Raw genomic sequence first — 72,089 nt, 5'->3', positions numbered from 1 at the left:
GCTCTTCTACACTCCTCATTGAACCAGGGTTGATCCCCTGGCTTGTTGGTAATGGTAGAGTGAGGAATATGCTGGGCCATGAGGTTACAGATTGTGCTGGAATACAATTCTGCTGCTGCTAATGGCCCACAGCGCCTCATGGATGCCTAGTTTTGAGCTGCTCGATCTGTTCTGAATCTATCCCATTTAGCACAGTGATAGTACCACACAACACGTTGGATGGTGTCTTCAGTGCGAAGACGGGACTTCATCTCCACGAGGACTGTGCGGTGGTCACTCCTACCAATACTGTCATGGACAGATGCATTTGCGACAGGTAGATTGGTGAGGACGAGGTCAAGTAAGTTTTTCCCTCGTGTTGGTTCGCTCACCACCTGCCGCAGGCCCAGTCTGGCAGCTATGTCCTTCAGGACTCAGCCAGCTGTGGTGCTACCGAGCCACTCTTGGTGACGGACATTGAACTCCCCAACGCAGAGTACATTTTGTGCCCTTGCTACCTCCAAGTGGTGCTCAACATGGAGGAGGACTGATAGGTGGTAATCAGCAGGAGGTTTCCTTGCCCATGTTTGACCTGATGCCATGAGATTTCATGGGGTCCAGAGTCAATGTTGAGGACTCCCAGGGCCACTCCCTCCTGACTGTATATCACTGTACTGCCACCTCTGGTGGGTCTGTGCTGCCGGTGGGACAGGACATACCCAGGGATGGTGATGTTGGCTGAAAGGTATGATTCTGTGAGTATGGCTATGTCAGGCTGTTGCTTGACTAGACTGTGGGATAGCTCTCCCAATTTTGGCACAAGACCCCAGATGTTCGTAAGGAGGACTTTGCAGGGTCGACTGGGCTTGGTTTGCCGTTGTCATGTCCGGTGCCTAGTGGTCCGTCCGGTTTTATTCTTATTATGACTTTTCATAGTGAGATTTTACAACTGAGTGGCTTGCTAGGCCATTTCAGAGGGCAATTAAGAATCAACCACATTGCTGTGGGTCTGGAGTCACATATAGGCCAGACCGGGTAAGGACGGCAGGTTTCCTTCCCTAAAGGGCATTAGTGAACCAGATGGGTTTTTACGACAATCTGGTAGTTTCATGGCCATCATTACTGATACTAGTATTTTAATTCCAGATTTTATTTAATTAATTAATTGAATTTAAATTCGCCAGCTGCCGTGGCGGGATTTGAACTTATGACTCTGGATTTTAGTCCAGGCCACAGGATTACTAGTCCAGTAACATAACCACTAGGCTACCGTACTTCAGGAGGAGATGGGATAGGATCATCAACTTGGCACTTTTGGCTGAAGACGCTTGGAACTACTTCAGCTCTGTCTCTTGACTCGTGCATTGAGCTCCACATTGGTTGAGGATGGGGATGTTCATGAAGCCTCCTCCTTCTTTAGTAACTTGGTTGTCTACCACCATTCTCAGTTGTATGTCTGAGGGCTTCAGAGCATGCAGCAAACAACCATGATACTTGAAACCTGAACTGGACTATATAGCAGAATATCCCCAGAACCTGAAAAATGCTTTCAATATACCTGTGGTGTGCTCAATTATTATTCTGGTTAATGAATGAGGCTTATTATATTAGTTCTCAGCTTGCGTCCTGGGATACCACACCAACGTCATGAGCCCATGGCTGCACATGATAGCCTTGATCTCCCGAGACTTCCATTTCTAAGTCAAAGAATGCTGGCACAGTGGACTGCCTTAAAATGAAGCCATCGTAGCAGCTCCAGGAAAGTAAGCCTTTGTGTGCATGACCTGGCACTGCTGGTCACAAATAAGTTCCACATTGGGATAGTGAAATCTCTTCCTGTTGGCATAAGTTGTGGTATCAAGGAAGGGAGAACCTGGGGTCACATGCAATCAATAACCACGGGGACCTTTGGAAATCCTGCCACTTGGTAAAATTACAGCATTCTGTCATGCTGCTGTCGACATAACTGCATGTTGCTGATTGGCAGATGTTACTGGTATCACATGTGGCAGCCTGGAATGTCTCTCTAGCATGAATGGATACTCCATCCTCTTCTCTTTCGCTCCTTCTCCCTGCTATTTTATTTGGGGCTAGTTGAAAGCATCCATGATTATGATTCTGTGGGGAAAAAATTTGATAGGGCCTATTATTGGGCGTAAGTTGCGTGATCCACTATTAACCCATGCCCAATGGCCCCTGCGCAGGCAGGACAAGAACTTCGCCTGGCCTCAGTACTCAACATCAAGCTACGTTGAAGTCCAGGCCTTGCATGTGGATTCAATGCAATTCACACTTTCCACCGCCAGGGGGAAGCCCCAATCTCGTACAGGGAGCATGTCATTTCAAATCTCTTTAAGGTAGCCGGTACCTGTTATTTGCTAAAAGTAACAGTCTGCTATCTGCAGAGTCTGAACGGAGATCAGACATTGCACACGTAAAACATAGATGCATCCCATCCCTATGTTTACACATTGATGAGTTATGTTAAAACATTGAATAAAGGTTGCGCACTACTAAATCCCACATCCTCCAATCTGCATGCCAGACCTCACCAAACTGCCGATCTGACTTTGTACCAGGCCTGCGAGAGTGCATGCACCAAGGTTCTCTGCTGATGCACTAGAGGCCTTGGTGCAAGAGATGGACAGGAGGAGGGACATCCTATATCCGCAGGTGGGGGGGGGACAAGAGGCCCTCTAGACATATACCCAAAAGGCAGTGGGAGGCAGCGGGGGATGAAGTCAATGCCAGGCGCATGAACATGGATGCAGTGCAGGAAGAAGTTCAATGCTTTGACACAAGTGGTCAAGGTGAGTGAGGTCAACTGTCAAGTGGCGTCTCCTACCAACTGCACCACTAGCCGCATCCACTGCTCCACGCACGACACCCCTCATCACCCACATACAAACAAACTCTTCCAATCAGTACTCAACTTTTCCAATCCGATGCTTCCTCTCACCCTTACACATTACCACTGTTGCAAACCGCCCATCCACAACTCATAGGCTACACACACTGGCAGCTATTCAACCATGACAGACACATCACCCAGACACACGTCCCGCTTTCTTTCAGAAGAAGATAGCGCATATCAGGAGGCAGCAAGTTGCAGTGGCATTTAGCCCCTTGAGCCTGTTCCGCCATTCAATGAGATCATGCTGGACCTGTGACCTAACTCCATATACCCGCCTCAGCACCATATTCCTTAAAACCCTTGGTTCACAGAAAGCTATCAATCTCAGATTTGGAATTCACAATTAAGCTAGCATCAACTGCCATTTGCAGGTTCCAAACTTCTCCCATCCTTTGCATGTTGAAGCATTTCCTAACCACTCCTACACGTCCTGGCTCTAAATGTTAGGCTATATCCCCACGTCCTAGCATTCAAGTATAGGAGACCTCCAAAACAGTTACAAATGTCTCAGCAGCCAGAAGCAATAATCCAGCCACTAACCTGTAAATCCTGCATGGTCCCTTTAAATAGTGCTAGTGGGGGGGTCCCCCAGGCCCTCTAAGACACGTTCAGATGGTCGTGATTAAGACTTTGCGTTGAGTTGAGAGTTAAGTGCCAAAATAGTGTCTATCACTTTAAATCAGCGTTGCACACTGACTGTATCCATTTTCTCCTTACTTTACATGCTTCCGGCATTAGGTATTTGCACATGCGCTAACTCCTATATCAAGATAGCGTCCGGCGCACATCACGCTGGAAACATGTATGCGCAGCCAAGACGCCATCTTGGATGTTCGAGAGGCCATGTAGCGCCGAAACAACATACATATTGCCTACATATTTCTCTCGCCCCATCCTTTCCACTATTAGGTGGTCTGTAGTATACCCATAATAGTGTGACTGATTCTTTCTATCCTTTATCTCAATCCACATGGATTCCGTTCCTATCTCTTTGTTAGTTATGTTCTTTCTTACGACTGCCATTATGTTATTTCTGATTAACACAGCCACTGCACCATCGCTTCTTCTTACCCTATCATTTCGAAATACATTATAGCCTACAATATTTAAATGACAATCCTGTCCCGTGTGCAGATATGTTTCCATTATCCCTATTACATCTATTACCTCACTTCTGATTACTGCCTTCAATTCCCGTGTTTTGTCAACGCCCCTGTTTTGTTGCTGATGCGCTATATACTAGCCTGCAAATGCATTAAAACTGAATGGCAGGGACTGATGGCGCAACTTACTAGACCAGGGATAGTTTGATTGGGTGCCTGAGTGTTGGACAAAGTAGACATTGCAGCTAAGTGCTAACTGCCCACTGTTCATGTAAAATGTGGATGTTTGGCATGTATGCAAACCTTTTTTTCACTTGGAAACACACAAAGCAATAACATAAGTAACAAGGGAACACATCATTGATTTGTTTGTGTATGACAACCTTTTAACTCAAATCCCGTATTATTATTTTTTTCTTCCTCAAACTAAGAAAAAGATTTTCATGAAAAAGCTAGATATTTAAAATGAAGTCAGCAATTTACCTCAGCTCTGTGAAATTTTGGTCCCCCAAAAATCATGTAGTGATCTTAATGAATTGTCGGAAGAGGGTGCTTTGGGCGTAAGGCAATTTGTTCCTCCAGTCTAAAAATCTAACTGAAATTCGTATTTGGAATGTGGCAACTTTGCATCTGAAAAGTAACTGCCTCGTTTACTATCTTTACAGTTTTTCTTTGCTACTGGAACTGTCCAATTACAGTTGTAACCTACTGTCACTCAGTGATTCTGTAATAATGTGATCAACAAGCAATAGGGGCTCTTCAATTTGTGATTGACAGGAGCTATATGTGTGTCAGATAAGTTGGTGTCCCAATACCATGCCTGAGTTCCCAACAGACACATTCCAAATGGGAGACAGGAGCACTGGTGAAGAAGCAGCAGAGGGCAGGGTGTTGGGTGGCTGTTTAGTGCCCAAGTGAGCAATAGGGACCAATGGGGCAGCTTAGTAGAGTGCAGGAAATGTGACAGGGCAGTCTTCGGCTGATGTTCAACCACAAATGCAGATGAATTAGATGCTATGTTCAAACACTGACTAACCATGTAAAATGCAGAAGCTGGCTTGTATACTCTCAGTCAGAAGGTGTCCACACAAGCTTCACTCCAGAATTTGAACACATAATCTAGGCTGACATTGAGGGTGTGCTACATTTTTGGAGGTCCCATGTGCCTCAGATGAACAGGATAAACATCCCATGGCATATTTGAAGAATAGATCCTGGTGTCCTGGCTAATATTTCTCCTTCAAGCAATACTCGAAAACAGATTAACTAGTTATTCATCTCATTGCTGTTTGTGGGATCTTAAAGTGTATAAAATGGCCACCATATTTGCCTACGTAACAACACTTCAAAATTAAGCACCAGGATGAAGAGGGCAGTCGATGGATTTTTTAACCAGTTTTGGCAGGGAAAAAAGTCTACTCAGCATTCTCTGCCAAATCAGCCACCTCAATGACACTAACATTTCCAGAAAAATAAGAGAGCCAAATAGAATTTAGTTGTACTGAATGACAATTAAGACCATGTGCAGTGACTTTTTCCTAATCCACACAGATAATAGAGAATGGGAAATGATGTCTACTGTTGACATGATGTGGAGATGCCGGTGATGGACTGGGGTTGACAATTGTAAACAATTTTACAACACCAAGTTATAGTCCAGCAATTTTATTTTAAATTCACAAGCTTTCGGAGGCTTCCTCCTTCGTCAGGTGAACGATGTGAAAATGAAATCCTCGAAATGAAATCGAGGATTTCATTTTCACATCGTTCACCTGACGAAGGAGGAAGCCTCTGAAAGCTTGTGAATTTAAAATAAAATTGCTGGACTATAACTTGGTGTTGTAAAATTGTTTACTACTGTTGACATGGCAAAAGTCTAAGTTCTTTACAATGGGTTAACATTCATTTGCAAAATAATTTGTAAAATTCCAAATACATGCCTAAACACAAATGCTAAAATGCTCACCATTGAGTGTGATAGAAGTGGCTAGAGACAGGAAACACCTCATGTCGCTGAAAACATGCACAATGTTGTGGAGATTGGCTTCAACCGGCACCATTTGGACAATATAAGGGTAATTTTGCACAGAATCTCAATAAATAGGAAAACAAGTCACAGAATTGGCCATATAGTGTTGTAGCCCCTTCTGTCATCTAGCGAGGCTCAGTACTGGAAGCCTCACTGCACAAAGTTACTTCTTACATTATACAATGTAAGCTGGCTGATCAATATTAATTAAGCAGATTGGATCATGCTGATTGTAATAGTCATCCAACTGTCATCCTCCTCCATGTAGCTCAGGCCTCTTACTACCTGTTGGGCCTGATGATGATCAGTCTGTCAGAATTATTGGGGTAGTGTTGAGTGCCACTGTGGCTCACAATTTGAAGGATGCTTGGACTGAACACTCCTTCCAAGCTGTTACCTCAAGCAGTGTTAATTCCTTGTGCAAATATATTCCACAGTAAAGTTAACCATTAATCTTTTCCTTTCTTCCATCACTTGTGTGTTTGTGTTTGTTGATGATTGATGGCTGATTACCATTTTAACAAAAACAAAATAAAACTGAGATGGTACTACAGGATGACCTCTGTCCTATACTTCCAATCTCTGGCGTGTGCCAAGTGAGCATTTTTATTCCCATGGTCCTCAGTTCCTAACTGCCTGCATGTAGAAACTGAGTTTGAGTTCGATCATTAAAATAGTTGGTCAGAGTATAATTTCCATTTTTGCAATATTTGCTCCTATCTCATTAAGATCAGCTTAAAATTATTTAGCTAGTATGTAAAAAATATATATTGCTTACGAATGTTAAAACTACTCTACAAGTGTATCATAGTCATTGTTAATGAATTAGTATATTTCTATTCAATTAAAGTACTTACAATATATAGGATTCATTTCTGACTGAGCGTTCCTTTCATAGTGGAATTAAATCCTCCTTCAGTTGAACCTTAGCATTGTACATGTTTAGCACCCAAAGAAGTAGCCTTATTTTGTTCATTTCCATCCTTAATATAATTGATTTCACTGGTAAGTTAGCATGGCTATGCATTATGTTTGAAACTAATAGTACATAATGCAATTTTATGGTCGAAATATAAAAATGACAATGTTTTCATGCTGAACATGCTATACTACAGCAAACAATATACCATCCATTTCTTTAATTGGCCTGATTAGCTAATTAAGTAGAGATCTAAGATTTTGTAATAATTTATTCTTGTTAACAGACGTAAAGAACACAAAGCAGATTGAGATAATCTATGATAATTAATGGAGCTACAAGCCATTCTTGGCAGTTTTATTTGTTAGTGAGGTGTTTATTTCTGTGGTGAGTGTTGGTAACTATTTCTCAAACCAAGAGGCAGTAAACACATCATAAATACTATCAAGCTATTATCCAGTTCCTTATTAATGGTGACTTATTAGTAAATTAAGATAAATTGTATGAAAAATGAATAGCTCTTGGTTTTATAATAAATTTCATGATTTTTTAACTGCAATGCTGTCATTTTACAAACAATAGTTTAAACATATGGACTCCTTTTTCAATTTGCTTCAATTTTCCAGTACAGTAAATAATATCCAAATGAAAGGATCCACATAAAAGAATTATCAGTCACATTTATGTGGTTTAAAGAGCCTTTTAACCACACAATATGCAGGAGTGAGCTGGTCTTTGTTTTATGCCTGTTGGGCATGTTTAACAGATTGCAGGGCTCCTAAATGTGGTCAGCAAGGACAGGAAGAAGGGACTGCAACACAGATGTGATAACCCACCACAGAGGATGCTTACAAGATAATCTAAATCTCTTTGATTATTAAAACCATGTTACTGGCTATCATCCTTTTCTGTCCTACATTACAATAGTGACTACACTTCAAAAGTACTTCATTGGCTGTAAAGCACTTTGGGACACCCTGAGGTCATGAAAGGCGCTGTATAAATGTAAGTCTTTCGTTTCTTTCTTTCATTCATTCAGAGCCAATGTATATTTTGCCTTTTTAACATGGTCTTACCTGAGGATGTTTTAAAATATGTTTTGTATGAGTTCGATCAGTTTAACCTGTTGTATTTCACTTGGCTCACCTTTTAATACAGTGCTGCTTTAAGGACAGCAAAACATTCAGGCTGCTTTACTTTCCTAGTTTTGCCCCCACATATACTGCTGTATACTCCATGTGTAGCATTTCATTCAGTGGAGTTCTGCAAACCAACTTGAATTCAGATTATCAATTTGCTTGGTACTCGATAGAAAAACAAGCTAGTAGGAGCATTTATTATCTGTATGGACCGAATCAAAACTTTTCTGATCAGTGTAAACTATAGGACCGATGAGCAGCTAATTCAGACCTGATCAAAACCTAACTGTGACCTTGCAAATGTGGTTACAGAGAAGCCCGACACTAGACGATCAGAATGAAATCTCCATTCCAGAAATTTTGGAGAGTATTTTATTCTGACCTTTTAAATTCCCAACGTGTACATGGCTGTATACTTAACAACGTAAAGGGAAATAAGAATAAGAATCTTGGTGGTCCAGTGTTTTATTTAAGTTGGGCCAGTATACCAGCAAAGCCAATAATGTTATAATATATTGTTCTTTTCTGCTGAGAGAATAAAATCACAGTAGGACATTCTGTGTTGCTAAGTAGTTAATACCATGAATAATCATACTGTGCTACTAACCTAATAATGTCATAAGAATAAAGTTATTCCTGACATTTAAGTAGTTTAATACTGTTAATATTAGTGTTTCTTTGAGCATCATGATATGCAAGATAAAAAATGAAAATAACTGTAGTCCCAGAGAGACTATTATTTTCCTGGATTTGCTGGGAGTATTAACGAATATTCAAGCCAATGGAGAGGAAAGTTGGGAGAGGTGTATAACAATTTCACCCATTTTACATTGTCATCAAAAGTTAAAATTACCCTCATGGAGTGATTGGTACAAGGAATGAACTGACAGCTAGCACAGTGAAGGTGGAATCCCTGGAATCATTTAAGAACCAATTGTATGCTGAAAATGGGGGACTTTAGGGTCATTCTGAATCGATAACTAAGATGTGCCAAACAGCCTTCCTTATCTGAAATTATCTTGTGATCGGTACTGAATTGAGTTCTTAAAAAGTCCAGCTATCACCATTTCCCAATTACCTCCGTTATTTTCATTAAAATTCTGCAGGCTGGAACGTCTGAATTAGATTGGTATCTTCTCATTCACTGTAAATAGCAGAAATTTTCACAGTAAACTAATTACCACTTTATCATTGCAGGGCTGATGTCCCTTACATCCTGATATTCTTAAAATATATCCTGAGATGTTATTCTTACCCTGTAAAGTCCAACTAATATATTTTCTTCTGGTCACTCACATGAGTGAAAAAAAGAATGCAAGTGTTTTATACTCGCACTGCTTTTTTCACTCATGCTGAGACTGGAAGAATATATAACCATTCAAGTATGATTACACAAAACAGAGTTTAAAAATAATATCATGGTATAAGAATTTTTATTTCAATTTGATTTGTTCCTGATATCAAAATTTCTCAAATTGGAACTGAACTATTTTTGTGTATACAAATTTAATCTTCAAATGCTTCTATCCGTCATAGTTGTAAAAATTAGTACTGGTGGATATAAAGTGACAATATGGAACAATAACTTAATCTTCCAAGTGAATATGATAGCATTTAGGTTTTTGATTCATTGCCATTGAGTTGTTCAGATAGAGCATTCCCTCCTCATCTATCCTAGCTCTGTAAACAATTCTATGGGAGATCCACTGAATATATTACTATGGAATATATTTAAACATCTTATAGAAAGAACCACCCTTCACATCATGTCATGTTTCATGTCACATCATGTTTTACGTCACCTCACATTTTATGTCACGTCATGACATGTTTCAAGTCATATCTTGTCATATTTTACATTGTCACATTTTATATCACATCACGTTTTACATTACAAAACGTTGCCTGTCATGACGTTTCAGGTCACGTCACGTTTCATGTCATCATGTTTCATGTCTTGTCACATTTCACGACGTGTCATATTTCACATCATGTTATGTTTCAAGTTGTGTGATGTTTCATGTCACTTTTTAAGTCATGATACGTTTCACGTCATGTCACATTTTAGGTCACGACATGTTTCGCATTGTGTCATGTTTTAAATCTTGTCACGTTTAACATCGTGTTATATTTCACATCGTGTCACATTTCACATCATGTCACGTTTCACGTCTTGTCACATTTCACATCATGTCGTGTCACGTTTCATGACATGTCATGTTTCAGGTCATGCCGTTTCACATCATGTCACGTTTCACATCATTTCACGTTTCATGTCCCATTTTACACTGTGTCACGTTTTTCATCATGTCATGTTTTTGTCGTAAAACACTTTCCGCTCCCTGACCTCCCCAAAAATGAGAAAATTATAGAAATGAAAAATAATCAGACAGAAACTAAATGAAAATGGACAAATCAAAGACTAAGGAAAATACATTTTTAACATTAACAGCAAACACAGAGAAAGAGAGAAAGGCAGGAACAAATTACAAGAAATTAAAATAACCTAAATAACAGTTTAGAAAATGCAAACACAGCATTCTATGAATTGGTTCTTAAACCAAGATCTTGTCTGCATATTCACATAGATGTTAGAAACTCAGTGGCATTATTTAAAGAAAAGCAGGGAATTTTCCTGGTGTCCTGGCCAACATTCCTTCCTAGGCCAATGCCAGCCAAAAAAAAATGAAAATGGAATCACAAACAAAAGGAATAGATTCAAATGATCAATAAATAAAATACTTTTTATAAAATTACCAAGAAGAGCTTTGCTAACCATTCAAATCCTTAAATTTAATTGGTTAAGGAGATAGACTATTGGTCCTGTCGCTCACTAAGGTCCCAGATGCCTCATTATCAATCGTACTTCCAGCAATTTGCAATGCAAAATTAATTGGAGCCGAAGGGTGAGGAAAAAAATCCAACTCATGGCACTCACTGCAAGATGCCCCACTCCAGCAAATTCTGGCCTAATATCTTCAACCTTGTGTAAATTGCCAGCCATTCCGACCAACTATTTCCTGTTCTCTAGTCAAATGTACCAATTTGTAAAAGTACTATTTCTTAACAAAGCCTAAATTTGCTTAGTTGTCTCTTTGTACTTTTAAATAGATATTTAGCATAGTTTTAATATATCTGAAGTTCCTGAAGTTTTTTCCTTTAAATCAAAATTTTTATTTATTTCTATTTGCATTATAAAAGTTCCTCTTTGGTCTCAGCTGATTAAAAATTAAAAATGAACATTGCTGAGATGTGAGCATATATAACGTCTACTGCCTTCAAAGAATGAATTGTCTACCTCTTGCTTTCATTCACCTTTCCTTCTTTTCCTTCATGGTACTTTCTAAAATTTGTTTTTATTTTTATGCATTTGAAATTTTTCCTGCTTTCTATTTGATTTTCTGTATTTCTTTCTTTCTCATTTATAATACAAATTAATTCTAATGTTTAAAACAACAGCTTAATGTGGTAACTGTTCTCCCCTTCAAAGTGTAACATTTTGTAGTGATAAGTCATTTTTTCATTTCATACAGACTGTAAAGAGCACTTGAGCAACAGAGTTAAAGAAAAAAAGAACTTGTAATTATATTACATCTTTCATATTCTCAAGGCATCTCTTAAGCTATTTTTTGAAGTGTACACATTGTTGTTATATAGGCAAACATGGCACAAGGTCCCACAACAGCAATGAGATAAATGACCAGGATGGTGTTGGTTGAGGGATACATTTTGGCCAGGATATCTCCCCTGCTCTTTTTTGAATAGTGCCATGGGATCTTTTACATCCAGCTGAAGAGGCGGCCAGGTCCAAGTTTAATATCTCATCAAAAAGACGGCGCTTCTAACAATGCAGTACTCCCTCTGTACTGCACTGGAGCTGCAATGTAAATTATGTGCTCAGATCTGTAGGGAAGCTTGAACCTATAACCTTCTGACATAGAGGTAAAAATACTACCACTAAGCCAAGCTGACATACTTAATTCAGATGATGGTCTCGAACACAACAATGTAAGCAATTTAACATTTTCACTACTAAATTTCATATGCTGCTTTGAATAAAAGTGCATTTTCTATCTGAAACGATTCATAAAAAGGTTTTTTTGAATTACTTCCTTCCCTTTCACACATAGAATCATAGACAATTTAAGCATAGGAGGCCATTCAGCCCATCATGTCCACGCCAGCTAAACAACGTAGTTTGTTGATCCCTCCCCCCTTTTTTAGATCTGACCATGCCATGAAATAACTGGCCATTTTTCAAGAGATCTGCCATGGCTGTTCTGAATTGATTGCTTTGAAATGGATTAGAGCTGGCCAGATTGACTTGCTTCCTGTGTTCTCTCCCTTCTTGTGGGAAAGAGCGAATCCTAATATTTTCTGCTATCCTAATAGACCGGGCAAGATCAATAACTTATTATCTGATGGAATCACATCGCAAACTTGTGTCTTACCATTTTGTGGTGCCAAGTATTGGTTACACTAATATGGGTGCCAATGCTATAAATTTCTAATAGTAAATGATGTAAAGTTGAACTAAGGAGATGCAGAGAGCCCCTTAGTAAAATTTGCATACATTGACATACAACAACTATTTTATTGCAAAATGCTGGTGCAATCCTCAAGTAGTTCAAACTAGTCTTGTAAAACTTCACAAAATTCCGGTCCCACTTATTGGAATTATTTTTTATTGCTTTGATTTTCCCCTTGTTTTAAGTAATTTCTTTTCTCTTCTATGCCACACATCGTTTTGTAGTTAAGAGTGTAATCACACTATAACACAGTGAGTGTACAATGCACAGATGCTACAGTTATAGTGTAAATGTGGCCTGAATCTGGAGTCAAAGTCTGACCTTACACTGGATCAAAGAGAAGTGAGACTCCCTGCTTTATTTTGAAGTCAGTTTGGGCCTTGACACCCAATTTACACTCCATTAGTTCAGCATAAGTGCAATAGCAAAACTTTTTCATATCTACACTAACTTTGTAGTGTGAATGTACCTTGAGGTTTTCTAAGCAAACTTCTACACTTCTAGCAATACCAATCCACAAAGAGCTGCTCCAAGATATCCTAGAGGCGCTTGGAGCCCAGGGTGATTTGATGTCAGATTTTACTTCACTTCCACTAAAATAAATTCCTCCACCATTTCCCTCATCAGTAGTACAGCCAATACTGGAAACGCACCATATAAGGAATCATATAGATACTGTTATAAGCATATAGATCACAGCTCCATGGACCACTGATGCTTGCTCCATCTCATTGTTTGGAACTGTGCTATTTAACTGTGTGTTAGGTCTGATGCAAAAAGAACAGCTTTGATAATATATCTGATCTGGCCTCCAACCTGTGTGCCACTTAAATAACATTCACATTCCAGTAATCTCACTCCTGTTGCCATTCTGAAATCAGCCAGGGCCACATCACATGTCCTGGTACAAAGGAAAATAACAAAGTTGGTAGTTCAATAACATCAAGTCATTACACTGGTATTCTCTATTGCCCTAAGACACATGATACAGATTCTCCCAGTGGTGCTTTTCCCCTTTAAGTACTAGTGCTACTCAAAGGCAGGGACAAAACCAGAGTAAAGGTAACTTTGCATCCTGAGCCTCTCTGCAAGATCATAGCCTTAAGATCTGCATAACGGAAATAAGCATTTAAAATGTCTGTCATAATGCAAAAAGTCTGCAGGGCAAATACTTATAGATTGAAATTTAATATTTATATCTGTAAGAAAAAAAGCCCAGAGAACTCTAAGTGTGTAGTGCAAATCAAAATGTTGACTTAGTGTCACTTACCACTCAAAATCACAAACATTAGGCCCAATTTTTCTCTGCTTACAGGCATCTAATTCCCAGAGTATAATAATATGCATCCAATCCTTGACTGTTGAGTGGCAGGTCTGGTAGTGATACGAATTTTACTGATCGCAGTTCTCAGTTGATCCAGGGTGACAGTGATAGGTAAGAACATGACTACTGACAATCCAATGATAGAGAATGTTCCGTGATGATCTATCCATTGCTCATGTTCTGGATTGACCTTAATGGTCATGCTTAATTGTCTGTATGTTTGGGATAAGAATCTAGGTAAGAAATAATTCAATTATTTGTAAAAATATTAGCATTTTATTACAACAAGAATTTCAGAACAAAACCCACCTATCCAAAGACCATTCTTCTCGTGCACAGTTTTTTTTTTAAATGACTCTGGAAATAATACTATCATGCTGCACAGTTATTTGAATATGACTGAAGTAACCATTGACTTAGCACAAGGCAACTTATCAGACATTGGTGAATGGTAGTTTGTTCTTGGTAGGTATTATCCTTGGTGTTTTAATTACTGAGAATCCCCTGGAAATCTGCTCAAATACCACCAAGGTGCTTATTACTAAATCATGTTGTGCTCCATGAGCAAAACTTAACAAAATTATAATGGTGTTTCCAAATTAAGTGAGATAGAGATGATTCCAGAAAACATTGGGATAATGCTAAAAAAAATGTGCAACGGACAAGGCCACCTTTAATTGACAACAACCTAGCCATCCAGCAGGCGGGGATTCCTATCCCTAAATGATTAAACCAGGGGAGTGGAAGGGATAACAGGTACAGGACTGCAAAGCTCCATTGCATGTGAAGATTCTGGTAAGTCTGAAATGAAGGCATAACAATTTAAAATTGTCACTAGTTAAGTTTATTAAAAAGTGCACCATTTATGTTATGCGGATTTAAATAAAATATCAGCATATCAGTATGTGGTGTTTATTTTCAATACTTCTAGAATAAACAAATAGCAACAATTGCAAGTCCATATTAAAGGATGAATCCACAGAGCATACACTGATGTGCTGGCATTTATCTGTTACCTATAGAGATGATATCTAGCTTTCTGGAACATTATAAACGTTAAATACTACAGACATCAAAAAAAGAACCTACCAGTGTAGTTTTAGATAGGGATGATACTGAGAGCACACCAGAGGATATTACCTCCCAAGGCAAAACACATCACATGATTGACCAGACATGGCAACCAGCAAGTGGGAGGAGGGATCAGCACCAGAAATCTCAGCAGGGGAACCACCTCACAAGTGTAAACACAGAACCATGAAAAAGAAAAAAGCACTAAGCTGCCATGGGGTCAGCGTTGTTCCAACATTAACTAAAGAGTTATTAAGGTTGTAGGAAGCAGGAAACTTCTAGCTCCATGCGCCATGGGAGAAATATGGGATACTGTCCAAATAAGCATCACCCAGATAAATAACACTTTACGATACAAGCCAGTTGAAAACAAGTGGCTGAGTTGAGTGACTTACTGATAAGCTTACTGACACAGATCTCTTCCTCCTTCAATCATTCTCCTCTATACAAAAAAAATGCCAATTACAGTTATAACAAGGTTTCAGACAGTTTCACTGCAGAAAATGTTAATAAAATCTTAAACACCATTATGTTAGAAGTTTTCTGTAGTTCTGAAACAGAGGAATCGATTTTAACCCACCCTGCCCAGCGGAACGGGGTAGGGGCCATTAAAATCGATCAATTCGACTACTGCCCTGCTCCTGCTGTAATTGCGCAGGCCTCCATTTTAATTTGTGACATCATTTAGATGGCTGAGGAGCCTGCTGGAAGCAGGTGGGTGCCTTATGAATACATGCAAATTGGGGTTCTTCATTGTCATCAGGATTCCAACATAATTTTAATCGGGCTGGACAGAAGCCCTGACCAGTGGCCAACCTGCTGAGTAAAACCTTGTGGGATTACTTCAGGCATTGGCTCTCTGACTGGACAATTTAAAGGGGTGGTCAGCTGCTGGCATCAGGTCATAAGGGTCTATGTACTATTGTGCTTATTGGATTTCCAAGGGATTTTTGAGCTTGAAGATTACTTATTTCTGTTTGTTTTTGCCTTACTCACCCTGATTAAACACTCAGCATATCATGGGTGCCATTTTTGCTTCATTGCTTTGGATGGAGGAACAGTTGGAGTAAGAAGAACAGCGGCAGCCTTAACAACCAGAATGAGCAGCAGGTGGGGGGAGGTTGCTCATAGATTGCCTTACGCAGCCTACAGAGTCTATAAGCCGAGTCAGTTTCCTGGATATGATTGAGGAGCACTGCATCAAGAGGCTACGCTAAACCGGGCAGGCTGTCGCTGACCTATGATGCCTCCTGCAACAGGACCTGCTGCCTGCAGGCACAGGTGACCATGTTTTTCCAGTTGTTCTCAAAGTCACCACCGACCTTAACTTCTTTGTCTCAGGCTGTTACAGGGGTCATCACCCGCATCTCCCAGTCTGCGGTGCACGGCTGCTTCAAGCAGGATAGCATTTGAATTTTAGTTACATAGAGTTACATAGAATGTACAGCATAGAAAAAGGCCATTCAGCCCAACTGGTCCATGCCGGTGTCTATGGTCCACATGCCTCCTCCTTCCCCACTTCATCGAACCCTATCAGCATATCCTTCTAATCCTTTCTCCCTCATGTGTTTATCCAGCTTCCCCTTAACTGCATCTATGCTGATCTCCTCAACTACTCCTTGTGGTAGCGAGTTCCACATTCTAATCACTCTCTGGGTAAAGAGGTTTATTAACCATACTACTTTGTTAATGATTAATATTATCTCTCAAATATTTGATGACTTCCTGTGATTTAAACATATATAGAGCATCAATAAACAATTCAAGTGACACTAGAAAATCTGACATACTGTAATTGCGCTTGATTTTAAAAAAACAAATCACTTGGGGAGTAAACTAATGAAAGCAACTACAAGTGTGTTTTAATCTTCTCGCTCCAATCACTAGTGTGCTCATGCTGCACTTGATTCTTTGTGGCTTGTTGCAGCTCTTCTCCACCTTGCATATGATGCATATTTTTACTGCATTCATCATCTGATTCATTGACTTAACCTGGTGCACTGACTTATGTCTGCTTAACCACTGGAAAGTGTCTGGAATAAAAAATCAGTAGTATGACTGACGATTGTTGCTTTATAGAAAATTAACAGCATGGTAAAAATAACAATCATACTTCACTCACTTTGCACTCCTTAACACAAATCATCAAGGAATTGTGAAATAAGCCAGAAGCTCCTTAGGCAATTACCTTTTATTTAGTAATTATAAAAGCATAAAATGAGAAAATGTCATTCAGCCCACCAAGCCTGCTCCTTTCACAGACTATGTACAATTTACTCTATCATGGACTCTACCTAACCTATTTAATCTCCTGAGGGAAGATTCTGCATTAATAGTCCCTGATCCCCAAAATTGGACAAGCAAAACTCCAGAACATCTTCAATGTTTAATTGTGCTCCACTGATGACCTCAACCTTCCCCCAGCACGTGTCCTGTGGAGTATTTGCTGAGGTTAGCAACAACAGCAACTTGCATTTGTAATTACACCTTTAATATAAAAAATGTCCCAAGATGACATAGGGAGAAAAGAAAACTATATTATCAAAAGGAATGAAGGAGTGGATGCCTTGGCATGGCTTGAAAGTTGAGAGGTGACTAAAAGCACGGTATAAAAGTCAGGTTTTGAGAAGGTTTTTAAAGGAGGAGAGAGAAGTAGTGAGATAGAGAGCTTTAGGGAGGGTGTTTCAAAGAGTAAGACGATTGAAGGGTCTACCATTAATGGTGGGGAAAAGAGAGGAGGGGATGCACAGAAGGCCTGAGAGAGCAGTCAATCTATACTTATCCCTATAACCCTCATTCTTATTCTTATCCAGATATTTATCCACCTCTATTTTTAAGGAATGAATTGACACAGCTTCAGCTACTTTTGTTGGGAGTCTCAGATATCCACTTTTCAGTGGAATTAAAAATTCTTCTGATCTCTAGTTTTTTGAGACTTGCTAATTATTACCGTGTCCCCTAGTTCTGCATTCACAGTCCCAGTCAAAAAACAGGTTGTTTACAACTATATCATCTACCCCTTCCAAAGTCTTAAAGACCTAGAACACATTCCCTCTCTCCCGCAACTTCTTTTCTCAATTAAAAAAAGTTTTATGCAAATCTCTTGTGACAAATTAGAGTCTTAAGTCACAAAAACATTCTTGTTACTTTTCTCTGAACCCTATCCAACACATCAGTGTCTTTTGAAATTCCAAGTAAATTATATCCACTGGATAGACCTCATCCATTAGTTTAGTTACCGCCTCAAAGAATTCTAGATTAGTGAAGCATGACTGGTTACTTTTAAATCCATGCTGGCTGCTCCTCCTGGCCTCTGTGTCCTTTAGATGAACATCACACATAATTTCCTCAAATATCCTCTTCACTACCACAAATGTTAGGCTGACTGATCTACAAATTTCAAGTTCATGTCTCACCTTTTTTCGACACCAGCATTTGCTTTCTTCGATCCCCAGGTATAGCTACTGTGTCAATCGATCTCCCAAAATATTTATCATAGCTTTACTCATTTTCCTTTTCATGTGCTCGGGTGCATTGCATTAGGCCTAGGTGACTTGGAGATATTTAAGAGGTGATTTTCTGCTTTGGGGCCCCCAGTGGATGCTTGGAGTGCATATCTGGAAATTGCACCCTCCCAGCTCGTGGTTTCCTGTCCTTTCTTTTAATGGATGGAAAATCACACACTGGGGGTCTGCAATTTCCCAATATGTGCTTCTGGTGTGCACTAGGAGTGCAGAACCAGAAACTTTATTTCTTTTAATTTCTTCACAGACATGCTCTAGTGTTGTCTACTTGTGTTATAACTTCCTGAGCCAAAATAACTGGATCTGGAATTTGATCCCAGTCTTCATTTGTGGATCGAGTATGTGCTTCTATGTGCATTTCCACACTTTATCATGGGTCCAATACGGACTACTGCGATTTAACTCCAACATTTGTCACTGAAGACTGCGCAGGAGCATTGTTTCAGCTGAATTGTCTATAAAGAGCTCAGTTGCCTAATCACACTGCTGTAAAGCATTACTGCTGATGAATAATTCTGATGTGGAGATGCCGGTGATGCACTGGGGTTGACAAATGTAAGGAATCTCACAACACCAGGTTATAGTCCAACTGTTTTATTTGAAAATCACAAGCTTTCAGAGGCTTTCTCCTTCGTCAGGTGAGCGAGTGTGGGATTCCATGGAAGGTTACCGCATTTATATTCAGAGAACAATACCTGGTGATTACAGATAATCTTTCCAACTGCCCGTTGTCAAGGCAATCAAAGTGTTCGGACAGAGTGATGTTACCTACAGGACCACCGAATACACAAACGGCCAGAACACAAAACAGAGAGAGAGAGGGAGAGAAACATCCGAAAGGAAGAGAAAGACAGAGAATGACCCGTTGTGTTAAAAACAGATAACTTTTATTCGCTGGTGGGGTTACGTGTAGCGTGACATGAACCCAAGATCCCGGTTGAGGCCGTCCTCATGGGTGCGGAACTTGGCTATCAATTTCTGTTCGACGATTTTGCGTTGTCGTGTGTCTCGAAGGCCGCCTTGAAGAACGCTTACCCGAAGATCGGTGGCTGAATGTCCTTGACTGCTGAAGTGTTCCCCGACTGGGAGGGTACCCTCCTGTCTGGCGATTGTTGCGCGGTGTCCGTTCATCCGTTGTTGCAGTGTCTGCATGGTCTCGCCAATGTACCATGCTCCGGGGCATCCTTTCCTGCAACGTATGAGGTAGACAACGTTGGCCGAGTCACAGGAGTATGAACCATGCGCCTGGTGGGTGGTGTCCTCTCGTGTGATGGTGGTGTCTGTGTCGATGATCTGGCATGTCTTGCAGAGGTTGCCGTGGCAGGGTTGTGTGGTGTCGTGGACGCTGTTCTCCTGAAAGCTGGGTAATTTGCTGCGAACGATGGTCTGTTTGAGGTTGGGTGGCTGTTTGAAGGCGAGTAGTGGAGGTGTGGGGATGGCCTTAGCGAGGTGTTCGTCGTCATCGATGACATGTTGAAGGCTGCGGAGAACATGGCGTAGTTTCTCCGCTCCGGCGAAGTACTGGACGACGAATGGTACTCTGTTGGTTGCGTCCCGTGTTAGTCTTCTGAGGAGGTCTATGCAATTTTTCGCTGTGGCCCGTCGGAACTGTCGATCGACGAGTCGAGCGTCATATCCCATTCTTACGAGGACGTCTTTCAGCGTCTGTAGGTGTCCATCGCGTTCCTCCTCGTCTGAGCAGATCCTGTGTATTCGCAGGGCCTGTCCATAGGGGATGGCCTCTTTGACGTGGTTAGGGTGGGAGCTGGAAAAGTGGAGCATCGTGAGGTTGTCCGTGGGCTTGCGGTAGAGTGAGGTGCTGAGGTGCCCGTCTTTGATGGAGATTCGTGTGTCCAAGAAAGAAACCGATTCTGAGGAGTACTACTCATACGTTGCAGGAAAGGATGCCCCGGAGCATGGTACATTGGCTAGACCATGCAGACACTGCGACAACGGATGAACGGACACCGCGCAACAATCGCCAGACAGGAGGGTTCCCTCCCAGTCGGGGAACACTTCAGCAGTCAAGGACATTCAGCCACCGATCTTCGGGTAAGCGTTCTCCAAGGCGGCCTTCGAGACACACGACAACGCAAAATCGTCGAACAGAAATTGATAGCCAAGTTCCGCACCCATGAGGACGGCCTCAACCGGGATCTTGGGTTCATGTCACGCTACACGTAACCCCACCAGCGAAAAAAAGTTATCTGTTTTTAACACAATGGTTCATTCTCTGTCTTTCTCTTCCTTTCGGATGTTTCTCTCCCTCTCTCTCTCTGTTTTGTGTTCTGGCCGTTTGTGTATTCGGTGGTCCTGTAGGTAACATCACTCTGTCTGAACACTTTGATTGCCTTGACAACGGGCAGTTGGAAAGATTATCTGTAATCACCAGGTATTGTTCTCTGAATATAAATGCGGTAACCTTCCATGGAATCCCACACTCGCTCACCTGACGAAGGAGAAAGCCTCTGAAAGCTTGTGATTTTCAAATAAAACAGTTGGACTATAACCTGGTGTTGTAAGATTCCTTACAATTGATGAATAATTCAGCATGGAAATTCTGTTAATGGTAAATATGCCATGTGCTTACTGGCAAAGTCACTAAGTACCTACTAATCTCATAATTAAAGTGTGGAACAATAGAAGAAAAAGGCCGCCCGTTGTATTTTTCAATAAATTCAGCATTAAACACCACTGGTGTTTAGTCCCAGTTGAAACAAGACTTAATGCTGTCAAGACATCTTAAAAATGCTCTAAGAAGTATGATCCGTTCAAATTAATTGTGGCACTGGAGTTTCACACTTAATGGACGAAATGATACCAAGTTACAATGCCTCTGTGAAATACTTGGGGGTAGTTTTCAGTTCTGCCATCTGGGTGGTAACCTGGCAGAGCAGATTGCCCATGTGCTGTAGAACCCGCTCGATTTTCATTCCATTGAAATCAATGGGATGAAAGTCAGGCAGGTGATCCAATCCACCAGGTTACCACCCAGATGGTGAAGTAAAAAATTACCCCACTTGTCTCTTACTGAGACAGTAAGACATTGTAGACTTGGCTGGAAAGCTCCTGAATGATATACACAAGGAAGCATCTGTTCTCTCCTGAAGTTGCTGACTTTTGCTGGTTTCATAGGTACTGGCAACTCTCTAGTACTTGGTTCAATTTGTCATTCTTCATGTGTGAGCCTGAACTGAGCCGGTCAGCAGGTGGTTCAACTGTGGAAGGTATTGCAGCCAAGCCCAATCCTCTTCTCACCCAATGTCAACACATGTACAGTTTCCATCAGGAGTTGTTGGAAGAAACGAGAACTCTGGTTGATTTTTTCACTAACCTCGAGCAGAGGCACTAAGATCAATGAAGCATGCTAACTACTGTTCCGGGATGAGATATATAAACACAGACTGGGAACTGAACCTGAAGTCTTCTGCTTGTATGACTTTGTGCTACACTAGGCGATGCCATTACTTACTTGGTCATCAGAGGAGCTTCCAAAGTCCAAATATGGCTTTTAGTTATTTTGAAACTTCAACTGCCAGAAACCAGATCTGTTCCCTGAAAAGTAATTTTTTCATTTGTTTGGTCCTACTACCAATTGAAATGGGGCAAAATCGGGCAACGATGCCTACTGCCGCCACCCTGCTCCGAGCTCCATTTCCCTCCCACTACTGCTGGCATCCCTTTCCTGCCCACTGCATGTTAAATGCAAACAGGAAGGTGGGATCCGGCTGCGGAGGTGGGTGTGAGGGTAAGAGATCAGGGGAGGGAAGAAGTGTTTAGCCATGATGGTCTGGCCATCGTGGTGTGGGGCAGGCTTGGAGGACCAGCTGGTCATTTCCTACCCGTCAATTTTGTATGTTCGTATGTTTGTTTGTTCCTGGTTCATTTTCTCCGGTTCGCTTCTCTTATCACCACTCCCCAGGACCACCTGGTGAAAAGTGACGGTAAGCTGAGGTAGCAGCAGTTATAACCCTGAATTTTATAATGGAGGTAGATGGCATCCTCCCCTTCCATTTCAGCCCTATCCCCCACCCGCATTCTGAAGATGTGAAAGTTGCTATATAAATGCAAGTTCTTTCTTCATTATTCCAGATAACCATCTGAGCTGCTCTATTTGCACTTTATTGATAAAAAACGATGATATTTCTTGATTTTTAAATATTCCAGTACATGACAGTTAAGTGTGGTAGTGTTGTGATTATGTTACTGGACTTGTAATCCAAAGGCCTGGACTAATAATCCAGAGAGACTAAGTTCAAATCGCAGCGTAGCAGTTTGAGAATTTACATTCAGCTTTAAAAATTTGGAAGTAGAGAGCTGCTTTCAGTAAATGTCCTTTTGGGAAGGAAACCTGCCATCCTTATCTGGTCTGGCATATATATGACTCCAGTCCCACACCAACGTGGTTGACTTTTAACTGCACTCTGAAGTGGCCCAACAAGCTACTTAGTTGCCTCACCACCTTCCCAAGGCAACTAGGGATGGACAATAAATGCCAGCCTTGCCAGTGATGCCCACATCCCAAGAATAAATAATAAAAAATAAGTTACTGGAGAGATGCCAGTACAGTGACATCAGAAGTTACAGATGCCATTAGCTTGATGTCTTCATAGCCTGAACCAGTAAGGGTTGCCAGCAGTTATACCAGAGCTGTCAGAATGTTGTCTCTATTTCAGTCTTTGCCCAGTATTGAACCCACAGCTTCAGGGGTGAGTGTTTTCCTGCTTTTACACTGAAGCACATTTTGGATTGGGTTTTACTACTTCTTAAACAAAACGGTTGATAATGGCTGTGACATTCCAATGCATCAATTTAAATTCCTAATACTTGTGTGTAGGAAAGGCCCAGATCCATATTGGAATATTGCTCCAAAATAAAGTCTTTAGAGTAAACACAAGTCTCAGGCCTGAGGTGGAGAAGTGCATGCTGTTTTGGAACAGGTATCATATTGGTCGCCCAGTATGACATTCCTTGGCTATGGCATGAGAGGAAATCATCACTTGTGCTCCATATTCACACTTACTGTCCTAGGTGGGGGCGCTTTGATCATGGTTTGAATCTAATCCAATCTTATCTCTTTGCTCTGTCCAACACAAGTAAGCAATTCACATCAGGCTAACATAAATCTTCTGTGGAAGATTCTCACTTTAAACTCAAGAGACATCACATATCTCAACGGAAATTAGAATTCAGTTAAATTTTGTACCATCTGAATATGAAGTTTCAATTTTATGGAGTGGTTACTGAATGTGGATACGACTCTAACTGAACATCAGGCACTTAGGTATACTAGACTGTAAGGGGATCTGATGCCAGGAGCATCTTGGCATCGCAAGGAAGGAGGCTGATATTACAAAAGTAATATGTTGAACATCTGAGGTCCTGTTTTGAGGGGGATGCCTCCAGGCAGCAAGCAGCACTGGAAAAAATTCCAGTACAAGGGTTAATGGAGAAGCAGAGGTTCACCTTGGAGCCATTGTTGGGCAAAGACCAGTACAGGATCCAGTAGAGGAGTGATGTTTGATTGAGGAACCTTGAAAGGAGTGAGGAATGATCTGAGAGTTGTCACAGGAGTGGGGAATGATCTTGCAGCTATTAAAGGAGCAGAAAATGGAACAGAAGCCAGGGGTATTTGATTCAGAGAACAAATAGAGGGGAAAGTTAGAGCCAGGAAACCAGCTGAGGAGCAGATTGAAGCCCAGGAAACCAGGAGCAGGGTCTAGTGCAGGAGCCAGTGGTAGAGAGAAGCTCCACCCAGGAAACCAGCAGATCAGAAGACCCCAGGAAGTAGCCAGATGAATTAGGGTTGTCTTTTGGTGGAAAGCAGGGATAGTCCAGCAGAAGAGCAGAATCTCAACAGCAGAGGAGATCCAGGTAATTCAGGGCAGAGAAACCCAGGAATAAATGTCTACTCTTGATTGCACTGCCAAATACTGATACAGATTTCCTATGAACAAAAGTTTGATTTTCTTAGCTTTCTAGCTTTGAACTTGTCAACATAGGTGTAACATTTAGGAAATTATATAGTTAAATTCAAACGTATTATTTTGAGGGAGGCACCATTACCAACAGGCTGTCAGATGGTTAATGATCTCCCCACTAGATCACCAGGAATCACACAGCCATATCAAGGCTATCCACAAATCTGTACACTAGGTTTGAAGGACAGATCCATCCAATACTATGAAGCTGCATGCCTTAGTCACTCAAGCACCAGGAGTAGGGCAAATACTAGGATGGGCAAAACTAAGTGGCAGCTAGCAGCTAATTTTTTTTTAAGTACCTACCATTCCAAATACAAAATGGCCTTTCTTGGCACAGCACATTTCAAGTTTTAGATTGTTTGAATTCTAACTGCTATTTACCACTAGACACTGGATCAAAATTTCTTCACTAATAGAACATCAGGGATCAGATCATAGAAACATTGGAACAGCAGTAGGCCATGCAATCCCTCAAGCCTGTTTCACCATTTAATTGGATCATGGCTGATCTGTGCCTCAACTCCATTTACCTACCTTATCCCTTGATAATTTACTTAACAAAAATCTTATCGATCTCAGTCTTGAAAATTTCAATTGACCTAGCATCTACAGCCTTTTGGGGGAGTGAGTTCCATATTTCCACTGTGTGTGAAAAGTGCTTTCTGAGTTCAGGAACTAGCTCTCATTTTAAATTATGCCCTCTTGCTCTGGATTCCCCCACTAGAGGAAATAGTTTCTCTGTATCTATCCTATCGAATGCTTTAATCATTTTAAATACCTCGATTAGATCACCCCTCAACCATCAAGCCAAGTTTATGCAACCTGGTCTTATAATTTAACCCTTTAAGCCCTGGTATGATTTTAGTGAATCTGCGCTGTAACTCTTCCAAAGTCAATATATCCTTCCTGAGGTTCGGTGCCCAAAACTGAATGCAGTACTCCAGATGGGGCCTGACCAAGGCTCTGTGCAGATGCAAGTGCAAGTGTCACTTCATGAGACACTCCAGAGCTATGATCATATTGAATGCATACATCTTCCCTTTGAAACTGCCATAGACAGATCCTCTAGTGGCTTGGGTAGACCCAGGTTCAATTCTCAATGTGTCCAGTGTTAGATGAATGCTACAGTGGAAAAAAAACAGCCAGAGTTCTTGCTCTCAATCATTATCTGGTGTGCATGTGTGAGCATGAGGGATGACAGGATGCGCCTCATAGTAGAATAGTAGATACCCTTGCCTTAGCCCACTTGCTGTCAAAATTCTCATCCATGCCTTTGTCACATCCAGACACAAATATTCCAATGCCCTCTTGGCAGGCCTTCCATCTTCCACCCTCCATAAAATTCAGCTCATCCAAAACTCTGCTGCCTATATGCTATCCCACATCAAGTCCTGCTCACTTAATACCCCTGTGTTCATTGACATACATTGGCTGTTAATGCCTCAAATTTAAAATTCTCATCCTCATGTTTAAATCTCTACATGACCTCACATCTCCCTATCTCTGTAATCTTCTCCAGCCTTACAGCTCTCTGACATATCTGCATTCCTCCAACTCTAGCCTCTTGGGAATCCCACCTTCCCTTTGACCCACCATTGGCGGCCGTGCCCTGAGCTGTTTATGCCCTAAGCTCTGGAATTTCCTCCCTATACCTCAGACACTCCACCTCACTCTCCCACTCTCCTCCTTTAAGATCCTCCTTAAAACCCACCTCTTTGACCGAGCTCTCGGGTTACCCCTCCTACTATCTCCTTCTTTGGCTCGGCGACAATTTTAGTCTGATTACACATCTGTGTAATCGATCATTATCTTTGAGGACAGAGGGAGTTAGAAAAAAGTCGAAGAATGACCAATATTTGGATTATTCTTCTTTTAGATTAGACCAGTTCAGATCAAGTGCTGCTCCCAATTGGTTGAGCACATAGTGTAGTCCTTCCAAGCTACCCTGAACAAAAGTATAAATGGAGCTGTCTGCAACTTAGGCCTTTGGTTGTTAGTGTATATACTAACACTCCAATAAGAAATATACAAAAATCAGATATTCTACTTAGCTATATTTTTTGGTAATTAAAGATCAGTTTATCAAGTTATGAATTTCTTAAACTTGGGAGGAAACTTTTTATAGCAACTAAATCAAACAGGGAAACAGCATCACCTATATTTCCGTCCTTTCTCTATAAAAAATATTCTCCCCACCTCTTCTGAAGGTGTTGATTTTGTGCTGAGTACAGTTCTCATCCTCCCTGTGGTACTTACACTTACTGTTCATAAAGAATGGCCACTTGGGTATGGTAAGAGATGGCTGTCTGAAATTGTGAAACATGTACCCCAGCAAGAGTCAAAGCTTTCAGGAGAGCAACATTTTTAACAAAGATTGTGTAAGACACAGTATTAAACTCGTAATTACCCATTTGGTGAATTCCTGATTGTCAACGTACCAGTGGGGATAGGTTCTCAGCAAAGCCTAGATGTTTCTCTACAGGAAGGGAAAGTCAAAGTGAAGTCACTTTTGTACACATTCTAGTAGCTATTTATTTATTCAGTTTACTCCCCATCCTCACTTGAAAGAAAGAAAAGACTTTCATCTATTGAGTGTCCTTCATGACCTCAGAACATCCCAAAGTGCTTTATACCTAATGAAGTACTTTTGAAGTGTAGTCATTGTTGTAATGTAGGAAACGCAACACCTAATTTGCACAAAGCTAGCTCCCGCAAATAGCAATGAAATAAATGATCAGATCATCTGTTTTGGGTGTTGGTTGAGGGATAAATGTTGGCCGGGACACCAGGAGAACTCCCCTGGTCTTCTTCAAATAGTGCCATGAGATCTTTACGGCCACCTGAGAGGGCAGGTGGAACCTTGGTTTAATGCCTCATCCGAAAGATGGCACCTCCAACAGTGTAGCAGTCCCTCAGTACTGCATAGAAGTGACAGCCTAGATTATGTGCTCACATCTCTGGAGTGGGGTTTGAACCCAAAACCTTCTGATTCAGATGTGGGAGTGCTACCACTGAGCCAAGGCTGAATGCAAAGACGCCTGGCGATGTATTACTCCAATATTAGTAACTTGAGACATGACGTGTGGTAGGTGTAGCATGCTTGGGAGGAACAGGTGATTTGGAGCTATAGGGCTCAATTTTCAAATGGTGGCGGGATGGCAGTGTGGGGCTCAAGGTGCGCGCGGCAAACACGAATAACAAAAAATTACCTTTCCCCATGCGATCGCGACTTAATTGATGCTCATTGATCTTGGTTCCAGATTGACAGGCTGGCTGCCAACATGAGCTGCAAAGCCGAGGTTGGGAGGGGGGCGGGGAGAAAGAGAAAGAGAAACGTCATCCAGCGCTGGAACAGTGAGTGGGGGCGGGGGGCAAAGATCGGTGGGGGGGACACAAAGTTGGGGGGGGACATCAGACATCGCGGGGGTGGGAGACTGTAGAAGAGACATTGGAACAGGGAGGTGCAGGTGACATCATTGCAAAGGTAGGTATATTTAATTTTTGATGTTCTGAAATGTAATTTTAATTAATTTATTTTGTTTATTTTTGCCTGATCCGGCCCTTCACGTCTGATTTCACCAGGTATGAATCGGAAACCCTGGGAAAGCCGCCCAGGTACGTTTAACTACCTAATATGTCAGAAATAAAGTACCTTACGTACCTCAATGAGATACATTGCTTCTTTAAATATCATCCCGCCAGCAATTTCAGGTTCGGGAACCTGCACGCACCCAGATGGCTCTTGGTCGTGCGTGTTCCTCAGCAGGTTGGAGCCGGGAGTCCTGCCTGCTCCAGAAAATCCCAATTTTCATTGCCTCCCCCCACCCCCAACACACCCGCACTTCCATTTGAAAATCGAGCCCATGGTTCCCAAAGTTTTCCACCACCAACGGTTTCCTTGCCTCATGTCTGGGTCTGCTGTAGACAAATTGCTAGAGATTGATTGCCATGATTAGTCAACAGCTCCATTATCATTGTACCATGCGACTACCAGAATGGTAGCAGGCGAACTAGATGGACCTTGGACTTTTCTCTTCTTGTAATTCCTATGTTCCTATATCTCATGGATGTCAGCAATGCTGTGGTGCCTCTCCCAAGTTGCTGTCCCCTTCATGTGTAAATTGGAATAGTAAGTGACAGCAGACTATTCAATCATGGGGGCATAACAGGTGAGCTCAGTCCTGTCCTCATCCAACATCCATGCCTTTCTAGCCGGAGCCAGCACAGACTGATGGTTAAATCTGCAACTTTCCTAGTCTGTGTGGCTCAGTCCCATACTGGGTGGTGCATTCATCACAGGAGCCTTGGGGAGGCAGAGCAGCAATTTACAATTGCTGAATAACAACAGTGTTGAAAGCATAAGACTGGGTCATTACCTGCCCTCTGAGTCTGGGATTGGAACGTGGCATGGGAAGACCTAAATGAAGGGAAAGAAAGAAAACAAAAATAAGAAATTAAAATGCTTCTAGTGGATTGTGCATTTGATTATTTTTGTTAATCCAATGAACACTCAAGTGTCTCTACTTGTATGTGATTACATGGTAACAAGGCTACAATTTCATATTTGTGTCAGCAGTACTGTTCTATGATTCTTTGAACGTTTTTCAATCTGTGTTATATTATTAAAAATCATTAATGCAGATGTTGTATGGTAGAAAACATGTGTATTATACAAGAGCATAAAAGTTAGTGGTGAATCAATGAATTACATATTTCATGGTTTTACAAATTGCTCCCACGCTGTATGAGTGTATGAAAAAAACGAGTTACTCTTACGCTTCCAGCCAATGCCACTGGCATCTTTCTGTGTACTGGAAGATGTTCACATTCACATATGGGACAAACAACACAAAACACCAATAAGCATAAAACCTCCATAGAGAATTTCCTAATGAGAATTTGTGGAAAACTGCCTCTAATCAGTATAATTGTTTCTAATTAGACACTAGAGGCACATACACTTACGAGTCTGATGGCAGAAAAATGAGCCTCCACCTTCCAGTTAATGGCATGCACTTTCATAACTCTCACAGTAACAGACAAGGCTTCTGACCTAATTAGAACCATTCCACTTAGGATGGGAGGCGACAGATTTGTGAAAAGACACCAACAGCAAGCAATTTTCCACGCAACAAAACTATTAGGATGGGCGCCCTTTGATCCTAATTCTCATGTTGTCACTATTCACAGGGAAGGGCACTTGAATGAAACAATCTCAAGTAATTTACTGGCTTTGAAGTGCTGATCCCACTTGTGTTGAATGTACAGCCAAAGAAAACTAGCCTGCTGCAAAGCTTCATAACAGTATTGCATAATCAAGTCTCCAAAACCTGAACATCAAGACATCAAAAGCATGTGTGGCATGTGATGAATAACTGCACATTAAACTCCTTTTCATTAATTTCTGCCTCAAAGGCAAATCTGCTAATGTTGCCATAGACTAATTTACACTGTGAGAACTTGCAGTTACTAGTTGTTGTGAGCCAGGAGGCAAAAACTAGACTGTTTCCATAGTAAACAGAATTTTACAATTGATCAGATAGTAAGGTTCGGTCCTTCCTGCTAGATTCCATTTTGGATGACTTTTCAGCTTGAGGTAGATGTGGTCCCAAGCATGTGATCCTCACTAAACAGAAACATAGCTACTGGTGTCAGTGAACTAAATCATAGGTTACAGATTATTGCTTTCTGAGCCAAAATACATCAGGGGGCATTTTCATAGATGAAAATTCGCCTTGACTGTTTTGTGCTGAGACAGCCTCGATGTGGCGGCTGAGCTGTAGACTGAGATTGGACAGGTCTGACAGCAATAGCCATGGGCAGAAAAAACAAGCTGAAAAATAGAAAAGGAAAATTCAGAGGCCTAGTCACATCTGGATTTTATCATCTCTTTTTTTTCTGGGTAGTATTACACTAAACAATTATCTGCAGATCAGGAGACAGTGGGGACTTTAAAGCACCGAATTACAGAGAAAATTCAAGGAGATGAAAAGCAGCACATGCATCCCATCACTTTAATGAAATCAGCCTGACAGTCATGCCATGGCACTCAGGCACTGTCCTAACTATTACCGAAACAACATGTAGGAAAAGGGGGCTTCTTTTTATCTCATAAAACTAAAATAAAACAATGAATGGGAAACAGCTGCAAAAAAATGTAAACAGTCTTCATGATCAGTGCAGTGGGCTTCACCTTCAGAGACTTTATCAACCCCCCCCCCCCTTTCATATCACGCTATTCCATTCACTCTTCTGCATCCAATAAAAGCAAAGGCTCCAGTCAATATTTACTGCTGTTGCTGCCTGTGGATCCAGCAGTTAGCCGAACAAGTCAGCAACTGATTAAAATCAATTTGATTCGCTGCACCGTTCCGCAGACTGAAAGAGTGCGTGATGGGTTTTGATGCAGTAACCTGTGGGTGTATCATTATTGTCTGGCTAAGGCACAGTGCAGCAATCATCCCTAACTGCGACTGTCTCCAGAGGAGGTTCCCTTGGCCTGGTCTATGCTCAGTACACTTGGCTTTTCTCTCATTAAATCATGGCAGGTCAAAGAAAAGCCGCCTGTTGTGAACCTGGAGCAGGAAGGAATGAATTGATAATGAGCCATGATACACTGTGTTGCCATTCAATACAGTGCTTTATATATTCTTCATCTACCGAAGAGAATCTAAATCCTTTCTCCACTGGCCAGTCTTTTAAGACACTTTTAGGTTGACAGAAGGTCAAATATAAAGGACAACATTTATTTTCTGGCTAAAGTTACTTAAACAAAAGTTTTTTTGTTGCCTTTTGTCATTTGTGTGAACAAATAAAACTGGTTATTATTTTAAATCCTTATGGACCAAGCTGACCACAGCCAAGCAGTTTGTGAGTGCAAAAATATTCCAAATATTCATATTATTGTGATAAATCCAGCATATAATGTGTTGTTTTGTGGTGACTAGGCCCTTAAAATGTAGACCTTGGGCTACTGTTATAAATAATTACAATTTAAAAGAAAAAGACTGAAATGTTAGACAACAGGTATAGATATGGCTTTGAAAGATGACTCCATCCTAACTGCACAATCTCAAATGTCATCAAAGACATCCACACCCTAATTGTAAATGTGCATAAACTGAATGTTCCATTGTGTTATAGGGATTTTGTTTGTGTCTAAATGAACAAGTGTGTTGGTATATGAAACTGCAGTGGGATCATTGATTTTCTTGGACAGGGAAGTTTGCTATTTTGCACTCCTTTTTCAGAGCTCTGTGTAGGATAGTCCTTTTCATCTTTTTTCAGGAATAACAATAAAAAATTTGGACTTTTTTCAATTTTGAACCATGTAGGTTTTTTGGTTCCCTCAGCAAGTAAATTATAAAATAGTTACAACATAAACTTTCTGTCTATAGGAGGAAGTGATGCAAAAACAATTTCCATTTTCCGGAAAGAAAACAATATGGATCTGCTAATGTCTGAAATTGGGCTCACAAAGTCTATATTACCTGCAATTTCGGATGTTAGCAGATCTCTCCAATTGGCACAAAAAGCGGCAATAGAAATACAGCAAGTCAACAGGTAAAGAAAAATATTTTCAGAAATCTCACAAGCTTGAAAAGATTACAAACAACAATATCCAGCCTTGGCTCAGTAGTAGCACTCTTGCCCCTGAGTCAGTCTTGGATTCAAGTCCCACTCCAGATACTTGAGCACATAATCTAGGCTGACACTTCATAAGATATAGGAGCAGGAGTAGGCCATACGGCCCCTCGAACTTGCTCCGCCATTCAATAGGATCATGGCTGATCCTCTACCTCAACTCCACTTTCCCACCCTATCCCCATATCCCTTGATTCCTTTAGTGTCCATAAAAACACTAAGAACTCCCTCAGTGCAGTACTGAGGGAGTGCTGAACTGTTGAAGGCGCTTTTTTTCAGATAGGACCTTAAACCAAGGTCTGCCCTCTCAGGTGAAGATAAAAGATCCCAAGGCACTATTTCGAAGAAAAGTAGGAGAGTTCTCCTAGAGTCCTGCCCAATATTTATCCCTCAACCAAGATCACTAAAACAGATTATCTGGTCACTATCTCATTGGCGTTTGTGGGACCTTGCTGTGAGCAAATTGGCTGCCGTGTTTCCCTACAGTTCCTGAAAGGTGCTCTATAAATAATAATTCTTCTTCTTCATCTTCATTGTGATTTTAAGGAAGTAACTTAATCCATTGCGAGGAACCAAACTATTTGAGCTATTGTTAGAGATGAAGATTGAGATATAGTAAGGGAAACCATTTTACACAAAATAATTACTTATATTGTATTCCAGTTTTAGATTATTTCTGTAGTTAAAAAAAACTAAAATTGAAAGGCTGTAAAAAGGCTGAAAATGTATCTGTACAGAGGTCATGTGCAGCCTGCTTCTGGGCTAGGTCACACATTGTTTACATTTAGATTCGCTTTATCACCCCAACTGGAGACTCAGTTCTCTATTTATGCCTCACTAACCCAAACATGCTTTCTGTGCAACTTTGGGACCATAATATTTAGCAGGCCTAGGGACATCTTGATAGGGACTGGTACCAAAAGTGGGTAAAGGGTTATGGAATGCAGATGCCTATGGAGTTGTGCAGCTAGAAACAGTATAAATGGGGTCAAATCATAGCCATAGTTTGGGAGAAGAAGCAGGGAGGCATCGGGATGGAGTAAGTTAAGCTCAGCTGGCTGTAACAGACTATTCTATGGCGGCATCCTATGTAACCTTGCTGTTAGCTGTGAGTATATGTTACATCTAATCTTTAATAAACTTGCAACCGTTTTTGACTTTGTGTTTGAACTCATTGCTAATACAGGGACAGGACTGCAGCCTTTGTCTATATTCTGAAACAAAAACACATTCCTAACTTGGGGTAATCTTAACCCCAAAGAACGGGTGGGTTGGGGGAGAGCGGGAGGTAAAAATAACAGTTTTTTGAAGTGGGACTGCAACCCGGCTCCAATGCACCCACTTCCGGGATTAACCCAGGCACGTTTGGATGCACGTGTACATCCGAAACCCGGAAGTTCCATCCCCACTTAATGCCAGCGGGTGGATTGTTAAAGTGGCAATCTACCTCACTGCGATAGTTGCGGCACGTAACTTTTTGTGGATTATAAAGGTAAGACATATTAAATCGTATGTTTGTGGGTTGCCCATTGCTTCTGATTCTCGTCAGGTGAGAGGAAGCGAGAAGGGCTGGATCCATGAGGTGAGTGCCTTTATTGCACTGCTTGCGGGCCCAGAGAAGCAGGAGGGCTTCATCCAGGCCCAACATGCTCAACTGGCGCAATCAGACCTCTGCGATCAGCCGACCCCCCCACCGATGGCCGAGACCCTGAACGGTAGGCCCACCCCACCATGGCCGAGCCGATGCCTGCGATGTCTCCGAAGCCCCTCCTCCAATGTCATGACTCCCCCTCCTGCGATGTCTCCGGTCAGCCTCGCAATGTCACCAGCCTTCTTCGATGTCTCCAGCCTTCTGATGTCTCCCACCGTCTCTGACCACCGACTGATCTCCCGACCCAATCACCTCCCCACCGCGATCTTCTCCAGGCCCCCCCTCCCCGATCTTCTCCACCCCACCCACCACTCCCCCCCCGCCCCCGCCACCAATGTCGTTCATGGCCCACAATCTCTTCCTCTGTCCCTTCCAATTGGCGGCTCCTTTCCCTCCGACAGGCAGCCAGCCTATCAATCTGACTGGCTGGCGTATGGGGAACCCGTAAGCATTAATAATTACCTCCAATTGAGTTGCAATCACAGATTGCGACGCACTCACTTGACTTCTGGGCTCCCCACGCTAACATTTACCTACACGCTGGGTTCCTGGCTCTTGAGTTAAAATCATGCCCTATGTCTTCTCTGTTTATGACATTGAATCATGCTGTAGTGACCTTTATGGTGCTGAGTCATTCTGGGATGCAGTTGCACGGTTATGGCCGTCCTCTGGTACCTCGCCCAGGTGACTGACCTTCATGTGTGAGCTTAGGTTGAGATTGAAATTTCTCCACGTTATTTTTGTTCATGCCAAATTGCTACATGGCTTATTTTAACAAATTTAAATTTATTTTGAATGGGTTAATGCAAATTAATATAGCACACAGTTTCTACAAACGTATTAATCAATGCACTAAAAATAGCACACGCTGAAATTATGATCATGAATGTCAATCGGCTGTTTAACTGTGGGTGGCATCTCAGCCGAGCCTAATTCCATCCTCGCTTCAAATGCTCATGCTTTCCAGCAGGAGTCACTGAATAGCAATGAGAAATGGGAATCCAGGCATTTATATTTCCCCTTCTTAGCCCAGAAGCCAATTGTAGCAACTTTATTACTGCTACTGCTGAGATCAGATGAATATCTATAGGCCAAGGAAAAAAATGCCTATTTATATTATAAGCAGGCTTCAGGGGTATTAGGGTCCCAGATTAAAAACCAGATTTGATGCCTTTTTGATATTAATCTGCTCTAATAGTGCTGTTTTTGATAGCTAATATAAGAGGCTCACACCTTATTCAAATTGCACAAGAGTATGTTTGCATCTTGGTATAATTACAGTACTTGCCCCAGTTCATTATAAATACATAATAGGTTGATTATCACACTGGCATGATTGCAGCTGTATTGATTCCTCCGTCTGTGAACACAATAAGAACATAAAGGATTGGCCTTGGGCAGTAGTGTAAAATGGATGATAGCAAATCGGCAATTTTGCACTCTACCCGGTTTTCGTTTCTATCGATGTTAATGGAAAAGAAAATTGGGAGAAGTGTAAAATGGCTACTGACTGGCTATCGCCCGTTTTACACTACCGGCCAAGACCAATTTATACTCCATAGTCTCCATAAACTTTCCATTTGCAGGAGACTGAGTGCTGCTCTGCAACGATAAATTGTGGATTTGTGCTGTTTACTTCTACCTGACAACATTCTGATCTTATCAGGGTTGTCAAGCGAGGTGCTAAGTGGATGAGATATGGCTTCTCAACACAGGGTAAAAAGGAAAAGGAAACGAGTCAACTGAAGCCACTCTTTCACACCTCCTGTGGATGGTAGAATGGACTAGGCCTCAAAACAGATCATCAACTCACCTCCAGCTGGGGAATGTTACATGTGAGAACAAAAGATATAAAAGGGGAGAAACTGAACATTGTTTTGCCCAATTTTTGGGACGTGAGGTCGCAATCTCCTGCTCCCCCGGAAATCCGCCAGCTGTCAAATTGGTTTCCCTACTGCCCTTCGGGTAAGCGTTCTCCAAGGCGGCCTTCGAGACACACGACAACGCAAAATCGTCGAGCAGAAATTGATAGCCAAGTTCCGCACCCATGAGGACGGCCTCAATCGGGATCTTGGGTTCATGTCACGCTACACGTAACCCCACCAGCGAAAAAAGAGTTATCTGTTTTTAATACAACTGATCATTCTCTCTCTTTCTCTTCCTTTTGGATGTTTCTCTCTCTCTCTCTCTGTCTTTGGGTTCTGACCGTTTGTATATTCAGTAGTCCTGTATGTAATGTCTCTCTGTCTGAAGACTATTCGACTCCTTTGATTGCCTTGACAATGGGCAGTTGGAAAGATTATCTGTAATCACCAGGCATTGTTCTCTGACTATATATGCGGTACCTTCCATGGAATCCCACACACACCTGATGAAGGAGAAAGTCTCCGAAAGCTTGTGATTTTCAAATAAAACTGTTGGACTATAACCTGGTGTTGTAAGATTCCTTACATTTTTCCCTACATTGCAACAGTGACTACACTTCAAAAGTACTTCATTGGCTGTGAAGCGCTTTGATCCTGAGGTCATGAAAGGTGCTACATAAAAGCAAGTTCTTTCTTTCTCTATCCTGCTTTCGTAGCCACATTGTTGATGTGGCTTCTGGTCAATGGTATTCCCCCAGGATGTGGATGGTGGGGGACTCAATGACGATGATGCTGTTAAAAGCCAGGATGAGGTTTTGTTGGAGATGATCATTATCCAGCACTTGTGTGGCATGAATTCCCTGCCAATTGTCAGCCCGACCTTGGATATTGTTCAGGTCCTGCTGTAGGCTGACATGGGCTGGTTCATTATCAGAGGAGATATGAATGGAGTTGAACATTGTAGAATCAATAGCGAACATTAAAAACTAATTTTTAATGTTCAGCAACATGAAAGTAGTCAATCTACCAGCAAAAGATACCAGCATCCATTAGAATTTTTTTCAGTAAAATATTTGCTTTGATGTGACTTTTCTGTTATTTTTGTTTAGATAAATGTTCTAACTGAATAATTTAATGAATGGCGGCAGTGTAAAGGTTTGCCAACCTGCCACTTTAATCTGCAATTTAAAGAAATCCTGATCCAAGCATAACCCTGATTAAAGCAGAAAATTTATAATGAAGATAAGGTTATTGATGAAGCCAATGCAGATGGTTGGGCTGAGGAACACTGGGCCAGGGAGGAACATCATAACTGCTTAATAAAATAAAATTTGTCTGTGCTTTAAGACTTCTGAACTGCATCTTTCTTCCTCCACCCCACCCTCCCCCCCACCATTTAAAAATTATGTTCACCACCCCATGTCCTTTAGACCCCCACAGCACAGATCATTCGCAGGGTGTGGGCAGACACTGCACACCCCCATGTCTTTGTCAATATTGCTCTTGAACCAGCAGCTATTTGTGATGTAGAGCCTGATTGATTCACCGTCTACTTAGAGGACAGGATCTCTCCCTGATGATACAGCTGAGTTTATGAACTTATCAACCACTCAATGATAAATGACCACTCTATGCCATGGCACTGCCTTCGCAACATTGCATCTTTAAGCGGTAAGAATATAAAAGGCATTTAATAAGCTATTACTATGCTTGAAACTCTCAACACAGTTGAATCTTGATGCAGGAAAGCCTAGATTGCCAAAAAATTTTCTGCTTGAATCAGGGTTATGCTTGGATCAGGATTTCTTTAAACTGCAGATTAAAGTAGCTGGTTGGCAAATCTTTGTACCACAGCTCATTTAATTATTTAGTTAGAAATTTAACCTAAGCAAAAACAACAGAAAATACACATCAAAGCACAATACTTGACAGAAAAGCTTTCCAGAGAATGTTGGTGTCGCTGGGTGCAATCTGTTGGTAGATTGACTATTTTGTGTTGCTGAAAATTAAAATGAGATATTGTGGCACATTTCAATTCTTGTGTCGGGGATTCTATACAATGGCAATGAAGAGGAAGTGGCTTTCCTACATTAGAATTATTCTAGATTCGGTACAATGTTATCTACAGCTGCCAGAAAATATGCTACAGTAATGCCTGTGAACATTTACTATTGTAAAGTGACCTTACTGAGGGTTCCAACATTCACTAGTAAAACCTATAAGAACTCCTATGAAAGAGTCTTAATGAAAAAGTTGTTTCCAAACAATTTATGTTAAATATACTGAACCTTTCTCTAACATCCTACTTCCAACACTAATTAATTTTAATATTATTCCGTCCACATAATGAAAAGACTTTCCATTTATCAACAACTATAATTAATGAGCTTAATTAATTAATGAGGTATAAATGCGTAGGCTTCAAGGAGATCTTGAAACATTTGCCTGAGGAAGGAGAAAATCTCCGAAAGCTTGTGAATTTAAAATAAAATTGCTGGACTATAACTTGGTGTTGTAAAATTGTTTACAATTGTCAACCCCAGTCCATCACTGGCATCTCCACATTATAATTAATGAGATAGTAGTAGCCTTTCATCACCAGATGATGATGCGACATTGCTCTCTGATCCAGACTAAAATGTACGAAGAGTTAACAATCCTGGTACATAAGACTTTTTAATTAGCAGATTTCACTTGTATAGTTTTTTTTCTACAGTGCTAAACATAAGGCTTTGGGCTTGCCTAATGGCTCAGCAAGTTTATTCAATGAGTAGTTAAGTTAGGTACCATATCCAATTCCTGGTTTGTGCTAAGTTAACTGGTCTCAATTCGGATGATGTCAGGGTCACTACAATTAGCTCAGCATCCCGAGGCAAGGGAGGGAAAGAGTTCCAGCTTCCTGCTAAAAATACACGTATATGCGCATCAGTGTATTGATTTGGAAGGCTCTGCTTCCAGCAGGGAACCTCAATAGATGAGAGCTTAGATTAGAGAGTATCAGCTTGCCCAATTTGTGGCACTCTAAATTTTGCCACCAAAAAAATTAATGTTCAGTGGGAGCCCCAATATACCCTCAAATATTATTCAAATGCATTGTAATTCATCCCTAGGAAAAACTCAGAATTTGAGAGAGGCTTCATCTCCTACAGCAAGCAGGCTTGTCCATATAAAATGGCACAAGACTGTCTCAATGGTCTGACCTTTTACAGTTGTTTTTTTAAAGTTGTGTAGCACTTTGCAGTGTTGATTTGAAAACTTTTTTGGGGCTTGTTATATTGCTTTATCTGCACTTTCATTGGTACATTGTTCAAAGAAATATAGAATTTTAAAGCACAGACAGAGGCCATTTGGCCCATTGTGTCCATGCTAGCTCTCTGAAAGAGCTGTCTACATAGTCCCATTCCTTTATCCATTCCTCATACCCTTTTCTTTATGTTTCTTTTTTAGGCGTTTATCCATTTCCCTCTAAAAGCTATTATGAATACCGCTGCCACCGCTGTTTGTGGTAAGGCATTCCATGCCCCAATAACCCTTTGCATAAAAAATTATCCTAACTTTTGCCATTGTTCTTTTGGTTTTTACTCTCTAGTTACAAATCCACTGACCAGTGGAGGTAGTTTTTCCCAAACGACATTTTCAAAACACTACACAATTTTGAATGCCTCTATAAAATCTCCCCTTACTCCATTTTAATGAAAGAAAACAAGTTCCTCTCATCTCTTCTCATAACTAAAGTCTCTCATCCCTGAGTATCATAGCACTGAGTCTCTTTTGCACTGTCTCCATCATTCCTAAAGTAAGGCAGCCAAAATTGGACCCAATATTCTAACTGCACCCTAACCGATAATTTGTATAGATTTAGCATTATTTCTTTGCTTTTGAACTCAATGACCCTATTTATAAAACCTAGGATCCCATGTGCTTATCAGTTCATCCTCTGACTCTTAAAGATTTGTCCATCTGAACCCCTAAGGTTCTTCGCCCCTTTACTCCTTTTTAAAGTTTTATCATTTTGTGTAAATATCTTCTTCTTATTCTTCCTTCCAAAATTTATCACCTTATATTTTCTTGCTTTAGATTTCATCTACCATCTATGTGCCCAATTTAATAACCTGTCTATGTCTGCCCAAAGTCACTTACAATTCTTTTTTTAAAAATTCATTCATGGGATGTGGGCGTCGCTGGCGAGGCAGCATTTATTGCCCATCCCTAATTGCCCTTGAGAAGGTGGTGGTGAGCCGGCTTCTTGAACCGCTGCAGTCCGTGTGGTGAAGGTTCTCCCACAGTGCTGTTAGGTAGGGAGTCCCAGGATTTTGACCCAGTGACGATGAAGGAACGGCGATATATTTCCAAGTCGGGATGGTGTGTGACTTGGAGGGGAACGTGCAGGTGGTGTTGTTCCCATGTGCCTGCTGCCCTTGTCCTTCTAGGTGGTAGAGGTCGCGGGTTTGGGAGGTGCTGTCGAAGAAGCCTTGGCAAGTTGCTGCAGTGCATCCTGTAGATGGTACACACTGCAGCCATGGTGCGCGGTGGTGAAGGGAGTGAATGTTTAGGGTGGTGGATGGGGTGCCAATCAAGTGGACTGCTTTGTCCTGGATGGTGTCGAGCTTCTTGAGTGTTGTTGGAGCTGCACTCATCCAGGCAATGGAGAGTATTCCATCACACTCCTGACTTGTGCATTATATTATGGTGGAAAGGCTTTGGGGAGTCAGGAGGTGAGTCACTCGCCGCAGAATACCCAGCCTCTGACCTGCTCCTGTAGCCACAGTATATATGTGGCTGGTCCAGTTAAGTTTCTGGTCAATGGTGACCCCAGGATGTTGATGGTGGGGGAGTCAGTGATGGTAATGCCATTGATTGTCAAGGGGAGGTGTTTAGACTCGCTCTCGTTGGAGATGGTCATTGCTTGGCAATTGTGTGGCACGAATGTTACTTGCCACTTATCAGCCCAAGCCTGGATGTTGTCCAGGTCGTGCTGCATGCAGGGACGGACTGCTTCATTATCTGAGGGGTTGCGAATGGAGCTGAACACTGTGCAATCATCATCAAACATCCCCACTTCTGACCTTATAATGGAGGGAACGTCATTGATGAAGCAGCTGAAGATAGTTGTGTCTAGGTCATTGCCCTGAGGAACTCCTGCAGCTATGACCTGCGGCTGAGATGATTGGCCTCCAACAACCACTACCATCTTTCTTTGTGCTAGGTATGACTCCAGCCACTGGAGAGTTTTCACCTGATTCCCATTGACTTCAATTTTACTAGGGCTCCTTTGTCCCACACTCGGTCAAATGCTGCCTTGATGTCAAGGGTAGTCACTCTCACCTCACCTCTGGAATTCAGCTCTTTTGTCCACGTTTGGACCAAGGCTGTAATGAGGCCTCGAGCCGAATGGTCCTGGCGGAACCCAAACTGAACATCGGTGAGCAGGTTATTGGTGAGTAAGTGCCGCTTGATAGCATCGTCGACGACACTTTCCATCACTTTGCTGATGATTGAGAGTAGACTGATGGGGCGGTAATTGGCTGGATTGGATTTGTCCTGCATTTCTTTGTGGACAGGACATACCTGGGCAATTTCCACGTTGTTGGGTAGATGCCAGTGTTGTAGCTGTACTGGAACAGCTTGGCTAGAGGCGCAGCTAGTTCTGGAGCACAAGTCTTCAGCACTACAGCCGGGATGTTGTCGGGGCCCATAGCCTTTGCTGTATCCAGTGCACTCAGCCATTTCTTGATATCAAGTGGAGCGAATCGAATTGTTTGAAGACTGGCTTCTGTGATGGTGGGGATCTCGGGAGGAGGCTGAGATGGATCATCTACTCGGCACTTCTGGCTGAAGATGGTTGCAAACGCTTCAGCCTTGTCTTTTGCACTCATCATTTGCTCTGCCGTCACATTCACCTGAGGAAGGAGGAAGCCTCCGAAAGCTTGTGAATTTCAAATAAAATTGCTGGACTATAACTTGGTGTTGTAAAATTGTTTACAATTGTCATTGAGGATGGGGATGTTTACAGAGCCTCCTCCTCCCATTATTTGTTTAATTGTTCACCACCATTCACGACTGGATGTGGCAGGACTGCAGAGCTTTGATCTGATCCGTTGGTTGTGGAATCGCTTAGCTCTGTCTATAGCATGCTGCTTCCGCTGTTTAGCATGCATGTAGTCCTGTGTTGCAGCTTCACCAGGTTGGCACCTCATTTTTAGGTACGCTTGGTGCTGCTCCTGGCATGCTTTTCTACACTCCTCATTGAACCAGGGTTGATCCCCGGGCTTGTTGGTAATGGTACAGTGAGGGATATGCCGGGACTTGAGGTTACAGATTGTGCTGGAATACAATTCTGCTGCTGATGATGGCCCACAGCGCCTCATGGATGCCCAGTTTTGAGCTGCTAGATCTGTTCTGAATCCATCCCATTTAGCACAGTGGTAGTGCCACACAACACGTTGGATGGTGTCCTCAGTGTGAAGACAGGACTTCATCTCCACAAGGACTGTGTCGTGGTCACTCCTACCAATACTGGCATGGACAGATGCATCTGTGACAGGTAGATTGGTGAGGACGAGGTCAAGTAGGTTTTTCCCTCATGTTGGTTCTCTCACCACCTGCCGCAGGCCCAGTCTGGCAGCTATATCCTTCAGGACTCAGCCAGCTTGGTCAGTACTGGTGCTACCGAGCCACTCTTGGTGATGGACACTGAAGTCCCACACCCAGAGTACATTCTGTGCCCTTGCTATCTTAAGTGCTTCCTCCTAGTGGTGCTGATTCATCAGCTGAGGGAGGGCTTCACAGTTAATCCTCTTCAATGTTTACCAATTCTCCTCGCAGTTAACCATGCCTCCTATTTTTGTATCATCGATAAACCTTGATATTGTGCCCTCTATACCCAAGTCCAGATCATATATATATTTGGGTGAGGGGTCATTTAACTTGGGAATGCCTGTTTTACCTCCAAAAAATGAGCGCTAAGACACTGAAAGTCGTGTCACAATCCCACATGCTCATTTCGTGCACAGAATTCTCCTGTCTCCACTTTGAATCAGGACTTCTTTCAGACACCTGCCTGAAATTGTGGGAACCTATTTAAGCATGCTAATTAGGGTCCTGCAATTGTCCTTGGACCCAAATGCCCTTTTCAACACCTGTGGCATCTGATTCACCAATTCTAAATCAGTCACATAAATCATGGGCAGGAACATCCATTTCCAGCAATATTTAAAGGGATCATCAGCTGCTGTCAGGCAAATCACTGATAGTTTATTTGGACTGCTCGTATGCTGCTTTTGAGCTTTTTGGGAGTTTTGGCTGCCAAAACTGACAGTAATCATTTGTGAAAATAATCTGGTGAGTCAGCAGAGGGTTTTTGTCCAGGGGGCTCTGCAAACCTCTGATTGGTTTCAATGGGTTTGGTGCTTGTACTGTATTTTTGACTAGATGAGAAAGGAGAAGGACGGGCTCGAGACCACAGAGCTGAGGCACAAGAAGGGCAGCTCACAGGAGGCCTTACTCCATATGAGTGTACAGGCCCAGAACTTACTACATGCAATTCACTGAGGAGCAGTGTGTGAGGAGGCTCCATTTTACCAGGCAGGCTGTCACAGAGCTCTGTCACCTGCTGCAGCACCAACAGCAGCCCTGCATAAGGCCAAGTGCATCCTTGCCAGTTGCTGTCAAAGTCACAGTAGCCTTCAATTTTTATGCCCTGGGATAATTCCAGGCTGCAGCAGATGACATCTGCAACATCAGCCGATCAGCTATGCAGGTCTGCATTCACTAACCTGCGTTACCTCCTCAAGGTCACTAATCGCATTCTCTGGGAAATGAAGAACTGCCTTAATGTTTTCAAATGTAAAGAACCTTACAACACCAGGTTATAGTCCAACAATTTTATTTGAAAATCACAAGCTTTTGGAGATTGTCTCCTTCGTCAGGTGAGTGTGGGATTCCTTGAACGTTTCGCATTTATAGTCAGAGAACAATACCTGATGATTACAGATAATCTTTCCAACTGCCCGTTGTCAAGGCAATCAAAGTGTTCAGACAGAGAGGTGTTACCTGCAGAACCACCGAATATACAAACGGCCAGAACAAAAGACAAAGAGAGAGAGGGAGAAACATCCGAAAGGAAGAGAAAGACAGAGAATGACCCGTTGTATTAAAAACAGATAACTTTTATTCGCTGGTGGGGTTACGTGTAGCGTGACATGAACCCAAGATCCCGGTTGAGGCTGTCCTCATGGGTGCGGAACTTGGCTATCAATTTCTGCTCGACGATTTTGCGTTGTCGTGTGTCTCGAAGGCCGCCTTGGAGAACGCTTACCCAAAGATCGGTGGCTGAATGTCCCTGACTGCTGAAGTGTTCCCCGACTGGGAGGGAACCCTCCTGTCTGGCGATTGTTGCGTGGTGTCCGTTCATCCGTTGTCGCAGTGTCTGCATGGTCTCGCCAATGTACCATGCTCTGGGGCATCCTTTCCTGCAACGTATGAGGTAGACAACGTTGGCCGAGTCACAGGAGTATGAACCATGTACCTGGTGGGTGGTGTAACCCCACCAGAGGACACCACCCACCAGGTACATGGTTCATACTCCTGTGACTCGGCCAACATTGTCTACCTCATACGTTGCAGGAAAGGATGCCCCGGAGCATGGTACATTGGCGAGACCATGCAGACACTGTGACAATGGATGAACGGACACCGCGCAACAAATGCCAGACAGGAGGGTTCCCTCCCAGTCGGGGAACACTTCAGCAGTCAAGGACATTCAGCCACCGATCTTTGGGTAAGCGTTCTCCAAGGTGGCCTTCGAGACACACGACAACGCAAAATCGTCGAGCAGAAATTGATAGCCAAGTTCCGCACCCATGAGGACAGCCTCAACCGGGATCTTGGGTTCATGTCACGCTACACGTAACCCCACCAGCGAATAAAAGTTATCTGTTTTTAATACAACGGGTCATTCTCTGTCTTTCTCTTCCTTTCGGATGTTTCTCCCTCTCTCTCTCTCTGTTTTTTGTTCTGGCCATTTGTATATTCGGTGGTCCTGTAGGTAACACCTCTCTGTCTAAACACTTTGATTGCCTTGACAACGGGCAGTTGGAAAGATTATCTGTAATCACCAGGTATTGTTCCCTGAATACAAATGCAAAACGTTCGAGGAATCCCACACTCACCTGATGAAGGAGACAATCTCCGAAAGCTTGTGATTTTCAAATAAAATTGTTGAACTATAACCTGGTGTTGTAAGATTCTTTACATTTGTCAACCCCAGTCCATCACCGGCATCTCCACATTAATGTTTTCAGTGAAAGGTTGCAGGATATTGTGAGATTCTGGGCCACAAGTTGTGTTGGAGCCTGCTCTTCCAGGCCTACAATGACAGAATAGGGACAAATTATAGAATGTTGGCTCCCCAAAACCCCTTTAAACAAATTGCAAGATACTGTGGGTGATGTTTGTGTGGTTGTGTGTACGCATCTAAAGTACTGAGTGAGAAGGGGAACAAGACTTAAGAGCAGAATGGTAGCAGGCTTGCTGCTTAATTTTTGTCCTACTGCCTCCATGCTGTTATATGTCAGGATGCCGGGAATGGGAGGAGGGTCGAGGAATTTTCACCATTTGGGACCTGTTTCTTGAACTTTGTGCTATCTGAAGATGCAAGTAGTCTTAAGATGCTGTATTTTGAAGGAGCACATGCTTATTCACTGATGTGTGCCCAAACTGAAGGCCAACCCGTGGATCAGTTAGTGATCATACATCATGCCGATAGGTTAAAGAAAGATGGAAATTGCATTTACACAGCACCTTTCGCATAGTGCTTCCCAGTGAGTGAACTATTTTGAAATCTCGTCACTGTTGTTTTGTAGGCAAACACAGGAGCCAATTTTCACATAGCAAGGTTCCACTAACAGCAATGGGATGAATGACCAGTTAAACTTTTTTAGGCAGTGTTGGTTGAACAATAAATGTTGACCAGGACACCAGGAGAAATCCCCTGCTCTTCTTTAATTAAGCCATAGGATCTTTTATGTCCACCTGAGCGGGTTGACTGGGCCTGAGTTTAACATCTAATTTGAAAATCTTCCACTGAGCCAAAGCTGACAGTCATTGTGTTATTATCATTTGAGTTATAAAGCCCTTGGAAGATTTGAGTTTGGCAAGCTTTCAACTGTACGTTGCATCTTCACTGTGTGTCCTGCTGAGGTTTGGGTTTCCATGAGAGGCCATGAAAGAGCTGTAAGGTAGTGCGAGGACTTGGCACGGGTGAGCACTAAATGTGGATCAGATTAACGGAAAGCACTTGGTGGCATGGAATCTTGGGCCATCAATTGGACTGTCTTATCATGCTGAATTCCTTAATGTTTGCTTTCTTCTTCAGTATCTGTTCCAATTTGGTACAGATATAGGGGTAGAAATCGCTCGGATTTATACTAACCCACTAACTGACCGTGGTCTTCTCTTTGGCCACTTCCTCTAATAGGAAGCAGAGAAGGGCCCAGCATCAGTTCAGGTGAAGCTGGGACCCTGGGAGAAGTGAGAGGATCGATCTCTCCCCTCGAACAATCAGATCGCAGCATTTTTGACACGTTGTGTTAACTATCTCTGTAGGCTTGGAGCGTTAAACCAGGATGTGAAAGGACCACATTAAAATCAATGTAAAAGCAATTATAGACAGCGAAAAATAGAGAGGGTAAGAAATAATTGAATTAAATAAACAAGACAGAAGGGAAAAGTAATTTTAAAAAAATATATATATTTTTAATGACCAGAAACTATTAAAATAAGGAGTAATGAGACTGCACATTTTTAAAAGTTAATTTTTAGTTGTTTGGCAGTTATTAAGACTTACCAAGCTGTTAACACTTAGTTTAGACCTGTATTTTTAAGTGTACCTGTTTGGTGGTGTAATTAGTTACTTTCCAGCTGTTTGTACTTTTTCAATGATTTCTCTGATTGCAGTGTGCGCTGTCCCTTTAATTCGAAGCTGTCATATCGCCAGCGAACCACTGGGAGCGGCTTCTGGATTTCTATGATTCACTGAGCATGTGCGAATGCCAGAACTTGCTCTTCCTTTTCGCCACTAACAATGGAGAGCCCTGATGAGCTCACCGATATTTTGGGAGCGATTTCTGTTCCATAGTAGATTGCTTTGAGTCTAGCTGCCACTTCCTGACAGGTATACTGCAGTGCTGCCCTCTGGGGATAGTGTCCTGGAGTTGGCAGACTTTGCAAAAGACTGTACAGGGGTGTGTGGTGGGGCAGGAAGGGGCTGTGGGCAAGGCCGAAAAGAAGGAAAAGCCAAAGTGGAGGCACAAAATAAAGTCTGTGGGCACGTGGGGGAGTGGCACTACATTCAAACCCTAGTTTGATGTTTGCTAAGCAAGGTACCTTCCTTATATCCACCTCATGTAGCAGCATGTCCACTTCAGCAGACAATTCTATAGTGTAGGATCAGGCCCTACTGTGATGGACCCTACAGAAGAGTAGCCTGCTGACACTTGCAATCTAAGCTCATCACAGAAAAATGGTCACCTCAGTGAAATAGCAGAATATTACTTCAACATGAGTCTGTGCTTTCAGGAAAGGAGGGGAGAAAAGGGAAGAAAATGAGGTGAGTGTATGAAATAAAGAATAATATTCATTGAACCTTGTGATGTTTGTGTAATTTGGCCACTGGTAAGAGCGGCTGGTGACCCTGTGAATGCAGCTAATGCCTGATACTGGATAAGTGAAAAACTGGGTAAGTGGAAAACGGGAAATTCCTTGGAGCTGTTTCCACTGCACTTTCGGTGAAGCAACGCTGGTGGAGCAGGATCAGCTCTGAGGAATCTCCTGGCCATTCTCTTTGAATGACATATAAATTCGAGACTTGATATTAAAGGGCTTGTCAGTCTACTCAGTATAAATTGCTTAGAAAGTAGCAGTCCAACTAAATATAAATAATAAATATTTGCAATATGATTATAGTACAAAAGAGAGATGATAGTAAAGCTGCTTTTCCATGAAATTGTTCTAAAGGAGAAAATGCCTGCAATTAATTTATTGGCAAGGTATAAGACAAATTTATATATAAGTAATTGACTGAAGATTGTAGAAAACGTTATTTCAACTACTGGTCATAACTTATGCCTGTTAAACCCTTTTCATTCCCACTGAGAAACTTTTATTTATGAGCAAGACTCTTACTAAAATGATTAGAGATTTATTCGGTCAAACTTTAATTGGTTTCTGGAGAAGTCTTTTTACATTAAGGGTAAAAGTCAGAATTTGGAATTTAGAATGATCATGTCAACACTTCCTGCTCTCAATATTGTAATCATAGGTGCAATGTGAGGGATGCCTAGTGCTGAAATTCAACCAGCTGAACTGCCCATCCTCTCAGCTACTGAGAAACCCTTTCATAACCTTAAAGACCTCTATCAAGTCACCCCTCAGCCTTCTCTTTTCGAGAGAAAAGACTTTCTAATCTGTTCCCTACCGCCACTAGGGCAGGAGTCTGTGCTTCAATGGAGGTGGAGTCACCAACTGGTCCTGGACCACTTCTGAGGTGTGGAGCTGTCACAGATTCCAATGAAGCTGCTGATTTCTTCATTGATGTCTGCAATGAAGAAAAAACTTCCGTGACATTGCCACAGTTGGGGCCTGTGACTCTAGAGTTACAGTGATCAGTTGCTGTAGTTACTTAGAGACTGACCTCAGAGCCTGCACGTAGGTGCAACGTTTCACAAACATCTTTCTTTTTAGGTGAGTACTCATGTGTTCTGGGTCCCAGAAATCTTCGTTGGGAAGGTGACACATGCTCACCCACCCTTCTGACTCCTTGTGCTCTGTGAATCACCCAGTGCCACTTTCTCACTAACACTATCTAATTCCACCCTCCCCCCGACCCAAACCGGGTGACAGTATATGAACTGGCAAATGGAAATGAGAACTCGAATGACACAGGGGATGACATTGTGGGGATGGGGTTAGAAGAAAATAGGGCATCATGTTGCTCTTTTTTTCTCTTCCTCGCCATCATTGACATCATCATAGTTAACAAGGAAGACATTTATGGTCTCCTGCTTGTTATCTTCCTCCACTGTCTCCCATCGCTGTGGCAGAGGAATGGATGGGAAAAAGCAAAGAATGGGTCCGTGTAACCTCCTTGGGATTAAGAAAACAGAGAGGGGTGTGAAAGCTCCACTGCCAAATAGCTTGTTGACACTCAAGACTCACGCATATGACCTCTTGGGTGAGGTACTGGGGGGTGAGTGGCACCTGTGGATTATACATTAGCAAGAAGTCAACGCCTTCAGGAGAAAGGGGAAGGGAGAATTGTGAGATGAACAGTTGCATTTCCTTTTGAAATGGACTGTGCTCTGGATTAAAAACTGTTCCTTTCTTGGTAATAAAGATTGTGCTGCAGAGGAAAAATAAAACTTAAGCTATAATAATTACTCCCATATGTGAACCCTTGTTCTTTGCTTGAATGGAGATTACTTTAAAAATGTATATCATTGAAGCTGAAGTTTGTTGGTAGATTGAGATATTTTTTTTAAAAATCTTTATCTATTGCTTGAGTGTTTATCAAATGTCTTACTAAAGTCAATGAGTGAGCAATTAAAGTTGAGATCAGCTCACTAAGCAAGATAAGCTCAAACCTTGTTTTGTTTCAGTTTTTATCCTGAACTCAGGATTTGAATTGTGGTTCTTGGCAGACCTTAAAACCGGGGTTATTTTTCAGGGTAAGTGGAGTAGGCGGTGGCCTATGGTCTCCAAATTTGTCCAGAGACTCTGATTTCCCTGATTGTTATGTATAGCATTCAGAATTGTAGGGGCCTCAATAATATACTTTGATCAGAAAAGCTGAAGCCATCCCCCTGCCCAGCTTGTACAACAGTCTGACTGAGACCACAGGGATGGTAGGTGCGGGGCATGGAAATATATTTGTTCAGTAGGAGTTGCTGTTCTGAGGGTACAGTCAAGTCCTGTTAATTGGGCAGAGAAAAGGGAGCTGTCTTCTGCAACTAATTTATGTTAAACCTGACCTGGGAGTGTTTGTTACTGATACTTGGTATAAATTGTGGTAAATGTTTCCATTTCCCCACTATTAATACCTGTACTTTAACAGGTCCAAAAAATTTGCAGAAATAGTATTTAAAAATTGTAATAATGAATGAAACATGCAAGCTTGCGTTAACCCGTTTGAAGTTCCTGTTCCAGCATTAAAGTGCTTGATTCTAATTATCAATTTTTCTTTGTAAAACGCTCACATTTTTAAAGCCATATTTGAATTTCAGAAGTAGTACTGGGTGCATATGCCTGATTATACTATAATGGAGAGCAATGTGCTCTTCATTGTAGGGTTGGCTAGTTAAAGGATATGTTTCAATTGTTTGTTTCAATTATCTATACCCTAGAACCTATTTCTAATACAATTATGTCTATATTTGTAATAAGGAAACATTTAGTTTTACTAACTGCAGCCATATTTACAATTTGCCAAATTTTTGAGTAGATATTACAAAACAAAAGTTCACATTAAAAAATAATAGCACTTCATAAAATTTCAAATGACCTATAATTTGAAGCTACATTACAGTGTCCTGGCCACTTTGATTGGAAATGTTAAAATGTTTGGAAGCAGTAATATTACTTTGTGCCGGACTGAACTGCCAATTGCAAATTCCATTGAGCAAAGCAAAGCACCTGCTGAGAAAATCATAAAACACAGAAATAAAGCTCTGACATTTTGCACAATGTAAACTACTCTTCTGCCCAGAATAATGTCCCGCTGCCCTACAATTTCCTTTAAATACGTCCATTATTATTCAGCAGTCAGTATGTTTTGCTTATTTTGTTAGTGTGCAACTTGGATTAAAGTTGTTTTCTTTCTTACAAACTATTTTTTTTTTGTAATTCAGTAAACTCTTTGTTAAAGACTTTATTTCTCTTTGTGTTTTGCCTCATTTTCGAGAGATCGCTACGATCAGCATTTAAACATATAAAGCTGAAATGCAGCTGCTGTGGTCAAGTTGAGTTAAAAAGGTTGTTGTAGCTACAAGTGGTATTTTTCAGCAGCCTCCAAATATGATCTAGCAGACAGAAATAGAGACAAAGTTGTCATTGTGACTTTGCATTGGTGTGAGTTAGGGGAGCATAGTGGTTATATTACTAGACTAGTAACCCAGAGGGATGTAAGTTCCAATCCCACCATGGGAGTTTGAGAATTTAAATTCAGTGAAAGAAATCTGGAACTAAAAAGCTGGTATCAGTTTAACAAAAACTGACCATGAAGCTATTGGATTGTTGTAAAAACCTAACTGTTTCACTAATGTCCTTTAGGGAAGGAAATCTGCTGTCTGTACCTGATCTGGCATATATGTGACTCCAGTCCTACATCTATGTGGTTGCCTTTTGCCTCTTAATTGCCCCCTGAAGTGGCCTAGCAAGCCACTCAGTTGTATCAAATTAGAACAACTAGGGACAGGCAATAAATGCCAGCCTTGCTAGTGATGCCCACATCCTGCAAATGAATTTGTAAAAAAGATTATTTTATAAAAGATAGCATAACGGATAACTGCGCCAACATACAGTACCATAGAGTGGTATGATGTAGAGTTGTTTTTGTCATTCCCCAAGATCAAAGCCAGATCATTGAGCATGCTGTCAGCTGGAGGCCTGATGTTTCCCCACATGAAGGAATGAAAAATCATCACATAATTACTCTGGGGCACTTTTATACACTTTTATACAGGCGGACACTCTAGTGCAGTACTGAGGGAGTGCTGCATTGCCAGAGGTGCCGTCTTTCGGATGAGAGGTTAAACCAAGACCCCGTCTGCCCTCTCAGGTGGACATAAAAGATCCCGTGGCACTATTTCAAAGAAGAGCAGGTGTCCTGGGCCAATATTTATCCCTCAACCAACATCACTAAAACAAATTATCTGGTTATTATCTCATAGCTGTTTGTGGGACCTTGCTGTGTGCAAATTGGCTGCCACATTTCCTACATTACAACAGTGACTACACTTCAAAAGTACTTCATTGGCTGTAAAGCACTTTGGTTGTGAGAGGCACTATATTAATGCAAGTATTTTCTTTTCTCTGTTAGCTGGTTACTGAGCAGCAGTGGTAGGGACCAGGATCCAATTGGCTGCCCATCTTCTTTAACAGGGAGTGATGCATAGCTCAATAGGACCCACAGAAGACAAAAAAGAGGAAGCCTCTATAAATCAAATTGCTGCTATCCTGTTTAAAGGGAAGCTGCTAAAAGGATTTTTTCTGCTTTTACATCAATTCTGTGGTAAGATAGGCCATTAAAATCAATTATTAGATATGACCAGCTCCCACTGGCAATTCTAAACAAACTGCAGCTTAGTTCCCCTTCCAATGGCTCAGTTGCTAAAGGCAAAGTGTAATTGAGCCATAGCAGAAGATCCCAGGTGTGATCCCAGTCTGTAGTGAGTTAGCTGAACACAGGTGCATTGACAGTAGAGATATTACATTTGCTCTCAGTGTCCCTGGGCTGGGGACTGTAAAATCATCCAAGGTTCCCACTCCTGATTGCTCTCTTGTGACCTTTTCTGGAAAGTGCACAGGTGTGATTCTCAATTGAGGACAGGATTGGGCTTGGCTGTGATGCTCCCTATGGTCAAATTACTTGCCAAGACTCACAGTCTAGGCTCACGCATGGAGAATGGCCACTTGACTGAGTTATCAAAGGCCATCTGGTACATGTGGACATGAAGCCTAGCAGGAGGAATTGCTTTCTAGAGACGAGAAATAGGCAAAATGAAAAGTAATTGCAAATCAAATTGTTGTTCATTTATTTGCCATCTCTCTGTACAATAGTAAACATTCACATCTGAATTTCAACTTGATATCACTCAATTCATTCCCTACTTTGTGGACAAAGTATCAATGAATCTAATTTTTAAAAAAAATGTTTTTGGGATGTGGGCAACACTGGCAAGGCAGTATTTATTGCTCAACACTAGTTAGCCTGAAGGCATTAAAAATCAACCATATAATGTGTAACTGAAGGTACATGTAGGTCAGACCTGGTAGCAGGTTCCCTTCCTTGAAGGACATAGTGAACCAGTTGGGTTTTTACAACAATCCAACAGCTTTTAAGGTCATTTTTCTGGTGCCAGCCGACCAATTATCAGATTTATTGAATTCAATTTCACAACATGCTATGGTGGGACATGAACTTACAACCTTTGGGATGCTAATGCATATGATAACCACTAGGCTACCTTACCTCTATATTTGAATTTAACACAAAGCAATGTCAGCAAATCCTGTCGGAAATTCACTTTAAAGGGAAAAGTCTTTTGTCAGCTTCTGCATGCTGCCTATGTATTACCGGAGTGATCTGATTTTTTTTTCTTTAGGTGTCTGACGAGTTTACCTTCACTCTTGCCTCAATCTTGGAATCCTTGGACACCACAATTCACCCTCCTGTCCCCAAACAACTACAAAGGGAGTGCCATGGGTTTCATATGGGGATCCCTCTACTTGCCATCCTCATAGAAGAAGAAGGAGAAGACGACACCTACAGGAAGCAACAGCGCATCTGATAACATGACAGAAGTCTGAAATCCTCCTGTTGTTCCCTCCCCCTTTCCCCATCTGATTTTGTGGATCTTGGTACTCATACAAAGGCACGAGTGAAGAATTGTGATTCAGGATATTGCACTTCAGCAAGGAAGCTCCAGATGACCTGTGCCACCTTCTGGACCCAAATGTGCAGACCAGATCCAATGATTGCATGCCTTTGCCACTGGCAGTCAAAGTTGTAAAAACTCTCAATTTTTCTGCCACTGGCTCATTCCAGGCTGTAAGTGGGGACCTTAACAATATTAGGCAGGGTACAGTTCATTCATGCATCCAGCAGGACATGGATGATCTGTTTCACAAACCAGGGGACTGTATTGATGTCAGCATCGCTGCATATTAGCCACATGAAAGGGCCATAAAATTTGGCAATGTGTCTAACTTCATCAAAGTACAGGGGGCTATAAATAGCACCCATATCAGGATATAGGCCCCATCTATAAGGTCACTTAGTTTCCTTTACACGAAGAGATTCCATTCTCTCAATATGGAGCCAATATGTTACCAACAGCAACAAATCCAGCACATCAACACCTGCTTTGCTGGCAACTGACATGATGCATTTATCTTGTAGCTGTCTAGCCTGACAGCTCTTTTTGGCAAAGACTTACAAGTATCTGGTTGGCTCCTCAGCAACAAGGTCTACACTTGGCTTGTCTAGTTAATGACGTAACTGCAAAGGCCCACCTCTACAACTGAACAGCGATACAACAAGGCACACGCAGTCACCCAATTGATCATAGAGAGGACAATTGACAAATTGAAGGTCGCTTCAGGAGCCTGGATCAGTCCGAAGGGGCACTAGAATACACTCCAGACTGTGTCTCATGTATTGTAGTAGCGTGTTGTGTCTTGCACAAAGCAAACTGGAACTTCAGGTCCTGGAGGAGGAATGCCAGCCTGGTTTAGCAGAAGGACACAGAGCCCATCAACAAGAAGGGTTGGAAACAGAGGAGACAGCAGCCACGGCTGCCAAAGAAATACATAGAGAGATCATCAGGAAGACCATCTTGAGGGAATGATGCTGCCATCCTGTCTGCACTGCCCTCATTACATATTACCCACCATTCCCAGCACTTGTAGAGCAGATCTGAACCCTTTGGGTGCTACCTACAGAAGTGAGGCCACGGAGAATACAAAAACCACTTCCCCTACCATTTCCACAATAATCAAAGGAACACTACAATCAATATGCTAGCCAAAGAATATTTCATCAACATTCCTTACTGCTGCATTTCTAAATGGTAAAAAGTTAAAAACAGTGGATGTCCAAAGGGACTTAGGGGTTCAGGTACATAGATCATTGAAGTGTCGTGAACAGGTGCAGAAAATAATCAATAAGGCTAATGGAATGCTGGCCTTTATATCTAGAGGACTGGAGTACAAGGGGGCAGAAGTTATGCTGCAGCTATACAAAACCCTGGTTAGACCGCACCTGGAGTATTGTGAGCAGTTCTGGGCACCGCACCTTCGGAAGGACATATTGGCCTTGGAGGGAGTGCAGCGTAGGTTTACTAGAATGATACCCGGACTTCAAGGGTTAAGTTACGAGGAGAGATTACACAAATTGGGGTTGTATTCTCTAGAGTTTAGAAGGTTAAGGGGTGATCTGATCGAAGTTTATAAGATATTAAGGGGAATAGATAGGGTGGATAGAGAGAAACTATTTCCGCTGATTGGGGATTCTAGGAGTAGGGGGCACAGTCTAAAAATTAGAGCCAGGAGTGAGATTAGAAAACATTTCTACACACAAAGGGTGGTAGAAGTTTGGAACTCTCTTCCACAAACGGCAATTGATACTAGCTCAATTGCTAAATTTAAATGTGAGATAGATAGCTTTTTGGCAACCAAAGGTATTAAGGGATATGGGCCAAAGGCAGGTATATGGAGCTAGATCACAGATTAGCCATGATCTTATCAAATGGCGGAGCAGGCACGAGGGGTTGAATGGCTTACTCCTGTTCCTATGTTCCTAAGTTCCTATGTTCCTATGCTCATCATCATTTTGCTCTTGAGTGCCACTGCATAACTAATCTGGTGTTCTTTCTAGGTTCTACCTAAGGGCAGCATCACAAAAGATGGTTGGCTACAAATATGGGCCAAGAGCCTCTTGGGACTAAGGTGCTTCTCATCTCATGAGAGCAGAATCCTGGGATCGACCTCCTGTTGGCTGCACTTCTGTTGCTGCTGCCTGGGAAGTCTGACCCTGCCTCCTTCCTGTTACATGTGTAAGCATCTGAAGGGGTTGACTGGAGGGCTTGCATGTATTGCTTTCCTGGGAGAGAGCAGTATCATGGTGTTTGGAGCCCTGTCCAGGTTCTAGCTGGACCACTGATCATTGGGAGAACTGACTCAAAAGGTTCCCACTAGATCCTGGAACTATGGGAGATTTTGGCTTGGATCCTGTTCCAAGGTTCTGGAGCTCTCTCCAGTCTGTGCCCCATGTCTCAAGAACTGCAGTCTATGCATCTGTTGAGAATGCACTGACTTGTCCTGGACTACTCGTGCTGGGACAGACAGTTGTAGATGTGCCTGTCGCACACTCCAGGGTACAATAAAGACTTCCTTAATGCTAGCATATAAGATGGCAGCGGACTCCACCTTGATCCCTGCCATCTGCTGTATTTCCTGGGAGACCATACTTAGTGACTGCACATCGGTGTGTTACTTGCTGAACATACTTCTTTTCAGAGAAGTACCCTTGAGTTCTGATGCACTTCAGTCAATGGCTATCCTGTCCTGAGCCTTCCATCAGGAGTGGCAGGCTCCTCTTGCACTCCTCACAACCCTGGCTCCCTCATGTTCTGTGACTCACCCACAGCAAAGTCATCAGATCTGTATCCCCTTGGGTGAATATTTCCTGGCTTGTGACTGGGAGAGAGAGGGTCAATGATGGTGAAGCTAAAAACATAATGAGCATAATTTGTTGTAGCAGGGCATCTAGTATCATAGTAGGTACAGCACAAGAGGAAGCCATTCAGCCCATCGTGCCTGTGCCGGCTCTTTGAAAGAGCTATCCATTTAGTCCCATTCTCCTGCTCTTTCCCCATAGCCCTGTCATTTTTTTCCATTCAAGTATTTATCCAATTCCCTTTTGAAAGTTACTACTAAATCTGCTTCCACCACCCTTTCAGGCAGTGCATTCCAGATCATTACAAGTAGCTGCGTAAAAAAATGTTTCCTCATGTCCCCTCTGACTCTTTTGCTGATCACCTTAAATCTGTGTCCTCTGGTTACTGACTCTGCTACCACGGGAAACAGTTTCTCCTTATTTACTCTGTCCAAACCGGTCATGATTTTGAACACCTCTATCAAATCTCCCCTCAACCTTCTCTGTTCTAAGGAGAACAACCCCAGTTTCTCCAGTCTATCCACATAACTGAAGTCCCTCATTCTTGGCAACATTCTATGATTCTAGTAAATCTCTCCTGCACCCTCTCTAAGGCCTTGACATCCTTCGTAAAGTGCGGTGCCCAGAATTGAACACGATATTCCAGCTGAAGCCTTACCAATGTTTTTTTTAAAGGTTTAGCATAACTCCCTTGCTTTTGTACTCTATGGAGGTGATTTTAAACTCCAGGAACGGGTGGGTTGGGGGTGGGTGGGAGTTGAAAATAGTTGTTCTTTTTGAGTCGTGACCGCAACCCGGCTTTATTTCCGGGTTTAACGTCGGCGTGTAAAACTACAGGCTTCCCACTGGGAATGCAAAGTCCGAAAATTTTGCGGTTGCAACCCAAAAAAACAAATAATTTCAACTCCCACCCGCCCCCAACCCACCCATTCTTGGGGTTTACAATCGCCCCCTATGCCTCTATTAATAAAGCCCAGGATCCCATATGCTTTTTTAACAGCCTTGTCAACTTGTCCTGCCACCTTCAAAGATTTGTGTATGAGCACCCTCAGGTCTCTCTGTTCCTGCACACTCTTTAAAACTGTATTATTTAGTTTATATTGCCTCTCTTCATTCTTCCTACTAAAATGCATCACTTCACACTTTTCTGCATTAAATTTAATCTGCCATACGTCTACCCATTTCACCAGTCTGTTTATGTCCTCCTGAAGTCAGTTTCTATCCTCCACATTGTTTACTAAATTTCCGAGTTTCGTGTCATCTGAAAACTTTGAAATTATACCCTCTATACCCAAGTCATTAATATATATCAAAAAAGAGCAGTGGTCCTAATACTGACTCCTGGGGAACACCACTGTATACTTCCCTCCAGTTTGAAAAACAACACTACCCTCTGCCTTCTGTCCCCTAGCCAATTTTGTATCCACGCTGCCACTGTACCTTTGATCCCATGGGCTTTAATTTTGCTAACAAGTCTATTATGTGGTACTTTATTAAATGCATTTTGAAAGTCCATATACACAACATCAATCTCATTACCCTCATCAACCCTCTCCGTTACTTCATCAAAGAACTCAAACAAGTTAGTCAAACCACAATTTTCCTTTAACAAATCCGTGCTGACTTTCCTTTATTAGCCCATACTTTTCCAAGTGCCAATTAATTTTGTCCTGGATTATTGTCTCTAAAAGTTTCCCCACCACCGACATTAGGCTGACTGGCATGTAATTGCCAAGTTTATCCCCCTCCCCTTTTTTGAACAGAAGTGTAACATTTTCAATCCTCCAGCTCTCTGGCACCACTCCCACATCTAAGGAGGATTGGAAGATTGTGCCCAGAGCCTCCGCAATTTCTACCCTTACTTCCCTCAGGAATCTAGAATGCATCCCATCTGGATCGGGTGACTTTTCTACTTTGAATACTGCCAATCTTTTAAGTACCTCCTCTTTATCTATTTTTATCCTTACCAATATCGCTACTACCTCCTTCTTTACTGCTACAATGGCAGCATCCTCTTCTCAAGTGAAGACTGATGCAAAGTATTCATTTAGTTCCTCAGCCATGCCCTCTGCCTCCACAAGAAGATTTGTTTTTTGTCCCTAATTGGTCCCACCCTTCCTTTGACTACCCTTTTACTATGTATATGTTTATAAAAGACTTTAGGGTTCCCTTTTATGTTAGCTGCTAATCTATTCTCATACTCTGTTTTTGCCTCTCATTCCCTTTTTTAGATCCCCTCTGTGTTTTCTGTATTCAACCTGGTTCTGTAGTGTATTATGAAACTTACATTTGACATAAGCCTCCTTTTTCTATTTCATTTTAATCTCTATCTCTTTAGTCATCCAGGGAGCTCTAGCTTTGGATGCCCTTCCTTTCCCCCTCGTAGGGATGTGTCTAATCTGTACTCGAACCAACTCCTCCTTGAAGGCCTCCCATTGTTCAATTACTGTTTTGCCTACCAATTTTTGATTCCAATCCACCTGGACAATATCAATTTTTAACTCACTGAAATTTGCCCTCCTCCAATAAAGTTTTTCCACATTTGATTGTTTGTTGTCCTTTTCCATAACTATTCTAAACCTAATGATATTATGATCCCTGTTCCCCAAATGCTCCCCCATTGAATCATGCTCCATCTGCCCCACTTCATTCCTCAGAACTAGATCCAGCACTGTTTCCTTCCTGGTTGGGCTGGAAACACACCGTTCCAGAAAGTTCTCTTGTACACATTTCAGGAATTCCTCCCCCCTCTTTGCCCTTTATCCTGTTACTGTCCCAGTCTATATTGGGATAATTGAAGTCCCCCATTATCACTACTCTATTGTTCTTGCATCTTTCTATAATTTACCTGCAAATTTGCTCCTCTATCTCCTTCCCACTATTTGGTGGCCTACAGTATACACCCAGTAGAGTAATAGCTTCTCTATTGTTCCTTAATTCTAACCCAATAGATTCTGTCTTTGACCCCTCAACTACATCATCCCTTTCCAGTGCTGTAATAGTTTCTTTGATCAATACTGCCACACCCCCTCCTTTCTTTCCTTCCCTATCTTTCCTGAATATCTTGTAGCCAGGAATATTAAGTAGCCAATCTTCCCCTTCTGTGAGCCAGGTATCTGTTATTGCCATTATATCATTGTCCCATGTGGCCACTTGAGCCCGCAGCTCACCAACCTTATTTACCACGCTATGTGCATTTATGCACATGCATTCCAAATCTCATTTTAGACTGCCTCGCATTTGGCCCCTGTCTGATCCCTCCTATTTCTGAACTATTCTTTACTTTAGTGCTACTTGTCCCTCTCAGTCCTCTGTACACCTTGTTTCTCCCCTCTAATGTTTCCACCTGGTGCCCATCCCCTGCCAAATTAGTTTAAACCCTTCCCCTCGGCATTAGTTAACCTTCCCGCAAGGACATTGGTCCCAGCTCTGTTGAGGTGCAACCCATCCATCTTGAGGAGATCCCTCCTGCCCCAGAACTGGTCCAAATGTCCCAGGAATCTGAAGCCCTCCCTCCTGCACCATTGCTCCAGCCGCCTGTTCCTATACTCACCAGCACATGGCACTGGGAGTAATCCAGACATTACTACCTTTGAAGTAACTTCCTCCCTAGCAGGACCTCAACCCTTTTCCTTCCTATATCATTGGTTCCCGCATGGACCATGACTTCTGGCTGTTCCCATTCCCCCCTCAAAATGTTCTGCACCCTCTCAGTGATGTCCTTTACCCTGACACCAGGGAGGCAAGACACCATGCGGGACTCACATCGGCGGTTGCAGAAACGCCTGTCTATCCCCCAACTATCAAATCCCCTATGACCACTGCATTTCTTGTGCCTCCCTGTGCTGCCGAGTCTCCCGTGGTGCCATGGATTTGCTCCTGACTGCACCCCCCACCCCCCCCCCCCCCCGAGGAGTCAACACCCTCACTGTTTTTAACACTGAATACCAGTTTGTGAGTGACACACTCCCAGGGGCCTCCTGCACTGCCTGCCTGTTACTCCTAGTCTGTCTAGCGGTCACTCACTCCCTCTCTGCCTGAACTCTCTGTAGTTGCGGGGTGACCAACTCCTGAAATGTGCTATCCACGATACTCTCAGTTTCCCATATGTACTGTGGTGACACCAGCCACTCCTCAAGCTCGAGCTCGAGCAGTTGGCGGCATTTCCGGCACATGAGGCTTTCCAGGACACATGAAGTGTTCTGGAGTTCCAACATGGCACAGGATGTACATGCGATGGGCCCCAGCTGTCCTGCCATGTTAACTAACAATTATTTAAACTGTTTGTTTAGCTTTAAGGCACTTTATTGATTATCTGCACTGAAACACTAACCACTAAAAAACACTAAACACAACGTCCACTAAAACACTTACCAATAAACTAAATATTTACACAATAATACTTACCAATAAACTAAATCTAACAGTGTCTGCCATTAGTTAGACTTGCCCTTGCACGTTCAGGTTTTAACACTTTTTGCATAGCAAGTTGCTGAAAGTGTGAGCTGATAACGTCACAGCGAGGGCACATGGGACCTGATGAACTGGGCCAACAAATGTCAATCAGATGGAAGAATTGTAAAGGAAGTGAAGTTAGAGTGGGTAAGTTTGATGTCAAATCAGATACAGAAAGAGAAATAAAGAGAGAGAAAGAAAGATTGGATTAAGAGAGAGAAAAAAGAGACAGAAAGGAAAAGTAAAAAAAAATTTAAAATTAAAAATTTTATATGTTTTAAATCTCCAACAATTAAAACCTGAAGGAATGAGACTCCGCACTTGTAATAGTTAATTTTCAGTGCCAGAGAGGTTGACTGGCGTTAATTAAAACTTATCACGCCGTTAAAAAGGCACTTAGACTGAAATGGACAAGACTTAACTTTCTGTGACGAGTTTTGTTTGGAACTAGTCATTAGCCTCATCGTTATTTTGACAACAAATGCTTGCCCAAAAAGTACAATCAGCTGTTTCAAAACTGCTGGATTCACAGAATCGATGAAGATGAGGCATGAGAAGCAGAATAGGATTGGGTGGGAGCTTTGTGACTGTGGGGACAGAAAGGCAAGGTCTGAAACAGTGAAGATCAAGCAGTAGAAGTGAGGAGTACTCAGAGCAGGGAGCAGTCTTTGCAGCTAAAGTCGATAAGATTAGCCAACCTGGACAGGAAGTTACTTTTTCAGCGGTAGGAGGACTCGGGGCAGGGATTGGTTTCAATTCACGAAGGTTGGAGCACAGGAGTGGCAGAATGGTGGGCTGCAGGGAGGAGAAGTGGGAATATTGGAAGTTGGAAGACAGGAGCAGCAGAAACGAATGGTAGGAAATAGCCAGGAGGGGGATGTGGTACAAAAAGACGGTGAAAGCCGAAATGTGAGTGGGCCAAAAGCCGGCAGGCAACAAAGGAGAGTGGGGCCGAAAGTGGCCCAAGAAGTGGGCAACATAATAGGGAAATGTAATAGCAACACCTAGAGGCAGAAGGCCTATAATTACAACATAACAGGTAAACGATGCCGTTATAAAATGTTGACAAAGGGTTTTTCCATTGTACATGTTGACATAAAAATTGTGACTCAAAAATCATGGCTTAGGAAGTAAGGTTAATGTGAACAGGAAGTGACTACAATATGCATGACTTTTAATATACTCTAGATAGTGGATCGCCCAAATGATATAAGGAAGTGGACACAATGTGGTGTTGATGATGGTAAGTGAGAGGATGTGACATTTGGCAGCTAGTGTTAGTGATATGATAATTTAGGAGGTGCTGAGGGAAAGAATTGAGGATTTGGAGGGAAGGGTTTTTGAGGTGGAGTGACGGGGTCAATCGGGAGGTGTAGTAATTAGTTGTGAGGTAAGGGAGTATTTGGGGATTGGAGTAGTCAATAATCAAGGTGTGTGGCTTGGAGTACTAATAATATGGGCAGGGAAGTGAGCAGTGTGGAGGAAGCAGTTAGTATATGAAGGAAAGGTAATGAATATTGGTGTAATAAGTAGTTGAGGGTATGGATGGTGAGTTCTGGGGGAAAGGGTAGCTAAAGATGGAGTGACGTTTAGGTGATAGGTGGTGAATATTGGTGAAATAATGGGTATATTGGGGTGAGTGGGTAACTGGGAGAAGGGAAGAGTTTGATGCTCAGTGGCCCTGGGGAGACAATGGGTATCTGTGGTGGTAGTGGGTGTAGCAGGGAATGAACATGGGAGAGTTGGTGGAAGCATAGTGTAGAATAGGACCTATTTAAGGGTTGTAGTTAGAAATAAATATAAATAGAGGAGTAATAAATATAAACAGGGAGAAGTAGAAGTTGGATAGAACAATGGATCTGGAGGAGCAGACGGTGAACAGGACTTAAATCGATGTAACGTGGCATGGAGGATCAAAGAGAGAATGGAGAAAGCAGCCAGTGTGATTTATTTATTTAGCCGCAGTTTACTTAATCAATTAATCTGCTGGCCCACTCCCCCAAATCCCAATTTGATTTATTCAGCCCCAGTTTATTTAATTAATTCACTTCCATTGAGTCAGGTGCAGTTTATTTAATTAATTTGTTCGATTCCATGACTCAGCCATGAATTACTCAATTAGTTCACTCGATTCCATTGACTCAGCCACACATTATTTAATTAACTTGCTCAATTACATTGGCTCACCCACACATTATTTAATGAGTTCACTGGATTCTATTGACTCAATCATAGATTATTTAATGAATTTGCTTGATTCCATTGAGACTCGCCCACACATTATTTAATGAGTACCCTGGAGCCCTTTCATTCAGCCACAGAACATTTAATTCTGTGGCCCAAAGCTTAGATATTGAGCAGGGGAGGGAATAAATGGGAAAATCAGGTGGTGTCAAGAGGGTAAATTGGGTTGGGAGGAGTGGCTAGGCCAAATCAAAGGAGCACGGGCCAATAATCAGGCATCAGGAGGGAGTAAAGGGGAAATTTGGGCAGGAGGAGTAGGTAAATAGGAAAATTAGAGGTGGAGTGGGTAAACGAATAAAAGAAAAGGAAATGGTCGGCAGAGCGAGGCAATGCAATTAGAGAGGTAACCTTGTGATTATGAGTTCAAGACCCAACACGGCAAGTTAAGAAATTGAATTCAATAAATCTGGTAATTTGTGGGCTAACACAAAGGTCATGAAAGCTGCCGATTGTCACTAATATCCTTCTGGCAAGAGAACCCGCCACCCTACCAGTTCTGGCCTACATGTGACCCCACTACTACAATATGTGGTTAACTCTAAATGCCCTCTAAAGTAGCTCCTGTTAGCTTCTCAGGGCAAGAAGGGATGGACAATAAATGTGGCTTTGCCAGTGTCATCAATACCCGAGAACAAAAAAAAAGAGTGCCTTGGAAGGGTTGGTTAATTATTAAAGAGATGTGATAGTCAACTATTGATACAGAATTTTAACATTATACAATGTTGACATAAGTTTTCACTTTATTGATTTTTAACTTAAATGTTAACATAGGATTTAACTTTTACAAATGTTGACATACAAAGCATGACTCAAAAATCGTGAAACACAAGGTAAGGTTGATGTGCACAACAAGTGTACGCCATATTCAAGACTTTTAATATAGATAGTAGATCTGCCATACCATTGCTCACAAAGAAAATGGATGAGTTTATAATAAAAGAGGTGAAGCTGTACATTAAAAATGTGAGAGAGAAACTTAACTATAATTGTAGTAAAGAAATTGTTGATTGATTTATATAATGTAATGAGTATATGGATTTTTAAGTATACTGGGTAATTTAATTAATTATAAAATGTAGGTGGTAATTAGTGATGTTTGTGAAGGTTCTCATGTTAAACTGTGGCTAGAATAAATGAAATAGAGCTAAATAATTAAAGCTTGTTTCGACAAGTTGTTGAGCAATGTCTGATTATGGAGGTGGGGCTGGTGTGGTCGGCAGCACTAAAGGGTTGCCAAAATATATATAAACAATGTAATATTTTCCATAAGGTGGCTTTGGCTTGAGAAAATAATCGAAATATGAGAATAATGAAGTGTTTGTAGAAATTGTAATCCTCCTAAAGACCTTCTGCATATTGTTTGGACTGGTTGTAGTTGCAGTTGCAGTAAGAAAATGGGCAATTCTGCAGTCTATGTTGGGCTTAGGTGGTAATGTTGAAGAAGAGCGTTCTGGCTTGAAATGGGGTTTGCAATGTTGGCTTTAGATGTTTAAGTAAGTAAGTGCAAATAAATGATGACATTGGGAGGAGAGCTAAGGTATATTGGATTGACCAAGAGGAGCAAGAGGAAGTCAGAAAATAGTTAGTGACCCAGCAAGGGAGGAGAAGAGAAATTGGGACCAGACATTGGACTGATGAAGCTGGGAGGTGGGGGTGAGGCATATTGGAGTGGTTGGGAAGAGCAGGACAAAGTAATGGCGGGTGATGTAAAACGAAAACTAATGGATATTTGTAGTAGTGAAGGAGATAGTGATTAGCTTTGTCACAAGGGTGGGATTGCACTTAGAGTACATTTAGGTGATTCTCATGAGTGCAGATTTGCATTCCTACAGTGACAAATCACGTCATAATGTGACTTATATCTATGGTAATCTCCATAACGTGAGCAATAAAACAACTTAGTTCAGAAATCATAAAACTTCAAAGATTAGGTCATGTCTTGAGTGAAAGTAAATCAAACACTACATTCTAAACTAGAAAAATGTGATTTTATTTTTTATTACTGTGAACTTTGCGTACTTTGTTGTGAGGGATGTTAGTTCTAGGGAATGGAGCACTTTCCATTTTACACGTCGAGCATCCCCAGGTTAAGTATAGCACCATCAGATGCAGCATAAAGCCCCTATTCTGTCACAGTAATGTGCCTCAGCCCCAAACCTCAGAAGAGAAACCCATATTGCCCCAGTTGATTTTTTACTATTTCCCATGCCAACCACCCTATGACCAAATTAAGGGCGATTTTGTGTTGTGGCTCAGTGTCCACAGGGAACTGGATTGAGACTGCCCAAGCTCATTTCACGTAGGGCCCTTACTGCCTGCAGACACAAGGGGCTCGATTTTAACAGAGCGGCGGGATGGCAGCGGGGGGGTCAATGGGCGCGCGGCAAACCCGACTAACAAAAATTACCTTTCCCCACGTGATCGCGACTTAATTGGTGGCCATTAAACGTGTTTCCGGGTTTGCCGTCTGAAAACTGCGCAGTGGGCAGATGGCGCACCCGCATGACAGGCTGTCAGCTGCAGCGTCTGGATTTAAAGGACCATTGCTCCAATGGATTTTGCTGGAGCAAAGAGCAAGAAGACCCAATGGAGCAGCACAGGGACAAGGCAGTTCCAAGATTCAGCGACGTCTCACTTCAGGTACTACTGGCCGGGGTGAGGAGGAGGAGGGAACTATTTTTCCCGGCCGACAGGAGGAAGCGCCCTCCCTCTGCCACCAAGAAGGCCTGGCTCAAGGTGGCAGAGGAGGTCATGAGCAGGAGCAACATCTGCTGCACTTGGGTCCAGTGCAGGAAGCATTTCAAAGGCCTAACTAGGTCAGCAAAAGTGAGTACACTTACTGATTCTCCTGCATTCCACGTTCCACATCACCCCCCACGCCCCCAACTCATTCTGCACTGCCAAGACTACTCCATCACATTGCTCTCACACCCATTTAAGGCTCATCCACAACTTACCTTCAGTTCCTGAGCACTTCCTCACCTCCCCATTTGTGACCCCACCACTACCACTCAGCCCAATCCTGATCCAATATGATGTCTCTGTCTCATACTCACCCTCTGATGCATCTCTTTCACGGTCAGCCTCACCCAAAGCAATGCATTCATCGGTTGGCCACTTCACCATCACTCACTCCCACGTATGTACTTTCTCCCCTTCTAGAAGAGAGCGCAAAATGCACGTGAGAGGGCAAGGACTGGAGGAGGGCCACAACAAATAGCGGTCCTCACAGACGCAGAGGAGGAGGCCCTGCAGATCAGCCGCACCCTCAAGTGCCTGTCCATTGGGGACACCGAGACTGACACCCCACAAACGTCTGGTGACACAACTTTAACATTCAACACACACAACATGAATTGCTGTTAACAATGATTGGCATGTTGAACACCTCAGTATGCTCATCGCAACATGACACATCTGTGATGATGCTTAATATTGCCTTCAGTTCTCTTACAGGCCATTCAACGACTGCAGTGACGAGAGAGGATGATCCATCATAGGAGCTCCCAGCCTCTGAGGGCACACGGTCACATCTTAGCGAGCCATCCACCAGCGCAGATACTCACACCTCGGTGGGTCCTAGTAGTCAGTTAGTTGGGTTGGTACCTGGTGAGTCACCACACAAAAGTGAGCACGAGCAGAGACGGGTGGCAGGGGCAGCTGTGGAGAGTCTGCATCAGTGGGCACACTCCTCTCCAGGCTCTGCTCAGCTGGATGCAAATGCTGAACCCCAGGGGCCATCCTTTAAGAAGAGAATGATTGAGGGACAGCAGCACATTTGCGAGATACTGGAACAGGTGCCACGCACACTCTCCACAATAGCGCAGAGGATGGAGGAGACCAACTCCTGCATTAGTGGGATGGTGGCACAGGGACGTGAGGTAATCTCTGCGATAGTGTCACAGGGACGTGAGCAACTGTATGAGATAGTGCAAAGGTAAGTGCGGGAATGTCTGCAATGGAGAGAAGACTAGCCTCTGTTGAGCTTCAAGCACAGCTCACAAATGAGTCCGTTCAGGCCCTGACAACGGCTGTTCGGACTCACGGTGAACAATATTCTGCCGCGTTAAACAGGCAGACAGAAACTTTACAACTGGGCTTTCAAGGCATCATACAATGTCCTCCAAACTGTTCTCCAGCAGGGTGGTAGGAGCGATGTGGGCCTGGTCCAGGAGAGGGATGATGGCAAAGGGGGACATGGAAGTGGCGACCCCACTCAAAGCGCTCCCACGTCTCACCCATTATCCCCATCTCAACCAGTACTCGCAATGCTGCCTCCTCTCCAGGTGGCCGAGTCTGCCCCTGCACAGGTGTAGGTGGAGCAGTCTTTGGAGGAGCCCTCACCGGCTCCAAAACCCAGAGGGTGTAGGCCCAAAGCATCTAAGCAGTCTGGGCATGAACATGAGCAACCTGCCACTACCTCTGCTGCAGCCACAGGGGATGCACCACGTAGAAGTAGTAGGGAGAGAAAGGGTCAGGATTTGTGATCACGAAGGGTATGCACAAGGGTGTTCGATAGATTGTCATGTTTCTCATTTATATTTGGTTTTTGTTAAAGTCACATTAAATATTATCATTCTCACCATTACTGCCACGTCTTGCCCATTCTTGACTGGCTTTTGTGATAGCGCCCTTTCATGTGCTTTATCATGAACGGCGACACTTGATGCCACCCAGTGGGTCACTTTACAGTGGACGTATGTGTAGTTGCAGGACTGTTTTGTGCGGGGGGTGCTGGTGTTGGCGCTGGTCTTTCCAGGTGGTGTGAGGACTGGACTCTTTTCATTTTCTGATCCTACAAGAACCGTTCGCATATGAGTGACTCTCTGGCCTCGTGAGCAGCCAGATGAGCTGCTGCTCTTCCCATGGGTTCGTCCTCCTCCACCTCCTCCTCCTCCTGCTCCTGCTCCTCCTCAATGTGGATGGCAGATGTGGATGGTGGATGAGGACATGGGGCCTCCTCAACCAGTACCCCTCTCTGTTGCGCCATGTTGTGCCGGACACAACACACTACTATAATGTGAATCACTCTCGCTGGTGCATATTGAAGTGTTCCCCCAGAACAATCGAGGCACCAAAATCGCATCTTGAGCAGCCCTATCGCATGTTCAATTATAGACCTGGTGGTGATGTGGCTGTCGTTGTTTCGACGCTGTAGCTCATTGATGGGGTTCCTCAGAGGTGTCATGAGCCATGTGTGCAGGGAGTATCCCTTGTCCCTGAGGAGCCAGCCCTTAAGGGTGTTCAGTGCATAGAAAAGGCCCGGGATGTTGGATTCCCTCAGAATTAATGAATTGTGGCAGCTGCCAGGGAATCTGGCGCACACGTGAAGAAATCTTTTGTGGTGGTCACAAATGAGCTGTGTGTTGATGGAGTGATGGCCCTTTCTGTTGATGAACAGTCCTGGCTCGTGTGGAGGTGCTCGGATTGCTATATGCATGCAATCGATTGCACCCTGTACCCATGGGAAGCCAGCCACAGAGTGGAAACCCACTGCCCTCTTCGTCTGGCTGATATCATCCATGGGGAAGTTGATGTATTATGAGGCCCTGCGGAACAAGCCATCAGTGCCTGCCTTATGCACTTGTGTGCAGACACCTGAGAGACCCCGACGATGTCCCTGGTGGCACCCTGGAATGATCCAGAAGTGAAGAAGTTGAAGGCAGTGGTAACTTTAACTGCGACGGGTAATGAGATGCCGCCAGGACCAGCCGGGAGCAGCTCGGCATAAAGGAGGCTGCAGATGTCTGCGAACACCTGGCGACTCAATCTCAGCCTCCGTATGCACTGCTCCTCAGAGAGGTCCAGGAAGCTGAGCTTCGGTCTGTAGACACTGTGATGAGGGTAGTGCCTCCTGCGACATTGCTTCCTCTGTTGTTGCCCTCTGTGCTCTTGTGCAGGTCCCTGTGGCGCAGCACTGTGTTGTCGAGCTCCAAGTGGCGGACGTGCACGCCGTGCCTGGCGAGGATGGTGATGTTCCTCATCCTCGGATGTAGTGGTGAATGCAGCCATGACGCCCCCCATCCTGATGCTGTCAGTTTGATGGGTCCAAAAAGTTGGTAAATATGTGTAAACAGAACAACACTAAGTGGAAACCAAGAATTTTCAGTCTAAACATGAAGAACTCCCAGCCAAAAGTTTGCCTGAGAGATTGTTCTCAGTTAGTGCCCTGCTGCAATAACTGACCTTTTATCCCCATCTGTCAAACAGGCATTTAAATGTCCAAATGGCTGCCGGCTGAAACACGACTCCTTCACCATGGCGTGTTTCGCACAGCACGGGAAACACGCTGAGGCAGCGTTGAAATTGCTTGCCTTCATAGCTAATTACATTTTTTTATTTTTAAACTAGGTTAACTAGTTCAATTGTGGCTTTAATCGCCTCCAACACACATGGACTTTTCTTTTAAAATTGAGCCCAAGATGGTTTTGCCCTATCAGTGATGTTGTGATCATCTGTTCACATTTAAATCAGCTAAATTAGAAGGATACTAGATAAATAAAATAAAAGTCTATGTAAAGAACTGACACAACTGCATAGAATTGGGTCAGAGTATCAGGGTTTAAAGAAGAACGGTCTGAACTATCAAATTGTTACTGTCATTTAAAAGCAAAATTTTCTTATTTGACAAACCTTTGCAAACCAATTATTTATCTGCAAATGTCTGTGTCAGAGTGGAAGAAGCTTGATATCTTTGGCGAGTGCGTGCATGTAATCTTCCATGTCTTAATTTCCATAGAAACTATCTCTAGCTCATTGTTAACACTCCCTGGTTGCTTTCTGATTCTGATTATTAAAGTGAATCTGAAAAGGCTCCAATTATTCATGCAAGAAGGGATCGTAACATTTGAAATCCAGGCGACAACTATAAGGGATAGGGGATGACTCAAGAAAAACGCTGTTGCCTGAAGTACTAATATTTGAATGACGATCAACATACTTACAAATAATAGCCGTATACTTAACGCTAATCAGAACGGGCGCCATCCACCTCAACAAGGTAGCAATTTTCTTTCATTATAGTCATATCTGGATATAAAAATGTAGGATTCCACTGAGAAAATTACAAGGTGTTAATAATAATATAATTGTAGCAATCTTCTAACTTTTTCTTGAACCTATAATCAGCACAAGTAGCTTCTAGGATAAGCTTATAGTTTGGGTTAAAAGGACAGTACTAACATTTTCTAGAACTGTTTTTTAAGACTGCTAAAAGTAAGACACGCTGCACATATAATCTGCCTTGTTTTTTGGTGATGTTCAATTACTTTATTAAAGGTTTTGTGATGTCAACTACATAGCACTTTTCTGGAGCCATAGACAAAATGATAAATCATGATGTCATTGTTCTCCAATCAGGTCACTCTAATTTGAGTCATGAGACAACTTTCAGTCTGGTACAGAGTAGTTGATCAAACAATCTTACATAGAATTACATAGAATGTACGGCACAGAAACAGGCCATTCGGGCCAACAGGTCCATGCCGGTGTTTACGCTCCACACGAGCCTCCTCCCTCCCTACTTCAACTAACCCTATCAGCACGTCCTTTTATTCCTTTCTCCCTCATGTGTTTATCAAGCTTCCCCTTAACTGCATCTATGCTAGTTGCCTCAACTACTTCTTGTGGTAGCGAGTTCCACATTCTAACCACTCTCTGGGTAAAGAAGTTTCTCCTGAATTCCCTATTAGATTTATTAGTGACTATTTTATATTTATGGCCCCTGGTGTTGGTCCCCCCTGCAAGTGGAAACATCTTCTCTACGTCTCCCTATCAAACCCCTTCATAATTTTAAAGACCTCTATCAGGTCACCCCTCAGTCAATCTAATAATTAGGACAAAAATAAACCACTGTTATTGCAGGGCGGTGTAACTACTTTATTAAAAGAAACGGTACAATGACGACAAAGTGCTTTGCAAGACACTTTGCTACGTACATTTTTTTTTCCTCTGTCTAATTTTCTCTAATCTTTTGCTAACAGTGCTGACTCATGCTAGAACAGGTTTCCAATGTCTCACCCAAGTGACTACTTTCATGTGTGAGCCCAGACAGTGTCTGTTGGCAGGCATATTTGGCTGTGGAATCATGAGAGCTGAGCTCAGTGTTGTCATCACCCAATATCCACATAGGTACACTTCTGAGTGGTCAGTGGCTAACAATCAAAAGCAATGTCTTTGGTTAATATTTTGTCATAGCCCAGGAGCATTGAGGCCAATGTTAGCATCCCTGGAGCCAGACTGGGGATAAAACTGCGAGAATCCTAGTCAGTGTTGTTTAGCACTACACTGGGCAGTTTAACACTCAACCAGGTGAGCAGCTTGTTTGCCGTGTATATAAAGAGATGAGGGCACTTATATTGTTGGATCTGGCACCACCAATTCATTACCTTTATTTTCTTTTTAGAAATAAGTAAGATTAAAGTCACAAATAAAACTTTGTAAAAATGAAGGCTTCTGTACTGTGGCCTTCTGTGGCAGTATGGGTTTCCATAGTAATCAGCAACCACAGAGTGGTGGCAGAGTTTGGTGTTATATGTTCCTGGTTGTTACACAAATGGATTCTGGCCGTTGACAATTCAAGAGTTAACAATTCTCCTTTAAGTTAACACATTAGTAAAGGCGAGTATGGCCACAATGAACTTTTACCCAGCTTGAACATTCTAGGGGTGAAATTCAACTTCAGCGGGTGCAAAATGAGCGGCAGCAAATCAGCCGCCCATTATACACCTCACCCAATTTTCCTTTCCATTGAAGTCAACTTGCCATTCTTCATGAAAGTGAGTATTAGCTGGCGATTTGACTATGAATGACATCACAGCCAAATCTAATCCTGCCCTCACCCCAACTTCCACACAACCTGTGCACTTCCATAATAGTTACTGGATTCTGACCGAGAGAGGGAATCCTCAGGTATGTTTTTCCTTTCCTAAGCAAGGGATACTAAGGGCAACTCTAATACCCCTACTGCTGCTCTGGCTGAGATTAGCTAACTCAGCACATAGTGGGGATTGAACCTAGGACCTTACTGATTTGTATGGCTTTTTTGCTCATTGTCTTAACAGGCTGAGTCACCAGGAAATCTCACTAAGTTTTATTTATCTCCATTTTATGTTATGCAAAATATTCAAATATCTTGCAGTATTTTACTGATAACATTTTTGCAGGATTTATACATGTGAGGATGATTTATTTGTATCAGATCATTTTGATTTTTTTGTGTCATGCATTACAGCATTCCAAGATATAATATGAAAAAATATCTA

This window comes from Heptranchias perlo, chromosome 14 (assembly GCF_035084215.1).
Source record: "Heptranchias perlo isolate sHepPer1 chromosome 14, sHepPer1.hap1, whole genome shotgun sequence".
NCBI lineage: Eukaryota > Metazoa > Chordata > Chondrichthyes > Hexanchiformes > Hexanchidae > Heptranchias > Heptranchias perlo.
Note: the sequence above shows the minus strand (reverse complement) of the source record.